Source organism: Bos indicus, chromosome 16, assembly GCF_029378745.1.
Source record: "Bos indicus isolate NIAB-ARS_2022 breed Sahiwal x Tharparkar chromosome 16, NIAB-ARS_B.indTharparkar_mat_pri_1.0, whole genome shotgun sequence".
Lineage (NCBI taxonomy): Eukaryota > Metazoa > Chordata > Mammalia > Artiodactyla > Bovidae > Bos > Bos indicus.
The window spans coordinates 10,521,099-10,593,187 of NC_091775.1; the positions used below are offsets into that span (position 1 = coordinate 10,521,099).

Sequence of the window (72,089 nt, forward strand, 5' to 3'; positions counted from 1 at the left end):
GAGCTTCCTTCTCCTCCTGTTCTATGTCTGCCAATTTGCTGAAGGAAATGGCAACCCACTCCAGTATTCTTGCCTGGAGAATCCCAGGGATGGGGGAGCCTGGTGGGCTGCCATATATGGGGTCACACAGAGTCAGACACGACTGAAGAGACTTAGCAGCGGCAGCAGCAGCAGCGGATACTGTGGCCATGCAGTATCACATAGGAAGACCAGGTGTGTCTTCTTTAAGCCCTGGGGATCAAATCTATCCCAGTTTTTCAGGATACAGTTCAAAGGAGGCTGAAATTGTTAGCTCCCATCTATAAGAGAGAAAAAAAGTGACCAGTGTCATCTTTCTACCGGAGGCGTCCCTTCCTGTTCTAGATGGGGATGTAGACAGACTTTACACCAAAAGCTTTTCCTTCCTGCTCGGACTTAGTCTGTCCCTCACCGACACAGGTGCCATACTCGTCCCTCCCGGTTCTACCACCTAGATGGAGTGGGGATGTACCAGGTGTAGATTTAATAGCATTGCTACTTGACGTCAAGCTCTTCACCCTTAACCTTGCTTGCCTCTGAAGCCACCCGGGGTGCAATCAGAGTAACCTTCTGGTATGCCTCCCAAGCTAAGACCACTGGGAAAAACATTTGTCACCTGAGTGCCTGTGCACAACCCTGAGTATTTCCTGACCACGATAAGACCAACATGAACATAAAACTGAGATGTTCTTTCCAAGCATCACCACACCAGTATAAGAGCCTGCTCTGATCCACTAAGAGCCAGTGTTACCAAAGGAAAAAACCCATTGCAGTCCCAATCTGAGTAACCTTTAACCTCAGAGATGTTCTTGGAGCTAGAGCTCCATCTAGCTTCCTAATTTTCGATTCCTAGCGAGGCTAGGCGCTTTCTTGGCTACCAAGCCCCTTGAAAGTCTATGATCCAACAGATTAGGTTCAGATAGGATCAGATCAGATCAGTCGCTCAGTCGAGCCCGACTCTTTGCGACCCCATGAATTGCAGCACGCCAGGCCTCCCTGTCCATCACCAACTTCCGGAGTTTACTCAGATTCACTTCCATTGAGTCAGTGATGCCATCCAGGCATCTCATCCTCTGTCGTCCCCTTCTCCTCCAGCCCCCAATCCCTCCCAGCATCAGAGTCTTTTCCAATGAGTGAACTCTTCTCATGAGGTGGCCAAAGTACTGGAGTTTCAACTTTAGCATCATTCCTTCCAAAGAAATCCCAGGGCTGATCTCCTTCAAAATGCACTGGTTGGATTTCCTTGCAGTCCAAGGGACTCTCAAGAGTCTTCTCCAACACCACAGTTCAAAAGCATCAATCCTTCAGTGCTCAGCCTTCTTCATAGTCCAACTCTCACATCCATACATGACCACAGGAAAAACCATAGCCTTGACTAGATGAATCTTTGTTGGCAAAGTAATGTCTCTGCTTTTGAATATGCTATCTAGGTTGGTCATAACTTTCCTTCCAAGGAGTAAGTGTCTGTTAATTTCATGGCTGCAGTCACCATCTGCAGTGATTTCAGAGCCCAGAAAAATAAAGTCTGACACTGTTTCCACTGTTTCCCCATCTATTTCCCATGAAGTGGTGGGACCGGATGCCATGATCTTCGTTTTCTGAATGTTGAGCTTTAAGCCAACTTTTTCACTCTCCACTTTTACTTTCATCAAGAGGCTTTTGAGTTCCTCTTCACTTTCTGCCATAAGGGTGGTGGTATCTGCATATCTGAGGTTACTGATATTTCTCCCGGCAATCTTGATTCCAGCTTGTGCTTCTTCCAGTCCAGCGTTTCTCATGAAGTACTCTGCATATAAGTTAAATAAACAGGGTGACAATATACAGCCTTGACGAACTCCTTTTCCTATTTGAAACCAGTCTGTTGTTCCATGTCCAGTTCTAACTGTTGCTTCCTGACCTGCATACAAATTTCTCAAGAGGCAGATCAGGTGGTCTGGTACTCCCATCTCTTTCAGAATTTTCCACAGTTTATTGTGATCCACACAGTCAAAGCCTTTGGCATAGTCAATAAAGCAGAAATAGATGTTTTTCTGGAACTCTCTTGCTTTTTCCATGATCAGCAGATGCTGGCAATTTGATCTTTGGTTCCTCTGCCTTTTCTAAAAGCAGCTTGAACATCAGGAAGTTCACGGTTCACATATTGCTGAAGCCTGGCTTGGAGAATTTTGAGCATTACTTTACTAGCGTGTGAGAGGAGTGCAATTGTGCGGTAGTTTGAGCATTCTTTGGCATTGCCTTTCTTTGTGATTAGAATGAAAACTGACCTTTTCCAGTCCTGTGGCTACTGCTGAGTTTTCCAAATTTGCTGGCATATTGAGTGCAACACTTTCACAGCATCATCTTTCAGGATTTGGAAAAGCTCAACTGGAATTCTATCACCTCCACTAGCTTGGTTGGTAGTGATGCTTTCTAAGGCCCACTTGACTTCACATTCCAGGATGTCTGGCTCTAGGTCAGTGATCACACCATCGTGATTATCTGGGTCATGAAGATCTCTTTTGTACAGTTCTTCTGTGTATTCTTTCCATCTCTTTTTCAGTGGCCGGGAGGACCAACCCCACATCTAAGGAGCCATGGCTGCATGGGCACAGGAGGGCCTAGAGGAGCTATCCCACAGTGAAGGTCAGGAAGGGCGGAGGTGAGGAGATACCCCTTGTCCAAGGTAAGGAGCAATGGCTGCGCTTTGCTGGAGCAGCTGTGAAGAGATACCCCACGCCCAAGGTAAGAGAAACCCAAGTAAGACACTAGGTGTTGCAAGAGGGCATCAGAGGGCAAACACACTGAAACCATACTCACAGAAAACTAGTCAATCTAATCACACTAGGACCACAGCCTTGTCTAACTCAATGAAACTAAGCCATGCCCATGGGACAACCCAAGATGGGTGGGTCATGGTGGAGAGATTTGACAATATATGGTCCACTGGAGAAGGGAATGGCAAAGCACTTCAGTATTCTTGCCTTGAGAACCCCATGAACAGTATGAAAAGGCAAAATGATAGGATACTGAAAGAGAAAGTCCCCAGGTCAGTAGGTGCCCAATATGCTACTGGAGATCAGTGGACAAATAACTCCAGAAAGAATGAAGGGATGGAGCCAAAGCAAAAACAATACCCAGCTGTGGATGTGACTGGTGATAGAAGCAAGGTCCAATGCTACAAAGAGCAATATTGCATAGGAACCTGGAATGTCAGGTCCATGAATCAAGGCAAATTGGAAGTGGTCAAACAAGAGATGGCAAGAGTGAATGTCGACATTCTAGGAAATAGCGAACTGAAATGGAATGGGTGAATTTAACTCAGATGACCATTATATCTACTACTGCGGGCAGGAATCCCTCAGAAGAAATGGAGTGGCCATCATGGTCAACAAAAGAGTCCGAAATGCAGTACTTGGATGCAATCTCAAAAACGACAGAATGATCTCTGTTCGTTTCCAAGGCAAACCATTCAATATCACAGTAATCCAAGTCTATGCCCCAACCAGTAACGCTGAAGAAGCTGAAGTGGAAGGGTTCTATGAAGACCTACAAGACCTTTTAGAACCCAAAAAAGAAGTCCTTTTCATTATAGGGGACTGGAATGCAAAAGTAGGAAGTCAAGAAACATCTGGAGTAACAGGCAAATTTGGCCTTGGAATACAGAATGAAGCAGGGCAAAGACTAATAGAGTTTTGCCAAGAAAATGCATTGGTCATAACAAACACCCTCTTCCAACAACACAAGAGAAGACTCTATACATGGACATCACCAAATGGTGAACACCAAAATCAGATCGATTATATTCTTTGCAGCCAAAGATGGAGAAGTTCTATACAGTCAGCAAAACAAGACCAGGAGCTGACTGTGGCTCAGACCATGAACTCCTTATTGCCAAATTCAGACTTAAATTGAAGAAAGTAGGGGAAACCACTAGACCATTCAGGTATTACCTAAATCAAATCCCTTATGATTATACAGTGGAAGTGAGAAATAGATTTAAGGGCCTAGATCTGATAGATAGAGTGCCTGATGAACTATGGAATGGGGTTCATGGCATTTTACAGGAGACAGCGATCAAGACCATTCCCATAGAAAAGAAATGCAAAAAAGCAAAATTGCTGTCTGGGGAGGCCTTACAAATAGCTGTGAAAAGAAGAGAAGCGAAAAGCAAAGGAGAAAAGGAAAGATATAAACATCTGAATGCAGAGTTCCAAAGAATAGCAAGAAGAGATAATAAAGCTTTCTTCAGCGATCAGTGCAAAGAAATAGAGGAAAACAACAGAATGGGAAAGACTAGGGATCAGTTCAAGAAAATCAGAGATACCTAAGGAACATTTCATGCAAAGATGAGCTCAATAAAGGACAGAAATGGTATGGACCTAACAGAAGCAGAAGATATTAAGAAGAGATGGCAAGAATACACAGAAGAACTGTACAAAAAAGATCTTCATGACCCAGATAATCACGATGGTGTGATCATTGACCTAGATTAGGTTAGTACTTCTAATTCCCAAGGAGTTATGAAATGGTCAAAGAGACTGAAAAGTTTGACTGAGAAAGGAGAGTTCAGTCCATACGCTTTGCCCATTTCTGGTCAGTTCCTGGAGGAGACATTGGGTGCCTCGTGGCATTGGCAGGTCGGTATAAACCCCCAATGGGTTTCTGCCATAAGCCATTTGAGATCACCGTGGAACCGCAGAGCAGGGCTCCTTACTTGCTTCACGCAGGGCATGTCATTCATTCACACAAGCACACTGTAGAGTTAGTAAAGCACAGCAGAAAACGTGTTCTTTAAGAAAACATTGAGCTAGAGCTTCAAGCATCCTTACCTTGTCCTGAAGGATCCCAGATGAGTCCTCAAGATCAAAGATTGTTGTTCAATCACGTAAAGACGCCAGGGTTCTTGGCCCCCAGAGGAGAATTGAACCCGGGGCCAGAGACGAGGCTTGACTGCTCAGAGCTTTTGTGTAATAAAGTTTTATTAAAGTATAAAGGAGATAGAGAAAGCTTTTGACATAGACATCAGAAGGGGGCAGAAAGAGTACCCCCTTGCTAGTGTTAGCAATGAAGTTATATACTCTCTAATGAATCCAAAGAATATCTGGAGGTTGTAAAGACCTCACCAGACCTACTCCTATAATTTACATTTTAAGACAACAGAATGAGCCAGAAGATTTAATCCAGAGACTGTCCTCAGGCAGGATACATTATTGTTATATAATCCTTCTAAAGACCAGGTCTACTCCCATAATTTACATTTTAAGATTACAGAATTAGCCAGAAGGTTTAATCCAGAGACTGTCCTCAGGCAGGATACATTATTGTTATATAATCCTAAGGAATGTAGAGAAGAAAAAAAAAGGTTTGTCTTTTCTTCCTCCTTGAGAATTCCAGACCGCTCTTCTCCTTGGGGACCCCTAGACTTCTTATCAACCTGCCTAGGAAATTACTCTCTCAGTTTCACTTTTCACTTTCATGCATTAGGGAAGGAAATGGCAACCCACTTCAGTGTTCTTGCCTGGAGAGTCCTAGGGATGGGGGAGCCTGGTTGGCTGCCATCTATGGGGTCGCAGAGTCAGACTCGACTGAAGTGACTTAGCGGCAGCAGCAGCATGTTGAGGTAGGTTGCTTCTATGCCCATTTTTGGAGAGTTTTAATCATGAATGGGTGCTGAATTTTGCCACATATTCTTTTGCATCTATTGAGATAATCACATGGCTTTTATCTTTCAATTTGTTAATATGGTGTATCATATTGATTGATTTGCATATATCAAAGAATCCTTGCATCCCTGGAATAAACCCAACTTGATCATGGTGTATGAGTTTTTGATATCTTGAATTCTGCTAGTGAAAATTTTGTTCAGGATTTTTGCATCTATATTCATCAGTGATATTGCCCTATAGTTTTCTGTTTTTGTGTTGTCTTTGTCTGGTTTTGGTATGAGGGTGATTGTGGCCTCACAGAATTAGTCTGGAAGTGTTCCTTCCTCTGCAATTTTTTTAAAGAATTTTCAAAGGATAGGCATTAGCTTTTCTCTAAATGTTTAATAGAATTCTCCTGTGAAGTCATCTGGTCCTGGGCTTTTGAATTTTGGGAGATTTGTTTTTAATCAAAGCTTCAATTTCAGTGCTTGCAATTGTCTTGTTCATAATTTATATTTCTTCCTGGTTTAGTCTTGGAAGATTGAACTTTTCTAAGAATATGTCCATTTCTTCCAGGCTATCCAATTTATTGCCATATCAGTTCAGTTCAGTGGCTCAGTCGTGTCTGACTCTTTGAGACCCCATGTCCACAGCACGTCAGGCCTCCCTGTCCATCACCAACTCCAGAAGTCTACCCAAACCCATTTCCACTGTGTTGGTGATGCCATCCAGCATCTCATCCTCTGTCGTGCCCTTCTCCTCCTGCCCCCAATCCCTCCCAGCATCAGAGTATTTTCAAATCAGTCAATTCTCTGCATCAGGTGGCCAAAGTATTGGAGTTTCAGCTGCAACATCAGTCCCTCCAATGAACACCCAAGATTAATCTCCTTTAGGATGGACTGGTTGGATCTCTTTGCAGTCCAAGGGACTCTCAAGAGTCTTCTACAACACCACAGTTCAAAAGCATCAATTCTTCTGCACTCAGATTTCTTCACAGTCCAACTGTCACTTCCATACATGCTACTGGAAAAACCATAGCCTTGACTAGACGGACCTTTGTTGGCAAAGTAATATCTCTGCTTTTTAATAGGCTATCTAGGTTGGTCATAATTTTCCTTCCAAGGAGCAAGCATCTTTTAATTTCACGGCTGCAATCAGTGATTATGGAGCCCACTGTTTCCCCATCTATTTGCCATAAATTGATGGGACCAGATGCCATGATCTTAGTTTTCAGAATGTTGAGCTTTAAGCCAACTTTTTCATTTTCTTCTTTCACTTTCATCAAGAGGCTCTTTAGTTCTTCTTCACTTTCTGCCATAAGGGTGGGGTCATCTGCATATCTGAGGTTACTGATATTTCTCCTGGCAATCTTGATTCCAGCTTGTGCTTCCTCCAGCCCAGTGTTTCTCATAATACTCTGCATATACGTTAAATAAGCAGGCTGACAGTACACAGCCTTGACGTACCTGTTTTTCTATTTGGAACCAGTCTGTTGTTCCATGTCCAGTTCTAACTGTTGTTTCCTGACCTGTATACAGGTTTCTCATGAGGCAGGTCAGGTGGTCTGGTATTCCCATCTCTTTCAGAATTTTCCACAGTTTATTGTGATCCACACAGTCAAAGGCTTTGGCATAGTCAATAAAGCAGAAATAGATGTTTTTCTGGAACTCTCTTGCTTTTTCCATGATCCAGTGGATGTTGGCAATTTGATCTCTGATTCCTCTGCCTTTTCTCAAACCAGCTTGAACATCAGGAAGTTCACGGTTCACATATTGCTGAAGCCTGGCTTGGAGAATTTTGAGCATTACTTTACTACCATGTGAGATGAGTGCAATTTTGTGGTATTTTGAGCATTCTTTAGCATTAACTTTCTTTGGGATTGGAATGAAAACACCTTTTCCAGTCCTGTGGCCACTGCTGAGTTTTCTAAATTTGCTGACATATTGAGTGCAGCACTTTCACAACATCATCTTTTAGAATTTGAAATAGCTCAACCAGAATTCCATCACCTCCACTAGCTTTGTTCGTAGTGATGCTTCCTAAGGCCCATCTGACTTCACATTCCAGGACGTCCTGCTCTAGGTGAATGTGAGTGATCACACCTTAGTGATTATCTGGGTCATTAAGTTTTTTTTTTTTTTTTTTTTGTACCATTCTTCTGTGTATTCTTGCCTTCTTTTATTCTTTTCTTAATATCTTCTGCTTCTTTAGGTCCATACCATTTCCGTCCTTTATCGAGCCCATCTGTGCATGAAATGTTCCCTTGGTATCTCTAATTTTCTTGAAGAGATTTCTAGTCTTTCCCATTCTGTTGTTTTCCTCTATTTCTTTGCAGTGATCGCTGTGGAAGGCTTTCTTATCTCTTCCTGCTATTCTTTGGAACTCTGCATTCAGATGCTTATATCTTTCCTTTTCTCCTTTGCTTTTCGCTTTTCTTCTTTTCACAGCTATTTGTAAGGCCTCCTCAGATAGCCGTTTTTCAGTTTTGCATTTCTTTTTCTTTGGGATAGTCTTACTCCCTGTCTCCTGTACAATGTCATGATTGTACAATGTCTCCTGTACAATGTGCAATGGTGCACGAGCATAGTTGAGAGGAGCTACCCCACATACAAGGTCAGGGGCAGCGACGGAGAGGAGTTACCCCACGCCCAAGGTAAGGAGCAGCGGCTGCACTTTGCTGGAGCAGCCGTGAAGAGATACCCCACATACAAAGTAAGAGAAAGCCAAATAAGACAGTAGGTGCTGAGAGAGGCCATCAGAGGCCAGACAGACTAAAACCACAATCACAGACAGCTAGCCAATCTAATCATATGGATCATAGCCTTGTCTAATTCAATAAACTAAGCCATGCCATGTGGGGTCACCCAAGATAGACAGGTCATGTTGGAGTGGTCTGACAGAAAGTGGTCCACTGGAGAAGGGAATGGCAAACCACTTTAGCATTCTTGCCTCGAGAACCCATGAACAGTATGAAAAGTCAAAAAGATAGGACATTGAAAAATGAACTCCCCAGGTCAGTAGGTGCCCAATATGCTACTGGAGAACAGTGGAAAAATAACTCCAGAAAGAATGAAGGGATAGAGCCAAAGCAAAAACCACACCCAGTTTTGGATGGGACTGGTGATAGAAGCAAGATTCAATGCTGTAAGAGCAATATTGCATAGGAACCTGGATTGTTAGGTCCATGAATCATGGCAAATTGAAAGTGGTCAAACAGGAGATGGAAAGACTAAACATCGACAGTCTAGGAATCAGCGAACTAAGATGGACTGGAATGGGTGAATTTAACTCGGATGACCATTATACCTACTGTGTGTTGGAATCCCTTAGAAGAAATGGAGTAGCCATCATAGTCAACTAAAGAGTTCGAAATGCAGTACTTGGATGCAATCTCAAAAACGACAGAATGATCTCTGTTTGTTTCCAAGGCAAACCATTCAATATCATGGTAATCCAAGTCCATTCCCTGACCAGTAATGCTGAAGAAGCTAAAGTTGAATGGTTCTATGATGACCTACAAGACCTGCTAGAACACCCCCCGCCCCCCAAAAAATGTCCTTTTCATTATAGGGGACTGGAATGCAAAAGTAGGAAGTCAAGAAACACCTGGAGTAACAGGCAAATTTGGCCTTGGAGTACAGAATGAAGCAGGGCAAATGCTAACAGAGTTCTGCCAAGAGAACACACTGGTCATAGCAAACACCCTCTTCCAACAACACAGGAGAAGACTCTATACATGGACATCACCAGATGGTCAACACCAAAATCATATTGATTATATCCTTTGCAGCCAAAGATGGAGAAGCTCTATACAGTCAGCAAAACCATGAACGGGAGTGGACTGTTGCTCAGATCATGAACTTCTTCTTGCCAAATTCAGACTTAAATTGAAGAAAGTGGGGAAGACCACTAGACCATTCAGGTATGACCTAAATCAAATTTCGTATTGCCATATAGTTGTTCATAATTGTCTCTTATACTCCTTTGTATTTATTCATTGTCTGTTATAACCTCACCTTTTTCATTTCTAATTGCATTTATTTGATTCTTCTCTCTTTTTTTTTATTAATGAGTCTGGCTAAAGATTTGTCAATTTTGTTTATCTTCTCAAAGAACAAGCTTTTAGTTTTATTGATCTTTACTATTGCTTTTATCAACTCTTCACTTATTTCTATTTCTGCTCATAACTTTATCATTTCTTTTCTTCTACTAATTTTTTTGTTGTTCTTCTTCTTTTTCCAGCTGTTTTACCTGTAAAGTTAGATTGCCCATTCAATGTTTTTCTTGTTTCTTGAACTAGGATTGTATTGCTATAAACTTTCCTCTTAGAACTGCTTTTGCTGCATCCTATTGGTTTTGAGTTGTTGTGTTTTTATTATCATTTGTTTCTAGAAATGTTTTTATTTCCCTTTTGATTTCTTCAGTAACATGTTTGTTATTTAGAAACATGTTGTTTAATCTCCAAGTGTTTGTGTTTCTTACAGTTTTGTTTTTTTTTTTCCCCTTGTAATTGATATCTAGTCTCACAGTGTTGTAGTTGGAGAAGATTTCTGATATGATTTCAATTTTCTTACATTTTCTGAGGTTTGATTTGTGACCCAAGATATGGTCTGTCCTGGAAAATGTTCCATGTGTGCTTGAGAAGAAGGTGTATTCTTCTGCATTTGGATGGGATGTCCTGAAGATATCAGTGAGATCCATCTCATCTAATGCATAATTTAAGACCTGTGTTCCTTATTGATATTCTGTTTTGATGATCTGTCTATTGGTGTGAGTGGGGTGTTAAAGTCTTATACGATTATTGTGCTACTGTCAATTTCTCCTTTTATGTCTGTTAGCGTTTGTCTTTTGTACTAAGTTGCTCCTATGTTGGGTGCATAGATATTCACAATTGTTATGTCTTCCTCTTGGATTCATCCCTTGATCATTATGTATTGTGCTTCCTTATCTCTTATAACATTCTTTATTTTAAGGTCTATTTTGTCTGATATGAGGATTGCTACTCCAGCTTTATTTTCCTTCCCGCTTGCAAGGAATATATTTTTTCATCCTCTCACTTTCAGTCTATATGTGTCTTTTGGTCTGAAGTGGGTTTCTTAAAGACAGCATATATATGGGTCATGTTTTGGTATCCCTTCAGCCAGTCTGTGTCTTTTGGTTGGAGATGCTGTGTTTTTTTTGTTTGTTTGTTTGTTTTTAACGTCTTTTTTAATCAAGTCTGTGCTGATAATAGATTTATACTTGATATTTCCCCAGCATATATCAGTGCATATATCAGTGACAATGTACATTGTCATATTACATAGATAACTGCATTTGACTGAATAAAACATAAAGAAATGAAGCAACAGTCTTACCACAGATAAAGACAAGTGAACTTACCTTCAGAGTACTCAGAGGTTGTTCCTCAGCCCAGGCCTGGTGCAGTTTCATCCCTGGGTTCTCATGGGAAGCTACAGGGACACAAAATAGACACCAGGACCCTGGTGAGTCTCCTTACCAGTCACTCAATGTTTTGTTTCTTTGTTAGTTTGATGGGGACATGGGGTGGAGTGTATGCATGAGGGAGGTTAGTAACTATGAGCTGAGTTGCTGTTGAATCATCCTCTTTCCTGAATGAAGGTGAGCATAGGAGAGGTTCAGGAAAGAAAGGAAAGAAACCTTCCACATTTTAACTAGGGATGACGTAACCGTTTGGGAAAAAACAAACACTAAAATGCATGCCAGCTTTCAATGTCAGAGACCCTTGATCCTCCTGCCTGTTTAGAGCTTCTGCTAAATGTCCCTGTCTTCTGGATTTCTTCCTAGATCACTGCCTTCCCAGGATCCACGGTTATAGCTATTGTAATTATCAAGTCTTCTATGAGACTCTGTTCTTTATAAAAAGCAAACTCTGTTAGAGGACTGAATTCAATTCTACCTTTCCAAATAGCTGTTATCAATCATGTGGTATTTTTTCCCAGTCTTTATTTGCCAAACAACGTTTGCATGTCCACTGAGTCAGTGGCTGTCCACACTCACAGAAGTCATATATTTTGGGGACAGCTCCTTATGGAGAGATACCATGAGTTGAATGCTGACTGTTTCTGACCAAGCTGTGAGGAAGTTTACAACAAAAGTCATGGTCACTAGGCTAACTATAAAGTTAGCTATCAAATTTCATTGTGAGATCTATTTGACACCTTCTCTTGAGTGTGTGATACAGGGTTTAATCAATGTAAGGCTTATGTTAATGTCACCAAATACAATAAAATATCTCCCTGATGATAATCTGTTTTTGTCCTTGTTTAAGCAATGACAGTAGCACCAACAAATATGACCTATAGTGCCTACACAAGGACAGACAACTCTCAGAATCTGTGAGCTAACCAGGGGGATATGAGTCCCGAGGTGCCTTTCACACTAATAATTGTCCCAAAGTCAGCTGTTAATCCGCCTACGCTTGCCCTGGGTTCTGTGACCACTGAGCCAACTTTATAATGATTGCCACGGTCTGGACCTTTGGAGCTGCTAGTACGTCCAGGTATAAACATAGATGCAAGACCCCCTTGCTCCATGACTAGGATCCCATGAGAGTGATCAGTGCAGGTCAGGGGTCCAAAGCAGACACACTGGGACCACCCTGAGGTTCTCAGTTTGGCTTTTCCATTTAGGAGGTCAAGAGCTTGAGCCATTTTTTAGCAGCATCTCCATCTGAGGAAAATGAATATTAACCAAACTTGAGGAATGTCTGAGTTGAGGAAAGAATCAGGTAATGTATAGCCAGGGGGCAGTGTGATGAGAAGTGTTTAGAAAGTTCTCAGTTGACTTCTGCTGTGTAAGAGGGAAACATGTCCTGAGGAAACACACACAGAGCTTCTAAATCACACCACATGGATGCAAACAAGGGGCCCTAACTCTGATTCACACAAACCAGCATCATCTAAGTGATGTAGTTATTCCCAGGAACCATGGAACACAGACACTGTTCTTTCCTGGAAGATCAGTCTCTTCTCTGCACCCACAGGCCTCACCCCCATAGGAACCCAGCATCAGGCACCTCTCCAACCAGAGCTGGCAAGAGAACCCCACCTTCATAAGCTAGATTGTTCCTCAGAAGAAAAACGTTCCCTGAATACTTACCATGTTCATAGGCTGCTTCACACGCCTGTAAGTAGAGAGAAGAAAAGAGTGTAAGTGTTTCAGCATCTTGAGTACCATGCATTCAGGTCTTTAATTCTCATTTTGTTCTCATAAAACCAAATGGGAAAGTGTTGTTGAGTCCATAGCCCCAAAAGAAAACAGAAGACACCTGTGGGGAAGGCTGGAGCTTTTCCTAGAAGATCTTTCCAGCTCTTTTTGACCAGCAATTACAAAATTTTATTTCAAGAAAAAAACTTTCTGCTGAGGAAACTGTTCCTGAGTACAGTTTTAAATTTATGTTGCCATTTTTGAAAAATTTCCTTTTGGGTAAGTTATCTGCTGGGTAAGACTCAACATTCATCCATCAATTTAAAAACTATATATCAACTGTCTTGAATATTTTGAAAGTCTTTTTCTGAATTCAGCGAAAAAAAAATAAAGTCATGAAGCAACAGTTTCATCTTAGATAAATAAGGGCCACTTACCACAGAGGTGGGCAAAGCCTCTTCCTCCAACTTTGAATTGGATACCTCCCCAAGCTAGTCCTCAGGGAGCTCTAGGAGGACATAGAGAGACTGTCAGGACATCTGTGATGATGATCGGGAACACCTTGTTAATGCAGACATGTGGTGGGAGTGTATGGATGTGGGTGGTTAATAAGTGTGGGCTGAGATCTGTTGGACAACCTTCCTCATGGGTAGAAGAGGGCAAAGGAGATGAACGTTTCAGAAATGAGTCAGAGAGCCTTTGAAGTTCTAGCTAAGGGGACCCTGATTGACTTGAAATTGTCAGTCTGACAAAGGGAAATGCTAAAAATTACACTAAGCTTCAGTAGTCATGTACATTTGTGAGACTTGGACCATCAAGAAGGCTGAGTGCCAAGAATTGATGTTTTAGAACAGTAGTGCTGAAGAGACTCTTGAGAGTTCCTTGGACAGCAATGAGATCAAACAAGTTAATCCTAAAGGAAATCAAGCCTGAATATTCATTAGAAGGACTGATGCTGAAACTCCAATATTTTGGCCACCTGATATGAAGGGCAGACTCACTGGAAAAGCCCTGATGCTGGGAAACATTGAGGGTAGGAGGAAAAGGAGGGGCCGCAGAGCATGAGATGGTTAGATGGCATCATCAGCTCAATGGACATGAATTTGAGCAAACTCCAGGAGATAGTGAAAGACAGGGTATCCTGGTGTGCTGCTGTCCATGGGTTCACAAACAGTCAGACACAACTTAGCAATTGAGCACTGTGATCAAAGATACATTGTATTTATTATTTTCATAACTTTTAAGAATTAAAAAGTTATGTAGCATTTTCTATACTCACAATGCTGTGTACCTATCAACACCATCTACATCTAAATCATTTTCATCAGATCCAATATAACCTCTGTACCTATTAAGTCATAATCCACCTTCCCTCTAGTCTCGTGGCTTTGTTAATTTCTATTCCCAGTTTCTGTGTGTTTGCCTGTTCTACATACATTAAACCAGTGAAATCATACAATATTTGTCCCTCTGTGCCTGCCTACTTTCACTAGACATTTTTTTCAATAATACAATAATTGTTGTATTCTTTGAATAATAATTTTTGTATTATTTCATGCATCCATGTTGTAGTATATTTCAATCCTTAATTCATCTTTATGGCTGAATAGTATCCCATTATGAGTGTGTGTGTGTGTGTGTATATATATATATATATATATATGTATATGTATGTATGTATTTTATCCATTCATCACATTATGGTCTTTGGGTTGTTTCTATCATGTGAGTACTAATAATACACTGTGAACATTAGTGTATGGATTTCTGTATGCTACCATAATGGTGATAATAATATTGTGAATATTTAAAATATCATTGAGTGTAACAATAAAAACTGTGAATCTAAGGTGAACTATGGATTTTTAATTGCTAAAAATATATTATCTCATTAACTGTAATAAACCTTCCACACATATGTTATCTCTGAGTAACATATGATAGCTGAAACTGAAGTGATAAGATATAGGAATTTTCTGTACTACTTTTACAAATTTTATGTCAATGTAACCCTGTTCTAAATAAAGTCTAATAATTTAAAGAAATCTTGAAACATGGCTTCAGGGAGGAACATAACACAGCTAATGTTAAAAAGTTAGCTAATGTCCAAACTATAGCTAGAGACCATCTTCACTCTTAAACATGAACCGGATGTTGAATTTAAAATGCATCTTTCTTTCCATAGTTAAAACAGTACCAACTGATGTAGTAAGTTGCCATTTGAACACGTAAAATAAAAGAAGAACATTGCTAAATATTTCACAGTTTTTTCCTTAAATATGAGGAACTGCACATGCTACAATAATTATTCATGAGTGAACTTAATGAGAAAATTTCCAGGGTACCTTCAACTGGGTCAGTTATAATGTGCACCGTATTTCGTGTCCAACAACGAACCCTCTTCACCCAGCTGGAGATTGATGCTCTTGAACTGCTGAGTGATGTTTTTTCTGGACTTCTGGGTGAAGCATCCTGGGAAATGCATTACAATGGAGAGAGCTGTTGACATCTTGCTGGCACAAGACCACAGGGAAACTAATAATAATTGATCCACAATTCACTGCCCTCCCTCACCAGATGCCTAGCAGGACTTCCTGGACCAAGGTGGAGTTAGGAAAATATGTAGTTTTATGTACCCTGAAAATATCCAACAGACTGAATGTGCAGGCAAATATCTCTATTTAACCGAGACTTAGAAGCTCAGCAGAGCATAGTGACCATGCCTGATGGGCTGGATTAAAACCCCACTTAGAAGAAGCAGATATCTGGGAAACACATATAGAACCCTCTTTGCTTCAATTCCTGTAATTAGTTGGAGAAATGTTAATATGGCCTATTTTTAGTATTATGAGGCCAAGAATGATTAAGTGCAGTTAAAATATTAGAAAAATAAAGGAGGGACTTCCCTGGTAGTCCAGTGTTAAGAATATGCCTTGCAATGCACAAATGGGGATTTGATTTCTGGTTAGGGAACCAAGATCCCACACATGGCTTGCAGCAACTAAGCCCACATGTTGCAGCTACTGAGCCCAAGTGCCACAACTAGAGAGTCAGTGCACTGCAACGAAAGATCTGCATGATGCAAAAAAAAATCCCATGTGCCACAACTAAGACCCAATGCAGCCAAATAAATAAATAGATAGATAGACAAATAAATAAATAGAAAAGTAAAGCACTGTTGCTTCATAACCGTTCTATAAGTGTTCAGTCTTCAATGATGGCAACAATAAGGTGGACCTTTAGTAGTGGTTGAAAGCACAGAGGGCATTTGGATGGCTCCAAGTAAGTGGGGACAGAACCGTACTCCAGCTTTTTCACAGAAACAAGGCTTTACAGCTCATGGAGAGTATCTATGATTACCTCCTCTGACACCCAGCCCAGTAGGGGAGGAAGGGGGAACAAAGTGGGGGCTGTAACCCATATGTTACATTGGAGGGCGTTGAAATTTAGAGAGATCAAGTGACTTTCCAAGAGTCACACAATGATGAATGCCCCCATCTCTCAAATTCTCCTGCACCTAGTTTTCTGTAGATGAGAGCTGATGCCCTGGAGAAGATGCCTGAGCCTGAAACAGAGCTCAAATCCTCCTTCTACCTTTTGTCTCTATATTTCAATCCCTGATCCAAAATACAAGCTTCTTCTGAGCAAAGCCCCTCAGAAAGACCACAGGATTCCAACTCTGTCCATCCTCCACAGACTCTTCACATGGTCAACTGTGTCACAATAGCCTTTTTAATGCCCAGGTCACCTTGCTGAATGGCCAGTGGTCTGTTTGGCTGTCAATTTGTCTCAGAGCCCAGGACTTTATAAACCAAAGGCCACATGATGGCTCTACCAAGAATTAGCTTCCCTTCCACTGACCAAGTCTGGATGAGGAGTTAATGTGCACCAACTGGGGAGGCGGCCATTTGTGTTGGGCTTTGTTGGCTTAATTAAGTCTGTGACACTCGAAGTCTTACAGTTGATCTGAGCACTGATTTGAGCAGCCTGGACCAAGAGCTAGCTAAGAATGGGCAGAGCTCAAGTGTTTCCTCACTAAAATTCTGACTCTATTAACTCCTTGTCATACTCTAGACCCTATAGTGGAAGACAACAGAGCCCCATATTCTTTTTGAAAGTCATCTCCATACTCACAGCCTGGAGACCTCACCCCAAGATTCTCCTTGAGAATCAGCAGACAGACCCTCCTTCCCTCAGTGGCCACATGTTCATTCTACTAACCCAACAGCATTGCCCCACCTCATCAAACTCCCCGGCAACAACTTCACAGTGATACTGCCTAAATCCACCCAAGGAAATCCCACCGGTAAAACCTAGTTTCTTTCTTTTTTAAAAGTCTTTGGATTTAGACAACATAAACCACTCATAAAATCTCATGATATTATTATATAAATGGAAAAAGAAATACCAAAATACTAATATTTATATAACCCCAAAGAAACCCAAAGAGAAAAAACAATCTTGAGGGCAAAGATCAATGGGGCCTTAAGGCTTCCTGATTTCAAAACACTTAAGAATGCCACAACAGTCAAAACAGTGTTCTCCCAGCAACAAAACAGGAAGGGAGACCAATGAACCATAAGAAGGGAATCACAAATAAATAGACACATGTGTGGCCAAATGATCTTTGCCAAGGCCTAAAATTACCAAGAGAAGAAATGATAGGCTCCTCAACAATCAACAGAAAGATGGCCTATAGAATGAGAGGAAGTATCTGCAAACTTTGAATAAGGGACCAAATCCAGAATATATAAGAAGGTATTACAAGTCAACTTCAAAACAACAGCAGGCAAATAACTGAGTTTAAAAAATGTGTAAAAAGCTTCAATAACATTTCTTCAGAGAAATGATCAATATACATAAGAAAAGTGTCTAACATCACTAAGGATCAGTGAAATGGAAATCAAGTCAAAAAGAGATATCACTTTCCAGGATATGTATTATAAAAGGAAAATAACAGATGTTAGCAAGGATGTGGAGAAGTGGAACTTTTGTGCCCTTTTGGTCAGAATGGAAAATGGTGTAGCCATTATGGAACAGTTTGGAAGTCCCTCAAAGAATTAAAATACTTACCATAAGATCCAGCAATCATTTATTTGAATTTATGTACAAAGGAGATAAAGCAAGAAGGTCCAGGAGATACCTACAATCTTATATCCATTGCCACATTGTACACAAAAACCAATATAGAGGAACTGCCCAGTGTCCACAGGCAGATAAATCATTAAAGAAAATATGGTGTATACATACACTGGAATGCGATTCAGTCTTTAATAATGAAGCCAATCTTGTCACTTGAAATAATTAATGAAGCGGGAGGATATTGGTAAGACTGAAATTAGCCAGTCACAGGAAGACAAATACTGCTGAGGTAACCAAAGGAAAACTCAGAGAAGCAGAGAGTAGAATGGTGATACCAAGAGCTGGAAGGAGGTTGACACGGAGGGTCTGTTCAATGGTTATACAATTTTAATAGAAAGACAGAAAAGTTCTAGAGTTGTACTGAATAACATGGTGCATTGAGTTAACAGGACTGACTAGACACTTCAAAGTTTAAGAGGCAAAGCTGGCCTGAACTTCCTCCATCTATGTCTGGAGGCTCCTCCTTTGTCAGATTGCTCTAGAACTGGGTGCAGCATGTGGGTACCACTTGGGGCTCCCTGCAGAAGGAAGGAGCCTCCCCAGTACTGGGGGCTGAGGGTGACGGGGGAGGATTCATTAGGAGGCTCTAGTAAGAAAGAGTTTGAATGAGGGCAGTGTCAGAGTGATGAATCATGACCAATCAAAACATTATAAGACCTACTAAGAGATGAGATTTACTATTAAATCAAGGTGTGATTGACACAATAAGGGGGATTCTGAAACAGTTTTGCTCATTAACACTCCTACAAGGCTTCCTTTGTGGCTCAGTGGTTAAGAATCTACCTGCCACTGCAAGAGATAAAGGCTGGATCCCTGGTCTGGAAGAAGTCCACATGACCCAGAGCATATAAGCTGGTGTACCACAACAACTGAGCCTGTGCTCTAGAGCCCAAAAGCTGTAACTACTGAGCCCACATCCCAAAAGTACTAAAGCCCAGAACCCTAGAACCCTTGCTCTGCAACAAAAGAAGCCACAAAAGTGAGAAGCCTACATACCACAACTAGAGTTGCCTTGGCTTTCCACAAGTAGAGAAAAGTCTGTGCAATAATGAAGACCGAGCACAGCCAATTAAAAAAAAAATTAATACAAATTAAAAAGAATCCTGTAAACATTTCACTGGGTAGTGATGGGATTTGTCTTCCAGGTTAAAAGATTTCACTTGATATAAAATCAAGCATACAGTGAACGTGTATACTTTGTTTAATTCTTATATAGTTACTCATTCATAGTGCAGTGGTGTGAATTTCGGGTAGGAAGTTGACACCAGTAACAGTGATGTTTAGGGTAACATAAACTGAGGAAAACACAACACACAAAAAATCACACACACAGAAAGAATCACTCTGTTCTTCACACATAGAGACATACCTAGTTCCATGGACACAAACCTGCACTGCTGCTGCTGACACTATTAACCATAATACAGCCTTCTAGTGGGACTACAGGAATCCTCCACATTATTCTATTTATAAGCTTCTTTCTACCACCGGGGCCCCTGTACTCATTCCCAGAAGAAATTTAGAGTCAATTTGACCTCTACACTAAACCAGTGAGAAAGCCCCAACTTTCTCATCTAAGTTTTTTCTCTCCTAGTGAATGATTCTAGAAAACATACCACTTTCACATCCTGAAAGGGCCACCTGCAAGCACAGAAGACACTCTGAGGATAATATCACATTGATGCACAATCTTTGGGTCATTTGATGAGAGTAGAAAACCTGATGAGCAGTGGTGGAGTCCAGGGAACCCAGCAAGATCAGCGCACACATACTCAGGATGAAAGGCAAGACCTGTGCCTGGAGGGTGGAACTCCCAAGTCCATTTGGGTTGCAAACTGCAAAATTCTTTTCTAGAGAAAAGGTTGCTACAGGAGACAGAATGCTGTACCCTACAGGGTGTAATGGATGGTAACAATTTTAATATCCTGTGGACTGAGGCATCGTGAGTCCGTAATAAGACTCTCACTCTACAATATCTCAACCAAGGGAATTGTCTCTATCTGGAATAAATACCCTCAAAGACTCATAACTTAATTCTACCGAAAGAGAAATGAAACAATATTTCTATCTCAGATCAGAAGAAGAAAATAAACAAACAAACAAACAAACAAAACAGCTTGCCTCGGAGACACATGGAGTCTCTTCTGTCATGTCACAAGCTGAGTTGACTGGCAGGTCCTCAGTGGAGTCTAGAGGGACACAGAGTAGCTGTTAGAACACCTGGTGAGGCTGCTCAGGAATCATATAGGGGTTTTCACTTTGTATGGATATGGAGTGGTGTGTATGGATGTGGGAGGTTAACAAACATGGGCTGAACCTGTGTTCATCCATGTTCATCCAAAGATCCTCTTTGGAGGAGGAAGGAAAGCAGATAGAGGAGGAAGGAAATGAGAACAGAGCTTTGAACCTAATCAAAAGGAAATATTCAATCTAAAAAAAAAAGAAAACTCTAAAATGAATGCTACTGTTCAGTGAAAGAGATCCATGACTCCTTCTGCTTATTTTGAGCTCCTGCTAAATTGCCACGGTCTCTTGATTTTTCCCAGATCACTCTTCGTCCAGGATCCACAGTTGCTGCAACTACATCATGTTTTCTGTGGGGCTTTGTACTTGGTTAAAAGTGAACTCTTAGAGGACGGAATTCAAGCCTGGGCAATGTATGCTATTGTATTAATTCACTAATCACTTATCTTAAAGAAAAAAAAAAAAAAACAAGATTTGATAATACTTAATTCCTACAATTTAAATATAGCCACTATCAATATGTTATATTTTTGTATAAATATTTGTTTTCTATACAGCCTGTGCATGTCCACTGAGTCAGTTGTTGTCCATACTCACAAGGGCCATACGTTTATTTGAACAGCTGATTAGAGAAAGCACAGAGTAAGCATTAACCATCTTTAAACCAGCCAGGTAGGAGATTTTCAGCAAGAGTCATGATCATGGTCACCAGGCTAACAATCAAGTTTTACTTTGAGTTCTTAGTTGGCCACTCTCTCTGGGGTGTGCGCCGCAGGATTTCATCAAGTGAAAGGCTTATGGTAATGCTACCCAATACAATAACACATGTTCCTGATTCTTATCTGTTTGTGTCCTAGTTTAAGCTCTGACACCTGCACTGACGGATGTGACCTGTATTGTCTATATGAAGCTACACAACCCTCTGTGAACTGACAGAAGGATGAGGGTCCAGAGGTAACTTTCACACTAATGACTGTGCCGAAGTTGGCCATTAATCCTCCCAGTAGCTGCCCTGGGTTCTGTGACCACAGAGGCCACCTTATAATGAAGGGCAGGGTCTGGAGCTCTGGAGCTACTAATACTTGCAGGTATGGACATGGAGCAGGGACCCTTGCTCCATGATTGAGGATCACTCGTCTCACTGATATGGGCAGGTCAGGGGTCCAGAGCATTCATACTCAGACACAGCCCTGCATTTTCAGTTTGTCTTTTCCACTTAAGAGATCAAAAGCTGAGAACATAGATCTCTGTACCATCTCCAGCCAACTAAAGGGAACATGAACCAAACCTGGGGAAGAGCTGTTGAAGGCATAAGAGGGAATGCACAGAGGGTGTGCAGTGGTGATAAGATTGTTTGCAAAGAAAATTGACAGGTTTATTGTCTAATAGTAAATATCTCCTGAGAAAATATACAGACAGGCAGATACACAATCACACTATGTGAGTTCAACCCATCCCCAACCTCCAAACACCTTCCTTCATACAATCCCACACCATCTAAATGATGCAGTTGCTTCTGGAGACAGTAGAACAGGGCCGACACTTTTTCCTGGGATATCAGTCTCTTGCTCTGTATCCCCAGATCTCACCAGCTGTAGGAATCCAAATTCAGGGCTCCTCTCTAACTAGAGTAAGCAAAGAGCCCCACCTTCATCATTTTGAATGTATCTGAGCAGAGGGATGTAGATATTTGTATATGAAGCAATCTCTTTGGCTCTTCCACGCACCTATGATGAGAGAGAAGCAAACAGTGTAAGGCTGTCAGCGTCTTTTGTTCTCTGCATTTAGTCTTATGTGATCTGATTTTTGTCCTCAGAAAACTAAAACTCCTTAAGTCAATGGCTCCAAAAGAAGACAGAGAGGACCCCCTTGTTGAAAAGGCTGGCCTATTTCACATAAGATCTCTCAGTTTCACTTTGACCAACAATTACAAAATTCTTTTTCAAGGAGGAAAAATTTCTGCTGAAGAAAGTACCTACTGTTATACAGTAGTAACTGATGCTGTCTTTTTTAAATGTCCTTTTGAATCAGGTCTGTGTCGATAATAGATTTACCCTCAATATTCCCCCAACCAAGTAAATTTTACATATCAGTGATAATGTACATTGTCAGACTACTATAATTGTATTCGATTGAATAAAAAAGAAAGAAGTGACACAACGGTCTTATCCCAGATAAAAAGAAGTGACCATACCTTCAGGGTACTCAGTTCCTGTTCCTCATTCCAGCCCCGGGGGCGTTCCTCCACCAGATCCTCCTGGGGAACTAGTGAGACACAGAGTAGCTGTCAGGACACTGGTGAGGCTGCTCACCGATCCCTCAGTGTTCTTTTTTTTTTTTTGATGGGGACACAGGGTGGAGTGCATGCATGTGGGAGGTTAGTACTATGGACCAACCTGTGGTTGAATCATTCTCTTTGCTGCATAAAGGAGAGTAAAGGACAGGAGCAGGACAGAAATGAAATAGAATTTTTGCATTTTAACTAATGATAACCTAACCAATGGGGAAAAAAGAAACACTAAAATACATGCCAGCTTTCAAAGACAGAGACCCATGATCCTTCTGTCTGTGTAGAGCTTCTGGTAAATCACCCCTGTCTTCTTATTTCTTCCCAGATCACTGCCTCCCCAGGATCCACAGTTACAGCTACTGTACTTACCAAGTCTTCTTTGAGACTTTGTTCTTGATTAAAAGCAAACTCTATTAGAGGATTGAATTCAGTCTAACTAACTAATTCAGTCTAACTAATAGCTATTTGAAATAGCTATTATCAATCAGGTGATATTTTTTTCCCAGTCTTCATTTTCCAAACAATGTTTGAATGTCCACTGAGTCAGTGGCTCTCTACAATCACAGAAATGATACATTTAGTGGGACAGTTCATTATGGAGAGGAAGCATAGAGTGAATGCTAACTGTCTCTGACCCAACTGTGCAGGAGATTTACAAGAGTCATGGTCACTAGGCTAACTCTCAAGTTCCACTGTGAGATTTATTTGAAACCTTCCCTTGAGTGTGTCAGAGGATGAGATGGTTGAATGGCATCACCAACTCGATGGACATGAATTTGAGCAAGCTCCCAGAGTTGGTGATGGACAGGGAAGCCTGGTGTGCTGCAGCCCACGGGGTCATGAAGAGTCGGGCGCGACTGAGCAACTGAACTGAACTGACTAACTTGAGTGTGTACTACAGGGTTTAATAGATGTAAGGCTTATGGTAATGTCACCCAGTACAATGAAATATCTCCCTAATCATTATCTGCTTTTGTCCTTGTTTAAGCAATGACAGTAGCACCAACACATATAACCTATAGTGTCTGCACAAAGCCACACAACTCTCTGAATCTGTGAGTTGACCAGGAGTATGTGAGTCCCAAGGTGCCTTTCATACTAACGACTGTGCCAATGTTGGCTGTTAATGCACCTTTGGCTGCCCTGGGTTCCTTGACCACTGAGCCCACCTTATAATGACGGGCAGGATTTGGGCCCTTGGACCTGCTAGTATCTCCATGCATGGACATAGATGCAGGGACCCCCTTGCTCCGTTAATGAGGATCCCATGGCTGAGTGATAAGCACAGGAATCATACAATATTTGTCTTTCTATGCCTACCTTATTTCACTAACTATAATATACTTTTGCATTATTTGGTCCATCCATTTGTAGCATATTTCAATCCTTAATTCATTTTTATGGCTGAATAGTATATATACCATTATGAGTATATATTATATTTCATTTATCCATTCATCACATGATAGTCCTTGGGTTGTTTCTATCATTTGAGTACTAATAATACACTGTAAAATGAGAGTACAGATTTCTGTATGGCACCATAATGGTGATAAATATTATGCATATTTAAAATATCATTGAATATAACAAAACAAAGTGTGAAACTTAGGTGAACTGTGGACTTTTAATTACTAAAAATATGTTATCTCACTAATTATGATAAATGTACCACTCATATGTTATCTGTGAGTAACATATAATAGCTGAAACTGGAGTGATAGGATATAAGAATTTTCTGTACTGTCTGTACAACATTATGTCAATGTAATCCTGTTCTAAATAAAGTCTAATAATTTAAAGAAATCTTGTAACATGGTTTCAGGGAGGAACATATCACTGATAATGTTAAAAAGTTAGCTAATGTCCAAACCATAGCTAGAGACCATCTTTACTCTTAAACATGAACCAGATGTTGAATTTAAAATGCATCTTTCTTTCCATGGTTAAACAGTACCAACTGATGTAGTAAGTTGCCATTTGAACACATAAAAGAAGAACATTGCTTAATATTTCACAGTTTTTTTTCCTTAAATATGAGGAACTGCACATACTACAATAATTATTCACGAGTGAACTGAATGAGAAAATTTCCAGAGTACCTTCAACTGGGTCAGTTATACGGTGCATCTTATTTTGTGACCAACTACGAACCCTCTTCTCCCAGCTAGAGACTGATGTTCTTGACTCCTCATGGACGTTTCTTCTGGCCTTTTGGGTGAAGTATTCTGGGAAATGCATAATAGAGACAGCTTTTGACTTCTTGCTGTCACAAGACCACAGGGAAACTAATAATCATTGATCCACAGTTCAGTCCTTGGTCCCCTTCCTCACCAGATGCCTAGCAGGGCCTCCTGAATCCAAAGTGGACTTAAGAAGATCTGCAGTTTGATGTGCACTGAAAACATCCAACAGGCTGGCTGTGTGTGTGTGAATATCTCTATTTAACTGAGACCTAGAAGCTCAGCAGAGCTTAGTGACCATGCCTGATGGACTGGATTCAGATCCCATTTAGGAGACACAGATACTTGGGAAAGACATTTGGATCTCTCTTTGCCTCAGTTTTCTGTACTGAGTTGGAGAAATGTTAATATGGCCTATTTTTAGAATTATGAGGCCAAGATTGATTATATACAGTTAAAATATTAGAAAAATAAAGGATGAACTTCCATGGCACTCCAATGGTTAAGAATATGCCTTGCAATGTACAAATTAAGCCCATGTGTTACAGCTACTGAGGCCAAGCACCACAACTAGAGCATCAGTGCACTGCAGCGAAAGATCTGCATGATGCAACAAAGATCCCATGTGCCACAACTAAGACCCAATGCAGCCAAATAAATAAATAGATAGATAGACAAATAAATAAATAGAAAAGTAAAGCCCTGTTGCTTCATAACCATTCTATAAGTGTTCAGTCTTCAATGATGGCAACAATAAGGTGGACCTTTAGTAGTGGTTGAAAGCACAGAGGGCATTTGGATGGCTCCAAGTAAGTGGGGACAGAACCGTACTCCAGCTTTTTCACAGAAACAAGGCTTTACAGCTCATGGAGAGTATCTATGATTACCTCCTCTGACACCCAGCCCAGTTGGGGAGGAAGGGGGAACAAAGTGGGGGCTGTAACCCATATGTTACATTGGAGGGTGTTGAAATTTAGAGAGATCAAGTGACTTTCCAAGAGTCACACAATGATGAATGCCCCCATGTCTCAAATTCTCCTGCACCTAGTTTTCTGTGGATGAGAGCTGATGCCCTGGAGAAGATGCCTGAGCCTGAAACAGAGCTCAAATCCTCCTTCCACCTTTTGTCTCTATATTTCAATCCCTGATCCAAAATTCAAGCTTCTTCTGAGTAAAACCCCTCAGGAAGACCACAGGATTCCAACTCTGTCCATCCTCCACAGACTCTTCACATGGTCAACTGTGTCACAACAACCTTTTTAATGCCCTGGTCACCTTGCTGAGTGGCCAGTGGTCTGTTTGGCTGTCAATTTGTCTCAGAGCAAGGACCTTCTAAACCAAAGGTCACATGGTGGCTCTACCAAGAAATCACTTCCCTTTGAGAGGGAAATGGCAACCCACTCCAGTGTTCTTGCCTGGAGAATACTGGGGACCGGGGAGCCTGGTGGGCTGCCATCTATGGGGTCACACAGAGTTGGACACGACTGAAATGACTCAGCAGCAGCAGCAGCAGCAATCACTTACCAAGTCTGGATGAGGAGTTAATGTGCATTAACTGGGGAGGTGGCCATCTGTGGTGGGCTTTGGTGGCTTAATTAAGTCTGTGATTCTCAAAGTCTCATGGCTGATGTGAGCACTGATTTGAGCAGCCTGGACCAAGTGCTAGCTAAGAATGGGCAGGAGTTTGAGTCTTTCCTCACTAAAATTCTGACCCTATCAACTCCTCATCATGCTCTAGACCCTATAGTGGAAGACAACAGAGCCCCATATTCTTTTTGAAAGTCATCTCCATACTTACAGCCTGGAGACCTCACCCCAAGATTCTCCTTGAGAATCAACAGACAGACCCTCCTTCCCTCAATGGCCAAAAGTTCATTCTACTAACCCAACAGCACTGCCCTGTCTTATCAAACTCCCTGGCAACAACCTAACAGTGATCCTGCCCACATCCACCCATGGAAATCCCACCAGTAAATCCCAGTTTCTTTCCTTTTTAAAAGTCTCTTAGTTTACACTTCTAATACTTGTAGATTTGGGAAGCTACATTTAGAAGAGTTGAGCTGTAATTCCCTTTTTCTGTACTGTCCATTGTTGGGGAGACCTCATGGTTCTCCTGCTTCAGGTCTTTCCATCTGTTCTCTGGTAGAGTGTGTACAAAACTGGCACTAGGATATTGTACATTTTTCTAAATTTATAAAGATATTTAATGCAGCCAGCTGGCAGAAGAATCAAAAAATATAAATTAAGGAATCTAACAAAACTATAAAATACATTTATAATGCTGCAGGTAAACTAGAGTGATGGAAATGAAAAAGATGAGGAAAAAACTTCAGTAAAAATTAACCAGCCTATTTGAAGAAACAGCCTCCAGAGGATCAGTAGGAACCTACCTCCAGAGCAGCAGTTCAGATTGCCCATTTTCAAACTCTCAAGGTTGAAGGTGAATCCTTCTCACTTGCCAGCGTATGTGAACCTCTCAGCTCACAAATTGGCACTGGGTACAGAATGCAGAATGTGTATTACCACATTACCGTGGCAATGATACATCGCAGAACTTTCAGAATGAACTGGACTCTGCACAGGATAAGTCCAACTGCTACCATCCAGAAAGTGTGTTTCCATGGGCAAATTGGGCTTTTCAGAGTAAACATTTTATTTCAGAAACTGAATCCCAGGCTCACAGATTCCTCTCTGCTTAAGAAAACCATTTATATGAGAGAAAACTCCCTGCTCCCCAAATATAGTTGTTTGTGAACATCTCAGGGTGATGAGGGACAAGGCTAACATGTTGAGAATAAAATGAATGCTATTCCTAATATATATATATCATCTCTTGTCATTTCTAGTATTTCTAAGTCACCAGACATATATAGATCAAATAATTTAAACTATGTTCCAGTTGAAATATAAAGCAGCATCAATCGAAATTCAATTGCAAATTGTCATATTCTCTCTCTAATCATATACTTATCAAATTATGTAAATCCTTCTTTCATTCTCTACATTTATCACTTCCTTTTCTCTTTATGCACCTAAATATACAGACTTACTTATTTCTCAATATCTGCCAATGTATTTAACAAATTATCTTATTGTGTGTTAATCCTGCCTACTCATTGCACAAGTAACAAAAACAAAACACTGTGTTTTCACCTGTAGATTAGGTGAAAGTTTAGTGATTGCTTTTCTAAATGAATAATTTTAAACAACCTGAAACTCCAGGATTAGATGTATGTTCTGGGTCATAATTCAATACCTAATCACATACCCCATTCTCATGCTCATGAACACTGGCTATAGGATAAGTGACCAGCCACCTAAAACATAGAAGTGAAAACTTTAGGAGAAAGATGAAAAGTTGCCCTATTAAAATAAAGTAGGTACCCTTACAAGGTAAGGGCACCTTACTGTGTGTGTGTGTGTGTGCCTGTGTGTTCAGTTGTGTCTGACTCTTTGTGACCCCATGGACTGTGGTCTTCCAGGCTCCTCTGTCCAAGGGATTTTCAAGGCAAGAATACTGGAGTGGTTTGCCATTTTCCCTCCATGAGATCTTCCCAACCCAGATGGAACTCTTGTCTCCTGTGTCTCCTGCATTGGCAGGCAGATTCTTTACCACTGAGCCATCTGGAAAGCCCGGGTGGAGTACAAATCCTTATTATTGCTGAAAAATTAAAAAAAAGTGTGAGTCACTCAATCATGTCTGACTCTTTACATCTCCATGGACTATAGCCAGCTAGTCTCTTCTGTCCATGGAATTCTCCAGGCAAGAATACTGGAGTGTGTAGCTATTCCTTTCTCCAGGGGATCTTCCCAACCTAGGGATTGAACCTGTGTCTCCAGCACTGCAAGCAGATTCTTTACTGTGTGAGCCACCAGGGAAGCCCTTCATTGCTGATTCACCTCACCTCCAAGTATCTGAACTAACAATTTAAGTGGGTCCTTGATGAAGTAAAACAATAACCGAGCTATGACCAAGAGTGGAAAATAATAGGTAATTTACATTATTCTAAATGAATAATTTTAGTGCTTCCCAGCTTGATGGAAAATGTGCATGCCTGTGTATAAATAAGGAAATTGAGGAATAAAATAAAAAGAGAATTAGTGAATGTATTCCTTTTTCAAACAGGATTTTCTTTTTTTAATGCATTGAATTTGTTACAATATTGCTTCACTTTTTCTTTATGTTTTCGGATTTTTGGCTTCCACACATGGGGAATCTTAGCTCCCGACTAGGGATTGAACACAAAACCACCCCCATCCCCTACTTTGGGAGGCAAAATCCTAACCACTAGACAACTAGGCATGTCCATAGGGAATGTATTTCAAAAGACATTGGGGGAATGTCATTCAAAATGGGGTAAAGTATAGCAGTTCAGACACCCAATTTTGGAAGGGAATCAGAATGAAACAGAGGACTCCCCTTCCAGCTGCTGCTGCTGCTGATGCTAAGTCGTGTCAGCCGTATTCGACTCTGTGGGACCCCAGAGACGGCAGCCCACCAGGCTCCCCCGTCCCTGGGATTCTCCAGGCAAGAACACTGGAGTGGGGTGCCATTTTCTTCTCCAATGCATGAAAGTGAAAAGTGAAAGTGAAGTCGCTCAGTCGTGTCCGACTCCTAGCGACCCCATGGACTGTAGCCTACCAGGCCACTCCATCCATGGGATTTTTCAGGTAAGAGTACTGGAGTGGGTTGCCATTGCCTTCTCCGCCCCTTCTAGCTACCACCTGAGAAAAGACAGTAAATGAGTAAATATAGGTAAAGCTCTTAGTAAAATGCTTCTCAGAGCATCAGTGTTGTCTGATCGTTCCATCAATAAATCTAGAAGGAGTAACAGTTGTTACTTCCAGAGACGGCATCTAGAAGGCCACAGAATAGGGAAGGAAGGAAACACTGATTTTAATCCGTGTTCTGTTGTAACTTAGCAGCAGCAGCAGTTGTTGTAACCCGTGAATTTTCCACAAGTGTGGTTTTCTAGTTGCTATTATTATAAAATGTTTTTATAAACTAACCCCCAATTTCATGCCATGTAACACCCACATGTTTTGCTCATGGTCCCAAGGTGAGGAATTTAGACAGGGTGCAGTGGGATGGCCCTTTCTGCTCTAGGATGTTGGGGTCTCAGGAGTGGAGACTCACAGGTTGGGGCTGACACTAACACTAGGACCTGGACTCCTGTGGAGGTGTCGTCACTGCCAAGTCTGCAGTTGAAGCTGGGTTTGTTGGAGGAGCTTCAGGAAGCCTCCCCGCAGGGCCTGGGCTTCATCCCAGCAGGCAGGACTGCAGAGCTCATTCTTGGTGGTGGAGGCCTCCAACAGGAGACTGACCTGGATGGCTCATGGCCTTTTCAAGCTTAACTGTGGACATTATGCAGTGTTATTTCCAGGACATCTGTGAGTGATAAGTAAGCCCTTGTCACTCTGTAACAACTCTAGTTACAAGAAAGGGCCTAGACCCCACATCTAAGTGGGAGTAATATAAAAGAAATTGCATAGGTGTTAAGATTTATACCTGTATATATCAGTTTAAAAATACTCAATAGCAGCACATGAAAAGGTGTTCAGTATAGCTAATCATCAGGGAAATGCAGATTAAAACACATACACACACACACACACACACACAATGAGGTATGCAAATAACAAATGTTGGTGACAATATGGAGAAAAGGGACCCCTCCCACACTGTTGGTGGGAATGTAAATTGCAACAGGCACTACAGAAAACAGTATAAAGGCTCCTCAAAAAACTAAAAATAGAGCTACCATATGATCCAGCAGTTCACTCCTGAGTATACACCTGAAGAAAACCAAAAACCAATATTCAAAAGAATACATGAACCCCACTATTCATAACAGCATTGTTTACAATTGGCAAGATATGGAAGTAACCTCGTGTCCAACAGCAGATGAATGGATAAAAAAGATGTGATGCGTGTGTGTGTATGTATGTATATACATATATATATATATATATTCACAGACATACAATAGAATACTACTCATCCATAAAAAATGAAAATTTGCCATTTGTAGCAACACGGATGGATTTGGAGGATATGCTCAGTGAAATAAATCAGAGAAAGAAAGATGCTTAATGATATCACTTATATGTGGAATCTCAGTAACACAACAAACTAGTGAATGTAACAATAAAGAAGCAGACTCACAGATATAAAGAACAAATTAGTGGTTACCAGTGGGGAGAAGGAAAAGAAGGGCAGAATAATGATGTGGGATTAAGAGATAAAAACTACTGTGTATAAAATAAGCTACAAAGATATTTTGTACAACATGGGGAATATACCCAGAATCATATAATAACTGTAAATGGAATATAACCTTTAAAAATTATAAACTGTTGCACACCTGCAGCTTATATAATGGGGCTTCTCTGGTTGTAGCTCAGTGGTAAAGAATCTGTCTGCAATTCAGGAGACACAGGAGATGATACAGGTTCAATCCCTGGATCAGGAAGATCCCATAGAGAAGTAAATCACAGTCCCCTCCAGTAGTCTTATCTGCGAAATCCCAAGGACAGAGAGAGAGAAGCCTGGTGGGCTACAGCCCATGGGGTCACAAAAGAGCTGGTATGGCTGAGAGGCTAAAGCAACAACAACAACTTATATGATATTGTACATCAGCTATACTTCAATAAAAAAAATAAAAGTGCTCAGTAGGCAGAGGTACTGCTCTAGCACACGTGAGACAGGAACAGTGGCCTCCTGGCCTAGAGGTAGGTAACTGTGAGGTAACTGCAGTTTGAACTCCTGCCTCCACCACTATACACCTTTTGACAAGTAAACACAAACACATAGGAAACCATATACAATAGTTATCAGATAATAAAGAATGATGTCTACCTCCAATGTTGTTGTAGCAAGGAAATACTTTCTACATTCTCGAATCAGGATGCATGGTTTATGTGCCCTTACAGCTTCCTGCACTTCTCTTTCAATGCAGTGCACATGCTTGTAAGGAATCATGGATCTGTGTACAATTTGCATGGTGATCACTTTTCCTTTTAGCCTTAGAAGCCCTGTGATGAATGAGGTCAAGGCTGTTTTGTTCATTCTAGCTCTGTGCTCACCTGAACGTTGATGGGGTCATGCTGAAAATTCAAATACCTTTCTTTAGGCAAAAGTCCACCTCTGGACCTTCCCCACAATTCTGAATCCATAAAGCTCTCTTTAAAATGGCATTCTCCTTAAGTTTGGCACCAAAACTGAAATGGCAGGAAACTTGACCTAACTGAATAAAATATATTTCTACTCTTTTTTACTCTCTTCTGACATCTCTTTCTACATTATAGTGTGTTGTGATGTCTCATTGTAGATTTAATTTGTATTTCCTAACAATGAACTGCACTGAATACATTTCTGTATACCTACATATCTTCTTTGGAGAAATATCTATTCAAATATTTTGCCATTTCTAAGTGTGTCTTATTTTTTATTTCTAAGATTTCACTATATATTCTGGATATCAGTGTGCTGCTACTGCTGCTAAGTCACTTCAGTCGTGTTCGACTCTGTGTGATCCCATAGACGGCAGCCCACCAGGCTCCCCCGTCCCTGGGATTCTCCAAGCAAGAACACTGGAGTGGGTTGCCATTTCCTTCTCCAGTGCATGAAAGTGAAAAGTGAAAGTGAAGTCACTCAGTTGTGTGCGACCATCCGCGACCCCATGGACTTCAGCCTACCAGGCTCCTCCATCCATGGGAGTTTCCAGGCAGGAGTACTGGAGTGGGGTGCCATTGCCTTCTCTGGGATATCAGTCTACTATTGGGTAAATGATTTGCAAATATGTTCTCCCTGTCAGTGGGCTTGTCTTTTTTTTTTTTTAATGTAACCTAGACAAAAATGTAAGAGCTAAAATTATTTTTAATAGGATAAAACATAGGATAAAGTCTTTGTGAGTTTAAACTATGTGTAAAATTCTTAGATATGATACCAACAAAAAACATGAGTATTGAAAGAAAATTTGGTAAATTGGACATTAAAATTCGTTCTTCATTTCAAGAGACACTGTGTAGAAATATTTCAAACTGGATTGTGTTAATGACAAATGAAGTCAATAATACACTAAAAATATCGAACTGTATAGTTATAGTGGGGTGAATATATGATATATACATTATACATCAACACAACTGATAATAAGCAACCACAATCAAATCAGTGTGTGTGTGTGTGCTCAGTCACTCAGTTGTGTCCAACTTTTTGTGCTCCCGTGAACTATAGCCCAACAGACTCCTCTGTCCATGGGATTCTCCAGTAAAGAATACTGGGGTGTGTTGCCATTTCCTATTCCAAGGGATCTTCCCAACCCAGGGATTGAACCCCCATCTCCTGTATTGTCAGAGGAATTCTTTAGCCCTGCACCACCTGGCAAGCCCTCATCAGATCAGTAGTTGACCAGAAAAATAAAGTGAAAGATCTCAATAAAACTAATGTCTAGTGATCAAACTAATGATATAGACAAATCTCACACAAGACAGGAAAACCTGGTATAAAAACACTGGGAGCAAAGAGGGCTAAGATGAGGGATGGGTTTGCTTTTATTGTACAAGAGTAACGTAAATAACTTTTCCAATGAACTTGGAAATATTGATGAAATTGTTGATTTCTCCTAAAACACAAATTATTAAATTGATGCAGAGCCCAGTTTTAACACGGGGTCATTGAAGGTTCAAAGGAGACCACAGTCAAGGTTTAAAGGAGACCACAGGCTGGCTGCCACATAGACCAGGAGCTGGTCACACAGGTGAGGGAGGAGCCTGATGGTCCTGAGGTGCAGCTAGGAAGGCAGGGAGAGGCATTATGAATGTGAAGGAAGCTGGAGAAGAAAATGAGGGATGAGGGTGAAGACTGGGCAGGCAGGTGTGGAGGTAAAATGAAGAAAGGCAAGCCGCTGTGGCAGGAGGTGGTCAGAGGTCAAGGCCCTTCCTCACTGCAGAGTGCACAGGCAGGTCCCAGCCCCCGTGGTGACAAACACCCTGCTGAGTGGACAAGGCAGTGGCTAGCCTCTCTGAAGTGCCATTGGCCCCACGTGTCAAAACTGAATCTTCCCACTCCTATGGGCTCTGTGACTTCACTTCTAGGAGTGTTTCCTGTAGTTACCTTGGCCCAGGAGGTCTAAAATCTAGTTTCTTTGCACCATTTTCTGAAAGAGGGAAATTTTGGATAAGATCCTAAATGCCTCTCAATAAGGATCTCCGTGGGAAAATCCATGAACATATCAGGATCCCCTGAAGAGGATGGGAAAAATGTCCAAAATTTCTTTCTAAGTGAACAGACTAAGTTTTGGGGGGAAATGTTTCAAAAGTGCTTTGAAACTGCATATTAAATGAGTGCACTGAGCACAGAACTTGGTTGTAGTAAGGGCAGAGCACACGCTGCTGAAACTACTGGGATTTAACGAAAGAAGCTTTTTTGGTAGTCTATAATAAAAAAGTGAGTGAAATATACTACACAAAAACTAGAATTTCATCAACCTTTTTGTAATAACTTGTGCAAAAAAAAAAAAAATGGAGTACCACATTTATAAAAAGAGCAGTGAGCTAAGAGTTTTATACTGTGGAAAAGTAAAATGCACTGATCCACATCCAAAGAAATGAAGTCTTCAGAACATAAAGTACTTAGGAAGACACTGGCCTAAGGGCTTATAGTAAGTTCTATTTTTGCAGTTATTTTCAGTTAAGACTTACAGTTGAAAAGATACATGCAATCCAATGTTCACTGCAGCACTATTTACAACAGCAATGACATGAAAGCAACCTAAATGTTCATCAACAGAGGAATGGATAAAGACTATGTGGTACATATACACAGTAGAATATTACTCAGACATAAAAAGGAACAGAGGTGGGCCACTTGCAGGGACATGGATGGACCAAGAGCTTATCATATTAAGTGAAGTGAGACAAAGAAAGACAAACATCATACAACACCACTTATATAAGGAATATTTAAAAAAGAGATACAAATGAACTTATTTACAAAACAGAAATAGACCCACACACATAGAAAAAAAATTTTATGGTTACCCAAGGGAAAAGGGAGAGAAGGATAAATTAGAAGGTTGGGGTTAACATACATACACTCAGTTCATTTCAGTCACTCAGTGGTGTCTGACTCTTTGCGGCTCCATGGACTGCAGCATGTCAGGTTTCCCTGCCCATTACCAACTCCTGGAGCCTACTCAAACTCATCTCCATTGAGTCGGTGATGCCATCCAACCATCTCATTTTCTGTCATCCCCTTCTCCTCCTGCCTTCAATCTTTCCCAGCATCAGGGTCTTTTCCAATGAGTCAGTTCTTCACATCAGATGGCCAAAGTATTTGAGCTTCAGCCTCTGCATCAGTCCTTCCAATGAATATTCAGGACTGATTTCCTTTAGGATAGACTGGTTGGGTCTCCTTACAGTCCAAGGGACTCTCAAGAGTCTTCTCCAACACCACATTTCAAAAGCATCAATTCTTTGGTGCTCAAATTTCTTTATAGTCCAACTCTCACATCCATACATGACTACTGGAAAAACCATAGCTTTTGACTAGACGGACCTTTGTTGGCAAAGTAATGTCTCTACTTTTTATTATGCTGTCTAGGTTGGTCATAACTTTTCTTCCAAGGAGCAAGAGTCTTTTGATTCCATGGCTGCAGTCACCACTGCAGTGATTTTGGAGCCAAAAAAAAAAAAAAAAATTAAGTCTGTCACTGTTTCTGCTGTTTCTCTATCTATTTGCCATGAAGTGATGAGACCATGCCATGATCTTAGTTTTCTGAATGTTGAGCTTTAAGCCAACTTTTACACTCTCCTCTTTCACTTTCATCAGTTCTTTGCTTTCTGCTATAAGTGTGGTGTCATCTGCATATCTGAGGTTATTGGTATTGATAGTGTACATACATACAGTACTATATATACAATAGATAACCAACAAGGACTTATTGTATAGCACAGGGAACTATCTTAAATTCCCTGTGGCTCAGATGGTAAAGAATCTGCTTCAATATGGGAGACTTGGGTTCGATCACTGAGTTGGGAACATCTCCTGGAGAAGGGCATGGCACCCTCTCAATTATTCTTTTGTGGAGAATTCCATGGACAGAAGATCCTGTGGGCTACAGTCCATGGGGTTGCAAAGAGTTGGATGACTGAGTGACTATGCATAGCACATAAGGAAACAGAATCAGAATATCCTCTGACATTAATTATAAAACATATATTTAAATCTAATTCTAAATCCATACAGTCAGAAACAAATTATCTGGCTTTGAATTGGCTGACTTGGAGCGGGGGACAGGGGGAAGAGCAGGGAAGGAACAAGGGGAGGAGGGGAGTGGGGTGGGGGAGACAGGGCGGAGGAGCAGGGGGATGTTCAGGGGGAACTGGCCAGGCAGCCTTGTGGTGACTGGTTGCTGACAGTGAAATTGATGACAGGGAAGGGAAGGCTGTGGGATTCGAGGTTGAAGGGGTGAGTTCCTCCCACCTGGGACCTGTGAGAAGCAGGAGGTCTGATGACACAGGCAGGAAGGTGACCCTTCTCCTTCATTCTTAACCTCAATACAATCCAGTCATGAGATTTTCATATTAGCAGAAAGATAACTTCCTGGAGCTCTTCTATTTTTTTTGAATAATCTTTTTAAAAAATAAAACCTTTGCCAAACTTTGCCCATGCCTTTAAAATTAAGAACAATCGTTGTACTTTAGTAATAAGCCCATAAATTCAATGGTGTTACTGTAATTCAAAGTGAAAAGGTTACAGAAGACACTGCTTTTCAAAACATAATATCCTCAAGCATATTTATTGTATTTAACTACAAACATGTGGGGTAAATAAGAAGAATATGAACAATTTGTAATCTTTCCTCTGTAACTCATACCATTGAGCATTGTTTGCCTATATGATAGGTTAAAAATAATATCTCATAAGAATTTAATTTATATTAATCTTATTATAAATGGGGATAGTTTTTTCACATTTAACCTCCACTTGTACTCCTTTACTTAGTGTCCTATAAATTCAGTTTTTCTCCTCACAAAATTAATGCTTTTGCTATGTATTGCAATTATTTTTCCAATTTGTCAATTTTTATAATTATTACAGTGACTTTTACTTATATCATGAAGATATTTTATTTTTGAATACTCAGTAATTAAAATATTGTTATTTGTTATTTTTGGCCATGACAAAGGAAAAGAAGAATATCACAACTAATATTCATATTAATGGCTAAATACTCTTTAAAACAGACTTTTCTAATGGGGAAAAGAAATGCAGGGTGTTTCAATAAAACTTTTTTATTAAACAATGTAAACTATTTCCAAAAAATATGTCTAAATGGCTTATTTTTTTAGCATAATGATACAACTTTTTTCCCCAGAAATAATATATACTCAGAAAGGTCCTGCTATATTCATAAAGTGAGCTCCATGAGCTCAATGTTTTGTAAAGTGCATGAAGTAATTTATATTTCATATTAAAAGTTCAGAGTATTTTGGAAGCAATAATGATGGTGCATCAATAATTCATTCAGTTGAACAGGTTAGATTTGTGATATGTCTTTTCTTCAAATAATGATCTTGTAGATGTTTGCTGAGAAAAACAGGGGCATACTCAACAAATATTAGTTAAAGCATATGAAATGAATTTGCAATTAAAATAAATTTATAAATGTCCTATTATTGGTTTTAATAGTTGAGAATTAATTGAGTTTTAATATGGATTCAATTTGCTAAGTATATTGGTATTTCTCTGACCAAGGAACAATTGATTTTCTGAAATTCTTCTTATAATTGATTCAAGAACTGTTTTTGAAAGCTGGTGAATTTTTATAATGATTAATTTAGGTAAATTAAGTAAAAAATAATGAAGTAAAGCCAACCTGGAAATTCCTACTCTGTTAAATGCATACTACCTTGAACATTCTAATAAATCCTGCTGACTATAAATAGAATACACTATTATTGTTATAGACTGCAGGTTTGTATCCCCCCAAAAACTCATATGTTGTATACCTAAACTCCAGTGGGATGGCCCCAGCTGGTGATGTTTTTGGGAAGTAATTAGGTCATAGAGATGGACTCCCCATAATGAGGCTAGTGTCTTTATAAAAAGACAAATAGAGTAAGTTCTTTCTCTCTTTCTGCGATGTTAGGATAGAAGAGAAGACGGCTGTATGTAAATCAGTGAGAGGGCATTCACCAGAACCTGACCGTGTGGCAGCCTGACTTTGAACTTCCAACATTCAGAGCTATGAATATATACTGAGACGTATATAGCTGATGTTTATGCCACCTCGTCTATAGTATTCTGCTAGGGCAGTCCACACTAAGGCAGCTATCATTATAGATTTTGAGAGTAAGATTTCTCTTTATTTTTTTTTCTCTTTTTTTATTTTTTTTAATTTTTTTCCTCCTCCCTCCCCACACCATCCGATTTCTCTTTAATTATTTACTTAATAGAAAACAGTCACAGGTTGTTCAAAAAACATTGCATTAGACAGAATTAAATAGGTAAGGAAAAGTTTATTCAAGACATTGAAATAAGGATCAAGAGTATTTCAAGATGGAAGGTTGAACTCAACTCCCCTGAACAAGTGACTGCAGGAGTTTGTAAACACTGAGTGAGCTAATGAGAAGGCACTACAGGCCCTCAGCCTCGAGGTTGCCCATCTGTGCTTACTCATTGGCACTTAAAGGAAGTGAGGCTCCCCCTTTTCCACAGAGACTGGGGTAAAGGGACTCTTCCTTTTTTAAACATTTTTATTTTATGTTTAATTGGAGGATAATTACTATACAATACTCTGTTGGTTTCTGCCACACATCAACATGAATCAGCTATAGGCATACATATGTCCCCTCCCTCTTGAACCTCCCTCCCACCTCCCTTCCTATTTTCCCCTCTAAATTGTCACAGAGCACTGGCTTTGGGTTGCCTGCAACATACAGCAAATTCCCACTGGCTATATCTATTTTACACATGCTAATATATATGTTTCAATACTACTCCCTCAAGTCATCCCTCCTTCTCCCTCCTCCACTGTGCCCAAAAGTCTGTCCTTTTTGACTCTATCTTTCTTGATTATTACTTTTAGGAAGGAAGATTCCCAGGTTCTCGAGAAAGACACTCCAGGGTTGTACAACATTCACATATTGATGGAGGGCTTTGTGTGTGTGTTAAGTTGCTTCAGTCGTGTCCGACTGAGACCCCATGGACCATAGCCTGCCAGGCTCCTCTGTTCATGGGATTCTCCAGGCAAGAATAATAGAGTGGATATTTCTCTAGGGGATCTTCCCAACCCATGGATGAAACCCATGTCTCTTATGTCTCTTGCACTGCCAGGCGGATTCTTTACCACTAGTTCCATCTGGGAGGAAGGAATTTACATTTTCTGAAGTACATGATTGAAGAATCAGGATATCAGGGAAAAAATATCTGGGGTAAATTGGGAGACTGGGATTGACATATATATATATATAGCTAATAAGGACCTAGTGTATAACACAGGGAACTCTATTCAATACTCTATAATGATCTTTATGGGATAGAATCTAAACAAGAGTGTATACATGTAACCTGATTCACTTAGATATACAGCAGAAACTAATACAACATTGTAAATTAACTATTGTTGTTCAGTCATCCAGTCACGTCTGACTCTTTGTGACCCCACGGACTTCAGCATGCCAGGTTGCATGGTGCAATTATACTCCGGTACAAGTTAATTGTTTTAAATGTCTGAAGTTTAGTCAAGTTGTGGGGACTGTTAAGGCCCTTTTGGTAAAGTCTTTGTTCTTGCTTATAAATACTTGAGAGAAAGGCAAAAATAAAAGAAAATCTTGAGCTGAAATAGATGCACGGCTGATCTTTTTGTTTTGTGGATTATTCATGAGGAACCTCTGAATTAATGAAGTAGCAAAATTAATCCATAAACATTCTCCATAATACCTCTTTGTTAAAATATAATTAACAATTCTATATTTTTATGAGGGGCAAGTAGAATAATGACCACAAACCATGGCTTCAAGATGCTTTTCCATATAGTAATTATAGTAATTATTATAATGACTGCTCTTGCGATGGTAGCAGTGTGAGGGGCTGAAAATTACTTTTAGGCATGCCAGACTTCCTCCATTGGTCTAAAATTCCACCTAGTCATCCAGATCCACAAACAAAAATAGATGGTTGTTTATTCTATACATATATATATATATATGCACATCTATATATTCATACATCTATACATGTGCATACCTACCTATAAATGTACTTTGTTTTAATTTTTCTTTTGTTTTACTTTATTATTCTTTCATGTTTCTATATCTGACTTGACTTCTACTTCCATTTTATTTATTTTTTGACAGTTTCTATGTTTCTTGTTTTTCTTTCTGTTATGTGACTTTTGTAAACAGTCGTTTGAAAGCATGGTTAGAAGACTGGTTTTTAAGAGAGCTGATGTCACACAAAAAAGGAAGCTTTGAACCTCATCTATAATTCTCTATACTCACTCTTTGACAGTTTACAATTTCCCTTGTGATGGTTCTCAGAATGCTTTTGTTTGTCAGATGCAAATAGCCCAGTGATGTGCCAGCTGAAAATCTCAACTTGCCAAGTGCACATTTGACTGTTTCATCAAGATCAATGCTTACGAAAAGATTGTAGCTTACAGAATAAATCATTATTTGACAAGTTAAAGATTTTGTTAATGTGGTTCTGTATATGTTCAAACACTAATTTTTTCCTATAAAACAAAAATAATTGGCAACAGTAAGTATGCAGATAGAGATATATTTTCTTATGTATTTCAGTAATACATACATGAAACTATGAAACTACTATCATTTCAGAAACATCACTGTCTCATATGCAGAATTTCAAAACTGTGTAATTCCCTATGGAAAGAGAATTTGGCTGAGTTAATGGTAAATTGTTTACCTGAATCAATCAGGATTTACTACAGAAGAGGCATATTTACACTTTTTTTTTCAAGCAAGAGGTATCAAATACTGGAAATCAGATACTTATACATTGTTTAGTAACAAAGATGTGGAAGCAAGAAGACAGTTGCAGCTTTCAGATTTTACTCATGAGATTTTTTTTGCCTCATCAGGTGGCATGCAGGATCTCAGTTCCCCAACCGGGGATCAAACTGGTGTCCTCCTGCAGTGGGAGAGTGGGAGTGTGGAGTCTTAACCACTGGACCATCAGGGAAGTCCCTCTTCATGAGTTTTATCAAGAAAATCAGTAAGTTGCTGCTTCCCTCCTCCATGCCTTATCAAAGCACTGCTTCTAATCATTACTCCTGCATTGTAGCACCAAGGCAAGTGCATGAGAGGTAAATGACCTAAAACAGCTGATGAAAAAAAAAAAAATCCTCACTTTTACAAAGCACACACTTCTGCTCCCCACTACTATAGAGAGATTAATAGGACACCCCTACCCCTATTCCCTGGTGGCTCAGAGGGTAAAGCATCTGCCTGCAATGCAGGAGACCTGGGTTCGATCCCTGGGTCAGGAAGATCCCCTGGAGAAGGAAATGGCAACCCACTCCAGTACTCTTGCCTGGAAAATCCCATGGACAGAGAAGCCTGGTAGATTAAAGTCCATGGGATCGCAAAGAGTTGGACACGACTGAGTGACTTCACTTTCACTTTCACCCCTTCTACCTTCTGATTCTCACACATCATTTACTGATTGGTGGGACTTGAAATCTTACCCATGCAAGGTACTCAAGATACATGTTGAGAATTCCCTGAGTTACAGGGAAATCCTATAAGGATTTTGGAATTGATGCTATTGCCAAAATTCCATCTTTTCCCACAGTTTAACACAATGGCATATATTTTAACTTTTGAATAAAGGGAAAATCAACAACAGCATGCTTTTGAGAGGGTAACAGGCAGGAAGGCTAGGGGTCTCCAAATGGACAAAATAGGCTGCAAGTGTCAGACATGTTTTATGTCTCTCTTTAAAATGCAGGGAGAAACAAACTACACATGTCAGACTCTTTTTCCCTTCTCTATACAAAATTAAAATGAGGTTTCTTTTAAAATTCTGTGTTGCCATAATGACACCTGGTTCCACCCAAACTTAAAACTTTTCTCAAACCTGGATCTAACCAATGCGTTTTTCTTAAACTATGTTACTGAACTATGCATTTACCCTAGACTCTGTCTTTCTTCAAGTCACTTCCAACTAAGACTCAGAACCCATAATGGCTCAACAAACCAGTATGTTTTACTCATACAAATGTTCTTAAGCTATGTTAATGAGATTATGTATTTGTTTGGAAACCTGCCTTTCTTCAAGAATCATGTTAATTGTTTAATGGCCCTGGCTAACTCACCTTGTGCCAATGTTATCTCAAAACCCATGTTGTGGGTGAGGGGCCTGGTGCCACTCTCTGAGTTTTGAGACATTTCCTTTTAGCAGCCTGCTAATAGGTATATGACTTCTTGCTAAAAACTAGCAAGGGGGCACTCTTTCTGCCCCCTTCTGATGTCTATGTCAGAAGCTTTCTCTATCTCTTTTATACTTTAATAAAACTTTGTCGTGGGAGTGTGTAATTTCCTTGGTTCTGTCTCATCACAATAAAAACTTGAAGCCACGGACCGGTGTTACAGCTCTCGGACAGACCAGTGTTATAGCTCCCTGTTACAGCTCAGTTTTATTTAGAAAATAAAAGAAAATACATCCTTGAGGTATGAGGGCATGTCAACCCAGAAGATGCAAAGAGAAGAGAGAGACTGAGAGCCCCGCGGCCCTTTGGCTCCTCTTTTTATATGTTTTTCTACTCCCCCTGGGCCTGCCCGATGTAAATTTGTCTAGCCAGGAGTGCTGTTTGTTCTACCTGAGGTCCTCACTCCGGTCCTTGGACCTTCTTTTGTTATATTTTCACAGGCTTTTCCTTTCCTTGTATTTTAGCCACCACCATTCTGGACTCCTTTTTCCTATTCTAACTACCTAACAACTTTATTACACAAAAGCTCTGAGCAATAAAGCCTCATCACCGGCCCCAGATTGAATTCCTCTCCTCCAGAGGCCAAGAATCCCAGTGTCTTTCATGGTTCAGCAACAACCTTTCACTTTGATCTAATGTAATGCAGGTCTCTCCTCATTTAGTGAAGATTTCCTTAAGGTCTCTCCTCACAGTAGAGATCCACATTTGAATCAATCACCGTATACATGTCTGGTTGACGCTTATGTTTTTTTCCTAGTTAAGATATACTGTTCTGTGATCATCAGAAAGAAAATTGTGAGGTAATGAGCACCAACACAACTTATATGCAATATTTAGGAATACGGAAAGTAGTGGCATTTAAATGCATTAAAATATAGGGCATTAAATATTAATATTAATTAATTAAATATGTGTCAATTAAAATGTAATGGATGAGGTCTACCTTACTATTACTAAAGGCCTGAAACTACTCTTGAAGTATTGGAGGTGTTATTTTATTTTTCCACTACCTGGAAAATTTTTTGATTTCCTTTTTCTACTACCTTTTGCTTTCTTACTCTCAGCCATCATTTTAATTTTTCATGATTGTTAACTTTGTGGACGTTTCTTGTTAGCCTTGACTGTGTTGGAGTCAGTGGTTTTACCAATTAGACTTGGAAGGACGACGCAGTATCCCTGGAAGTCTTCTGAACTGCAGATATGTGTCTTTACAACCATTATGTGGCAGGATCCATCACTTCACCCAGAATAATAACCCACACCACTGCCTGTTGTTTTCAGAGGCATAAAACACTTAGCATGTAAACTATCTAGCTTGTAGCTCAATGCCCAGATTCATCTAAATCCTTCCACATATATACTCAGCTAAAATTTGAAGGTGATAATTTTTCCTAATTAATGCTCTAAATTTCATGTAAGTGATTTACCTATGCTTTTAATTCGGTTACTGCTTAATTAAAACTACAGGGTTAAGCGGGTCTGGTGTTTACAGATTTCTATATTCTACAGCTATAAAATGTAAAATATCACTTAAAGAGTGATATTTAAAAGGCTATGCTGTGTGTGCATGCTCAATCGTGTCTAACTCTTTGCGACCCCATGGACTATAACAGCCTGCCAGTTTCCTCTGTCCATGGAATTTTCCAGGCAAGAATACTAGAGTGGGTTGTCATTTCTTACTTCAGGGGATCTTCCCGACCCAGGGATCGAGAATCTTGTTTCTTTTGCATTGGCAGGCAGATTATTTACCACGGTGCCATTTAGGAACCCCTTTAAAAAGCATCAAAGCCTTTTTATCATGCTTGGGCTGAGGACTTGAAATCCCAAGTGAGTAATTTTCTATCTATAGGCAATTCCATAATGACAAAAGCAACCAGTCAACCAAGTAGTGTAACCAATCCTTTGCCTCTTTTTTTTTTTGCTGTTGTTATTTTGTTTGGTTTTGTTTTTGTTTTTGGTAAAAGCTAGTTGGCCTTCTGGGCTTCCCAGGTGACTCAGTGGTAAAGAATCCACCTGTAATGAAGGAGACTCAGGTTTGATCCCTGAGTTTAGAAGATCCCCTGGAGAAGGAAATGGCTGCCCACTCCAGTATTCTTGCCTGGAGTCCCATGGGAAATCTCATGGACAGAGGAGCCTGGTGGGCTTCAGTCCATGGGGTTGCAAAGAGTGGAACACGACTGAGCATCTGAGCACAGGACAGTTAGCCTTCCTAAGCCATGCCTTCAAAGGACAACTTATTTGAGCACACATGATAATTTAAGGAGTAACCTGGAATACCTTGCCTTGGAAAGTCAGCATATATTGTTCACTTGCTGCTGCTGCTGCTGCTAAGTCGCTTCAGTCACTTAGGGTATAACAATCCCCAGTAAACAATTTTCACCTTCCATTTTTTATTTTCCAGTTCTTGGAAACACTTGGTGCTCTGTTTTGTTTCACCATAATTTTGTAAAGAAACCAAAAGCTATTTTAGGTATTTCAAGCAAAAATAAACCAATAAAATATTGTAAAGTAATTAACCTCCAATTAAAATAAATAAATTTATATTTAAAATAAATAAATAAGGCTGATATCAACCGTAAAAAATAAATAACTCTAGAGAAACCATGTTTACAAAGTCACTAGAAGTCTTGGATGAATGAAAGTCACTAGGTTGTTCTGTTTTCTTTTTTTTTTTTTTTCCAGTTGTGATCTATATAGTCATAAATCTTCTCTTATGATACAGGCCATAAAATGATTGGAAATCCCTGCTGATTATGGAGACGTCCCTGAATATTTCTGAAGTTAAGGGATATTAACTTGAAGCCCCCATAAGGTGTGGTTATAGGGATAACACAGAAGAATAAGAAATGATTATATCAAAATAAAAGGAAAATCTAAAGAAATGGGAAGAAACCTCAACATGGACTTACAGTTGTCTTCCTCAGGATTATGATATAAAATGACATGGAAAATATGACAGAGATTGTTGTCCTTTTATTCAGATTTTTACAAATATGTTCCAAGTGATACAATGTGATAGATACACAAGTGAACTCTGTGAATGTTATAGCAAACTAGCAACATTTTCCTTCTGCTCCCAAATCTTAGGTTCCAGAGAGGAAAATGGAGGTACAATCTAATGTCTTACCTTTATTGGTGGTGAAGATATGTCAGACGATATTTCTTTAATTTTAACTTTAATTTTAAAATCATCAAATTGATATGTTTCAGCTTTTGCTTTTTCTCTTGTATAACTCTAGATTCTAAGGGTTGACTGATTTCTAGGAAAGCTGGGTCCATGGATGAATCATTGTTGTCAGGGTTGTCACTTGGTCTCCATGTTTTCATTCTGTTTACTGGTATTGATTCCTTTTTATAACATTTTCCTTTATCATTTTGGTAAAAATGTCGCCAAGTATTTCTTCAGGGAGATAAGGGGCTCTTCAAAGTTAGCTTGGCAAAAGTGCTTACCTGGCGGGAGGTGGGGTGGATAATTTTGCTGTTAACAAATCCACCAGCATTGTGTGGAAGGAGTGGAGGCACAGGATACAAACAGGAAAGAAGCTTTGTACCACAAGGAGGAGATGGGATGGGAGCCGGGCAGACAAAATATAAAGATGTTAGTTGGATCCTTCATCAAAGATAACTTGCTAAAGTGTGAAAATATTCTGCTGATTGAAACATGAAGAGTTACTGGGTGCCATTGAAATGTAAGGGGCAAGGCAGATGGATAAAACAGTTCAGGCAGAGGGAACTCTGAAGTGAGGAACAAAATTGAAAGACAAAATTTTGTGCAAACCATTGGTATGCCTTATGAAAGGAGAAGGAGCCGAGATTAAAATGTGCTTCAAGTGAGAAATGATGGGGCAACAGATTACCGGTCTAGAGAATATCAACAGATTTGAGAGATATTTTTTGGAAGATGATTTCTTCTCTAGGTAACCTAGACACTAACCAGAATCACTGCATACTCCTCTCACCATGGCCCCTGCATTTTGTTCTTATTTACACATACTACATCATCCATAAAAGTGTTATTTATTGGACTACCGTAACCCCTTTATCTAATTATTAATTCCCATCACATTCCCCGCCTTACTGTGTTTTATTTTTCTTCATAGTCCTTATGATGAATTCAGTCGTTTTATAATACATGTTCATTTGCTCATCTTTGTCAGTATTTCCTGCAATTCTTTTGAAAGCAAGATTTGACCCTTTTGTTCACGGCTAGATCCCAGCTAAAACAGTGCTGCTACACATCACTTAAATGACAGCAATCAAACAGTGCAATCGCAGGCTGCATCTCAAAAGACGGGTATTAAGAGATACTGAAGGATGATAACTCATCACCGTCAGTGGCTCGTAAGATGCAGCTGCACTGCCTACAAGGCTTCACTCCCTCTCCTGTCTGGAAGAGCTGTTCATGGTCATCAGCGCTGGTGGAAGCTGACTCTGAATTTCTGACCACTTATGTTGTGCCCTTACCTCCTGCCAAGACGGCATCATTTTGGTCACTGTAAACTCTGGTAACAAAAGCACACAAAAGTCATTCACTGAAATTGCTTTTTGTCCCTAGTATTCTGTAGGTAGGGTGAGTGTGGAAGGAACCTAGGGACGGTTTGCGAGCAGGTCCTCTCTGCACAGAGCACCAGTTCTTCCCTGGGCAGGAGGCAGATGCAGGGACACCCAGCAGCCCCTCACTGCAGCCCAGAGACTGACAACTAATCAACTGCAGTGTTAGGTATCTTGAAAACTAGGTAATGACACCTTTTGCCATTATTTCATATGGAAAATTGCTCTTGAAAAGCTTTTCTAAGATCAGCACGTTTTCAGAAATACCTCTCTCAGTTGTCAAGTGTGCCTGCCTTTCATACTAAGCTCCCTCATCCTTACTAGCCTTCAGGATCATTATTACGGACCTGTATTTCAGTCCCTAACACGGCTGTTTCAGAGGCAATGTGCACTCATGGTTTGATTGGAAGTATCAGAAGCCAAGTAAAGTTATATCAAAATATGAGTTTTCAGAGTATTTTTGAGACTCTGTACTAAATGAATAATGGATACTTTTATTTTATATAGTTCAAGGAAGCTACTTCTTTCCTCTCTTGCATTAATAACTGTTTATAATCAGAATTTTTTTATGATTTCTATGCCTTGACAATCATATGATTCTTACTGATGCATGTAAAAAATACTTTCTAATAGCAAAACATTCATCATTCATCATGAATATTGTGACTTTTAATACTTTAAATGTCAATTGCCCCTAATATGGTGAGTTTCACTCATTTTTGAAAAGGTTTTTTAACTAACATTCTCTTATATATCAGAGCTTGTTAAAATGCTTATCATGAATGGTGGTCTCTATATTTCTTATCCTTCAGCATTTTAAGAGTTTCTCAGGATTCTGCACTCCAATGTGCCAAGAGATTTTTTTTTTTAATTCTAATAACATTGCCAAGTTTAATTTGACTCTAATAATAGTTCATTTTTAAAATTCTATATTGTCTTATCCTCAAGTTAAAATATTATCTTATCAAATATTCCAACAAAACATGTAATTTTCTTTCATAATTATTGCAAATTAAGTCATCAAGGAAATATTCTGCTAAGGAAAAAGAAGCATGTTTTAGGTTTTAGCTATTCAAATATAAAACCCAGTACAGTGAAATATGTTAGGGCTAAACTGAGTTACTTTTAGTTTTACAGACTTTGACATTAATTACATATACTTTTTATAAATTTTCCTGCAATATTATTCATTATACATTTTTAATAGATTGTATTCTTTAACTATTTTAGTCAGAATCAGTTGTAATGTCCTTAATAAATTGATAACGTCTTTCAGGAATATAAAACAGGAATCTACTCTGACTCTTTTCTAATGCATTTTTGCATTAATACACTGAACAAGCTTTAAATATGATGAAAAATAATGTCCTCCTTCATAATGATACCAGGTATTTTTGAAACATTCTAGCACCTTATATTCAATAACATAAATAGCACCTTTAAGTTAATTAGTGTCATTAAAGAATATTGAATTGGTTGAAATAAATCACACTATATAGAAAAAATGTAGCAGTCCACAGTCTCAGGAGAAGAATTTGACCTGCATTTGGAAGCTGTGTTGCCTCAGACATGTATCCCATGGGATGAGGTGTGTGCCGTGCCATGCTAAGTTGCTTCAGTCATGTCCGACTCTATGCAATCCCATGGACTATAGCCCACCAGGCTCCGCTGTCCACAGGATTCTCCAGGAAAGAATACTGGAGTGGATTGCCAGGTATAATCATACCCATTTTAGGGGATTATGCAAGCAGATATGGATAGTGTACTTCATAACAAACACATGAATAATGGCTGGAATTTCGAAGTTCTAATGAAGTGTGTGAAATTATTTTTACAAATATTAACTCTCTGGCTTCAATTCCCAACTGCATTCACAAGATTTCTGACATTCACATCACACACAATGGAATATTACTCAGCTATAAAAAATAACTGGAGTCAGTCCTAATGAGATTGATGAATCTATAGCCTATTACACAGAGCGAAGTAAGTCAGAAAGAGAAAGACAAATATTGTATATTAACACATGCATATAGAATCTAGAAGCAACAGTCAGAACCCTGTATGGAACAACTGGGGCTTCTCTGGTAGCTCAGATGGTAAAGAAACTGCCCACAGTGCGGGACACTTGGGTTTGATCCCTGGGTTGGGAAGATCCCCTGGAGGAGGGCATGGCAACCCACACCAGTATTCTTTCCTGGAGAGTCCCCATGGACAGAGGAACCTGGCAGGCTATAGTTCATGAGATCACAAAGAGTTGGACATGACCAAGTGACTAAGCACAGCACAATGAACAACTGATTGGTTCAAGACTGAGAAAGGAGTATTACAGAGCTGTCTTCTATCACCCCGTTTAATCTATACACTGAGCACATAATGAGAAATACTGGGCTGGATGAGTTACAAACTGGAATTAACATAGACAAGGGAAACACCCAACAACCTCAGATATGAGGATGATACCACTCTAATGTCAAAAAGAGAATAGGAATTAAAGAACCTCTTGATGAGGGTGAAGGAGGAAAGTGGAAGAGCTGGCTTAAAACTAAATATTAAAAAAAAAAAAACAACCCTAAGATCATGGCATCTAGCCCCATTACTTCATGGCAAACAGAAGGGGAAAAAAGAAAGTAGGGGACAAATTTCCTCTTCTTAGTCTCTAAAATCACTGTGGATGGTAACTGCAGCTGTGAAATCAGAAGACAATTGCTTCTTGGCAGGAGAGCTATGACAAACCTAGATAGTGTGTTGAAAAGCAGAGACATTGCTCATTGACAAAGGTCTGTAGAGTCAAGGCTATGGTCTTCTAAGTGGTCAGGTATGACTGTGAGAGCTGGACTGTAAAAAAGTCAGAACGTCAAAGAATTCCTGAAGGAATTCTGAAACGAGAAACTCCTGAAAGTTCCTTGGACATCAAGGATGTCAATCCAGTCAGTCTTAAGGAAAATCAACCCTGAATACTCATTGGAAGAACGAATACTGAAGTTGAAGCTCCAGTATTTTGGTCATCTGATGCAAACAGACGACTCATTGGAAAAGTACCTGATGCTGGGACAGATCAAGAGTGGAAGGAGAAGAAGGCATCAGAGGATGAGATGGCTGGATGGTATCACCAATGCAATGGACATGAACTTGGGCAAACTTTGGAAGATGATGAGGGACAGAGAGACCTGGAGGTGCTGCAGTCCATGGGGTTGTAAAGAGTCAGACATGACTGGGTGACTGAACAACAACATGGAATCTAGAAAGATAGTATGATGAAACTACTTGAAGAGCAGCAGTGGAGACATAATCACAGAGAACAGACTTGACACAGAGCGGGAAGGAGAGGGTGGGACGAATTGACAGAATAGCATGGAAACATATACATTACCATATGTAAAATAGACAGCAAGTGGGAATTTGTTGTGTGACAAAGGGAGCTCAACCTAGTGTTCTGTGACACCCTAGAGGGGTGGGGTGGGGTGGGGAGGGACGTGGGAGGGGAGTTCAGGAGGGAGGGGACATATGCATACCAGTGGCTGATTCATGTTGATGGATGACCGAAACCAACACAATATTGTGAAGCAGTTATCCTCCAATTAAAAAAATAAACATAAGAAATACATTTGATTCATGATGGCTTTAAGTGTGTGTGTGTGTGTTTTAAACTTTATTTGTCATTTGGCTGTGCTGGATCTTAGCTATAGCATGTGGGATCTAGTTCCCTGACCAAGGATAGAACCCCAGGCCCCCTGAACTGGAGCATAAAGTTTAGACACTAAACCACAAAAAAGTCCAGAGAAGTGACAGCTTTAATCTTTCTGCCCTACCTCTAGAGGATGCCTGATTCTGCTGCATCTTAAGATTTCATAAGGACAGAAAATCAGGATTATGTTGTCTTTACATTTTGCAATGATTCAGGTGACTGTTCTAGTTTCATTGATGGTGGCTCGGTCTACATCAGTGTATACTCTAAGTCAGCCTAGCTGTGTTTTAACTGCTATAACACTTGCCTGGATCCATCCTCTTCATGGGATGCTCCTCTTTTCCACATTTCAACTCTTCCCTTGCTTTTTTAAGACAAAACTCGCCCCTCACTCTCATGAATTACGGTTTGTATCCCTTATCTTCACCTTAGACAAGACCTCTTCTTTCCTTTATTCCTCTGTGATTGTTAACAGTGTATGCATTTAGAAATTTATCAAAAAGCAATGAACCCCAATTTCATATTGGAACTCTAATTTCATCTTTGTGTGGCTACCTCATAGTGTCTTTACATTTCTATTAGCAGATGTTGTGGCTTCTTTAGCTTTGAGACTTATCCCCTCACCCCACCATTCCCACAAACTTTCAAACATCCAACACTGTCTCTGACTTTACAAATCATTAAGTTACCATTTATATTTGTCATGTATAAAGAGGTTAAAGAATGTTGACTTCATCAAGGAAATAAGGCTAATGGGAAGCAGTAGAATGCAGAAATTTGTTTCAAAAATGTATCCACTTGCAAAGCATTTTAATGTAAATTGATAGGATAATGTTTTTTAAAAAAATCTGCAAGGAGTTTAATTCTGCCACAACCACATGTGCTTGGAAGAGGACTTCAAGTTCCAAAGCAGAGTGTTGCTCAGCTGACACTTTGATTTTGGACTTCGGAGACACCAAGCAGAGAATCCAGCAATGGACTGTCTCAACTTCTGATCTGCACAGCCCTGAAAACAGTACCTGGGAGTTGCTGTAAATCATCAAGTGTGTGGATGTTTGTTTTTCAGCAATAAAAAACTATTATACCACACATGTACAGAGGGGCAGTAAAAGAAGGGAAGGGAGAGGAAGAAAGTGAGAAGGAAAAGAGAAAGAGGGAAAAGGAGAAAGAGATTTAAATAACTAGAAGGGACTACAATTCCTTCCTCTTCTACTCAGGACTACTCTCCCTCAAATGAGTGTGTGGTGGAAGACTCAACTGCACTTCCTTCCAGTGTCCTAGTTTGTCCACAACTTTCACAGAATGAAATCCACACATTACTGAAACTGACCTTTTGTTTCAGAAAACCATTTTCTATTAAATACAGCTGTAAAATCAAGCCAGTAGCCTCATCTCATGTTCAAACAAAGACAGATTTATCTGTTTCAACATGGGAGGAAAACAGGACAGAGTTTGGTTGATTAAGAAATGCATATGATTAATTAATGTGAGGCTGGAGTCTAAACATGTATTCAGTTTAGGTGATTTAATAAACTCTAAAGATAATTTTACTTAAACATATTCAGTGCCTCATAAACTGAACGTGTATCTGTATCTTGAATGACAGCTAACTTCACTATGGTCCCATGTCTTATTACTGTTATGAATTCAATAGAGACAGGAGGTTCTAGTTAATTTAAATGATTTATTTTTACAGGATTTATGAAGTAGGAAAAACATGCTGTTATTTTGTCATTTTTTGTGCATAGAAACACTAATAAAATAAGCTTCTGGGGGACTCTCCTGGTGGTCCACTGGTTAAGAACTTCATGCTTCCAATGAAGGGGACATAGCTCCCATTACTGGTCTGGGGACAAAGATTGCACATGCTACATGGCAAAAAAAGAAAAAAAAAATAGAAAGGAAAGAAATAGAATTTTGATTTAAGGTAGTTTAAAAGGGAACAGAGGAGCCTGGCAGGCTACAGTCCATGAGGTCACAAAGAGTCGGACATGACTTAGCAACTAAACTACCACCAAAATAAAGTAAATAAAAACTGGCAACAAATTGATAAAATTAACCCTAAGTACTGGTATGCATGCAATAATTCTATCTATAAATGATTTATATTGTGAAAACTGGAATTGAAAGAATGCACTTCGTATTATAGACAGAGGGAAGATCAAGAAAAATTACTGAATCCTTTTATACTGTTCAGTTCAGTTCAGTTCAGTTGCTCAGTCGTGTCTGACTCTTTGCAACCCCATGAATTGCAGCACACCAGGCCTCCCTGTCCATCACCAACTCCCGGAGTTCATTCAGACTCACGTCCATCGAGTCAGTGATGCCAGCCAGCCATCTCATCCTCTGTCGTCCCCTTCTCTTGTCCCCAATCTCTCCCAGCATCAGAGTCTTTTCCAATGAGTCAACTCTTCGCATGAGGTGGCCAAAGTACTGGAGTTTCAGCTTTAGCATCAGTCCTTCCAAAGAAATCCCAGGGCTGATCTCCTTCAGAATGCACTGGTTGGATCTCCTTGCAGTCCAAGGGACTCTCAAGAGTCTTCTCCAACACCACAGTTCAAAAGCATCAATTCTTCGGCAGTCAGCTTTCTTCACAGTCCAACTTTCACATCTATACATGACCACTGGAAAAACCATAGCCTTGACTAGACGGACCTTTGTTGGCAAAGTAATGTCTCTGCTTTTGAATATGCTATCTAGGTTGGTCATAACTTTCCTTCCAAGGAGTAAGCATCTTTTAATTTCATGGCTGCAGTCACCATCTGTAGTGATTTTGGAGCCCCCAAAAATAAAGTCTGACACTGTTTCCACTGTTTCCCCACCTATTTCCCATGAAGTGATGGGACCAGATGCCATGATCTTCGTTTTCTGAATGTTGAGCTTTAAGCCAACTTTTTCACTCTCCACTTTCACTTTCATCAAGAGGCTTTTGAGTTCCTTTTCACTTTCTGCCATAAGGGTGGTGTCATCTGCATATCTGAGGTTATTGATATTTCTCCCAGCAATCTTGATTCCAGCTTGTGCTTCTTCCAGCCCAGCATTTCTCATGATGTACCCTGCATATAAGTTAAATAAGCAGGGTGACAATATACAGCCTTGATGTACTTCTTTTCCTATTACCTGACTGTAATACCAGGAGCAGACAATTTATACAAAACAACATTTTTGTAAATAAAATAAGCTTCTGGAATGAATGCTTTTGTAAATGAATATATTAATCTGTCTAATTAGAATGCTATTTATATCATGGTTACTTTTTACTTATTGATCAAATAAAATGTGCTAAGATTTTTTTCCCCTAGGTCCCCACACTTGGTTAGATTTTATTTTATGTTTCTATATAACATGTGAACTGGCTGTGCCTTAAAAGTTTTTACAGTGTATTGAATTGCCTATTTTCTTGACTCAGTCACCAAGCTATAAGCCCCTTGAAAAAAAGCAATCTAGCCTTGTTCATACAAATATATGCACAATACTTGTTGAATATGTATTATTTAAAAAATTTTTTATATTCTAAAATATAATAAATCATGACTTCTTTTTTTATTTAAATTGAATTTTTAATTCAGATAATTTAAGTTCTGTTCAGTGGTAATGAAAAGAATGTTACTTTAGTTCTGCATTCAAGGTACCCACACTCTAGTGCCATGAAGCTACAAAATAAATTTAGAGTCCAATTATAATAAATATGTCCATCCAGGTGACTTGTAACACCCACTGCAATATTTTCACTTCAAACTGCTTCATGTGATTCCCTAATTATATTATATGGTAACCTAGTAAATGGAGGCTTCCTTGGTGACTCAGTGGTAAAGAAGCTGCCTGCTAATGCAGGAATTGCAAGAGATGGGGATTTGATCCCTGGGTTGGGAAGATCTCCTGGAAAATGACAATCCACTCCAGTATTCTTGCCTGGGAAATCCCATGGATAGAGGAGCCTGGTGGGCTCTAGTCAATGGAATTGCAAACAGCAAGACACAACAGTAACTGAGCACAATCTAGTAAATGATTTCAAATCCTTGAGATAAGAGGCATGATAGAAAATTAAGAAATAAATTGAGTAAAATGAAGGGTATTGTGGCAAAATGATGTGCTTTTGATTGATAAACCAGTTAATCTTGAATGAACATTTGGGTAACATTTCATCTGGTTTGTCAGCCCATTTTACAAATATAAGGAGTTCACTTGGAAGAATTTTGTTGATTCCTGCTGGGTTTAAAACTTAACTGAATGACTAACATTCCACTTCCCATGAGAGGTAGCTTAATTTCAATTTTTCTTCATAACTCACATCTCTGAGAGCAGGAACATATTGGTTGGAATAATTTTGTATCCCAGTAGGAGCAATTATACATTTTATCATGTGATTGATACTGTAGGCAAGTCTATTGGTGAGCAGTAACCTGAGCCTTGTAATTCCTGTAATTTCAGTTATATTCAGCTGGAAAAGAAGTCAACATTATCCTGGTTTCTGCATATTTGTTGAGGGTTAGACAGTAAGAAGCTTTTTATTTTACCCTCTGTAATGGCAACCCACTCCAGTGTTCTTGCCTGGAGAATCCCAGGGACGGGGGAGCCTGGTGGGCTGCCATCTATGGGGTCGCACAGAGTCGGACACGACTGAGGCGACTTAGCAACAGCAGCATCTGTACTTGTAGGTTTGCCAGCTATAACACTTCCTCCTTTTTCGACTTTTTTTTTTGTCACTAATCTATTATTCACCAGGAATATATTTTCTACATTTATCATGTTTCCCAGAAAAATTTCCCATTACACTACTTTGTAATGTAAGTTCATTTGAATCCTTTTTAAGTAGCTTAGATTTGGAACCACAAATTAAAACTTCTTAAGATAAAAAGTTGCTAAGAGACTGTATTTCAGAAACATTGTGTTTACTATGTATGTCCGAAATGTACTTATTATTGGTATACTCCATTTATCTTGGCATCTGTTATACAATTTCTCAACTATGAATGAACACATTTTACCTTTCCTGATTGCTCTCCCCAGAACAGAAAGCCAACTGACCTTGTGATCTTGATTTTATAGAGTGACATGGCATTTTCAATTTGGGTATGACAGGGCTACAATTTATAAATGTAAATTTTCAACATTTGTATCTTTTATAAGAGAGTGATAAGTTTGAGCAGCATCTTTACTCTCAAAAATATAAGAGAAATCAAGATGAAAAAGAGGTGAGTTAACAAAGCCTGTGTAATTCAAAAATTAAAATTGCTGTTTGATAAAAACTGTCTGCTCCTGGTATTGCAGTCAGATAACAGTATAAAAGGATCAGGAAATTTCTCTTGTTCTTCCCTCTGTCTATACAAAATTGTGTATGTGGGTGTGTTAGTTGTTCAGTCATGTCTGACCCTAGGACCCATGAAATATAGCTTTCCAGGCTCCTCTGTCCATGGAGTTCTCCAGGGAAGAATACTGGAGTGGATAGCCATTCCCTTCTCCAGTCTATACAAAGTGCATTCTTCTAATTCCTGTTTTCACAATGTAAATCATTTATAGACAGGATGGTTGTACTCATAGCCCATGCTTTTACTGATTCTTTTATCAATTTGTTGTGAATTTATCTCCTTTTAAGCTAACTTAAATCACAATGCTACTTTAGCAAGTTTTTTTTTTTTTTAATTCATTACATGATTGATGATTTTGAACTGTGGTGTTGGAGAAGACTCTTGAGAGTCCCTTGGACTGCAAGGAGATCCAACCAGTCCATCCTAAAGGAAACAAGTCCTGAATACTCATTGGGAGGAGTGATGCTAAAGGTGAAGCTCCAGTACTTTGGCCACCTGATGCAAAAAACTGACTCACTGGAAAGGATCCTTATGCTGGGAAAGATTGAGGGCGAGAGGGGAAGGGGACAACAGTGGATGAGATGGTTGAATAGCATCACTGACTCAATTGACATTGAGCTTGAGTAAGCTCTGGGAGTTGGTGATGGACAGGGAAGCCTGGCGTGTTGCATTCCATGAGGTTGCAAAATGTCAGACATGATTGAGAGACTGAACTGAACCTATACATTTTACAATTATTTATTCTAGTTCTGTAAAATGTCATACATGATTTGACAGAGATTACTTTAAATCTGTGGATTGATTTACGCATTATGGGTGTTTTAACAATACTAATTATTCCAATCCAAGATCATGTGATATCACTCCATTTCTTTGAATCATTTTCAATTTTCTTTAGCAGTGTTTCAGATTTGTCAGCATATAGTTCTTTCACCTCCTTAGTCAGGTTTATTCATAAGTATTTTATTTTTTATGGAATTTTAAAAGGGACTTTTAAAAATATGCATTTTTAATTGGAGGATAATTGCTTTACAATGTTTTGTTGGTTTCTGCCATACATCAACATGAATCAGCCATAAGCATACATATGCTCCTTCCTTCCTGAACCCCCCTCCCACCTCCCATCCCATCCCTCTAGGCTGACATAGAGCACTAAGTTGAGCTCCTTGTGTTATACATAAACTTCAAATCAGCTATCTATTTTACATATGCTAATGTATATATTTCAATGCTACTCTCTCAGTTCATCCTGCATTTTCCTGCCCCTGCTGTGTTAAGAAGTCTGTTCTCAATGTCTGGATCTCTATTCCTGTCTTGCAAATATGTTCATTAGTACCATTTTATAGATTCCATATATATGCATTAATGTACAATATTTGTTTTCTCCTCTTTATGACTTACTTCACTCTGTATAACATGCTCTGGGTTCATCTACCCCACTTCAACTAACTCAAATGTGTTCCTTTTTATGGTTGAGCAATATTCCATTGTATGTATATACCACTTCTTTATCCATTCATCTGTCAGTGATGTTTAGGTTGCTTCCATGTTCTGGCTATTGTAAAGAGTGCTGCAGTGAACACGGGGTACATGTGTCTCTTAGAATTGTGGTGAGCCAGGGCTGCTCTTCTTTGCAGTGTAGAGGCTTCTCATTGTGGTGCTTTCTCCTGTTGTGGAGCACAGATTCTATGCATGGGGGCTTCAGTAGTTGCATCACATGGACTTAGTGGTCATACCCTGGGGTTCTACAGCACTGGATCAGTAGCTATGACACCTGCAGCATGTGGAATCTTCCTGGATCGAACCTGTGTCCCCTACATAGGCAGGCAGATTCTTATCCACTGTACTACCAGGGAAGTCCCCAAATGGAAGACTTTTATACACAGAAGAGGGTGGAAAAATAAAGTTTCTAACAGTAAACAGATTTTTTTTTTCCCTAGCAAAGTCATCTTCCTTTTGGGGATGTCACTTGTCTAGCAGACAGATTACCTCACTAGAGTTAACCAAGTAATTCCAGAGTAACCGATTAGAGTCATTTCTGGGAGAGGCTGCAATTGTTAGGTATTAAGCCTTGGTTTGTTAATATAGGCTTAGCAAGAGTGGCCCTCTTTCAGGCATGCTGTTTCCTTTTAAACCCTTGTAACTGGACACGGAACAACAGACTGGTTCCAAATAGGAAAAGGAGTACGTCAAGGCTGTATATTATCACCCTGCTTATTTAACTTATATGCAGAGTACATCATGAGAAATGCTGGGCTGGAAGAAGCACAAGCTGGAATCAAGATTGCTGGGAGAAATATCAATAACCTCAGATATGCAGATGACACCAGCCTTATGGCAGAAAGTGAAGAGGAACTCAAAAGCCTCTTGATGAAAGTGAAAGTGGAGAGTGAAAAAGTTGGCTTAAAGCTCAACATTCAGAAAATGAAGATCATGGCATCTGGTCCCATCACTTCATGGGAAATAGATGGGGAAACACTGGAAACAATGTCAGACTTTATTTTGGGGGGCTCCAAAATCACTGCAGATAGTGATTGCAGCCATGAAATTAAAAGACACTTACTCCTTGGAAGGAAAGTATGACCAACCTGCTACTAAGCTAAGTCACTTCAGTTGTGTCCGACTCTGTGCCACCCAGAGACGGCCTCCTACCAGGCTCCTCTGTCCCTGGGATTCTCCAGGCAGGAACACTGGAGTGGGTTGCCATTTCCTTCTTCAATACATGAAAGTCAAAAGTGAAAGTGAAAGTGAAGTCGTGTCCGACTCTTATTGACCTCATGGACTGCAGCCTACCCGGCTCCTCCATCCATGGGATTTTCCAGGCAAGAGTACTGGAGTGGGGTGCCATTGCCTTCTCCGATGACCAACCTAGATAGCATATTCAAAAGCAGAGACATTACTTTGCCAACAAAGGTCTGTCTAGTCAAGGCTATTACTTTTCCATAGTCATGTATGAATGTGAGAGTTGGACTGTGAAGAAGACTGAGCGCCAAAGAATTGATGCTTTTGAACCCTGGTGTTGGAGAAGACTCTTGAGAGTCCCTTGGACTGCAAGGAGATCCAACCAGTCCATTCTAAAGGAGATCAGTCCTGGGTGTTCTTTGGAAGTACTGATGCTAAAGCTGAAACTCCAGTACTTTGGCCATCTCATGTGAAGAGTTGACTCATTGGAAAAGACTCTGATGCTTGGGGGGATTGAGGGAAGGAGGAGAAAGGGACGACAGAGGATGAGATGGCTGGATGGCATCACTGACTCGATGGACGTGAGTTTGAGTGAACTCCAGGAGTTGGTGATGGACAGGGAGGCCTGGTGTGCTGCAGTTCATTGGGGTTTCAAAGAGTCAGACACAACTGAATGACTGAACTGAACTGAACAGAACTGAGACCCTTATTTTAAGATTAATTTGTTTCTATACAAAGTTTATTCTTTAGAAGGTTCTTTAGTCCAATTCTATTGCTACTAAAATGTCTAAGCTCTTTTTTGAAATATAATTTTAATTTGTTCATTTATTTTTGGCTGTACTGGGTCTTCATTGCCATGAGGGCTTTTCTTTAGCTTCAGCAAGTGGGACCTACCCTTTAGTTGTGGCATCTGGGTTTCTCATTGTGGTAGCTTCTCTTGTTGCAGAGCACAGGCTCTAGGGCTTCAGTAATTGCTGCATGTGGGCTCAGTAGTTGTGGATCCCAGGCTCTACAGCACAGGCTCAAAAGAAGTGGTGTATGGGCTTAGATGCTCCAAGGCATGTGGGATCTTCCTGGATCTGGGATCAAACCTGTGGCTCCTGCATTGGTATGTGAATTCTTTACCACTGAGCCACCAGGGAAGCCCCTGTCAGCTCTGTTTTGTGTGAAAATGTGTTTAACTTGACATAAGCACTGAAAGATAATTTTATCCAGTATAGAATTCTTGAATGGAAGTTATATTTTAAAATTTTGAAGCCATTGTTCTATTATGTCTTATTTTACTTTCTGCTATGGAGAAAACATATGAAGGGCAAATTATTTGGCTGCCTTTGGCCATTCTTACCATCTTCTGGTACCTGTAGACCTAAGATGTCATCACATCTCAGCTGGATTCCTGTGATGAAATTCTACCTTTAACTCTCCCTGACCACCCTCTCCCCAATCACACATTACCTACTATTACACAGCAGCTGCGATAATGCTTGTGAAGTATTAGACAAGCCTTTTTCATGCTTAGCAGCTTCCAGAGAGCCTTCTTTTTTATACCCAGTCAAATCCAAAATCATTACACAGGTCTGGCCCCATCTGCATTGTTCCATTAATTCTGTGATCCTATCACTCTTTTTTCTCTTTTTTGTTAAATTTGCCCCAGGCTCTTTGACCTCTCTGTTGTTCCTTGACTAAGCTGGGTACTCTCCAACTTCAGTGTCTTTCTACTCATTTTTATTCTTTATGGAACATTTTTCCCCCAGATGTTCAATGTATAACTCTTTCATTGCCTTCAAGATTTTCCTCAATCTTGACTTCACATGAAGTACTGTCCTGACAACCTCGATCAAAATTTCACACATTACTCTGATCGCTCCCAGTGTACCTGACCCTACTGTAATGTTATAATTCTTACTGCATTATAGCAATATAATGTACTTATTTGTCATGCACAATTGTTATTATTTCTTAAATTTGACTGTGCCAAGTCTTAGTCATGGCACACAGGATCTAGGCTGCTGCATACAGAACCTCTATTGCAGCAAGTGGGATCTAGATCCCTGACCAGGGATGGAACCTGGACCCCCTGAATTTGTGAGTTTGAAGTCTTAGCCACTGGACCACCGGGGAGATCCCTCATTTTCTTTCTCTTTTTTATATGATATAAACTCTATAAGGGCAAATTTAATCAGTTTTGTAATATTGTCATGCTTCTTGAACAATGCCTATCATAATAATTAATTTGCTAAATAAATTAAGGGATGTTGGGCTATCACTTATATCTGCTTTGTTTCCCCCACAATTAGAACTCAAGGTGTTTCAGTCACCACATTGAATTTTGAATCATGGTTGACTAGCTCATATTAACAAATTCTTCCATGTGGCCTTATCCTTGTATCCCTCCTGTCCAACACCACCCAGATACATTCTCACACATGCAACCCGGCTATTTTTCTTTTCTTTTTTAAAAATGCTTATTTACTTGGCTGCACTAGGTTTTAGTTGTGGCACATGGGATCTTTAGTGGTGGTATGTTCGATCTAGTTTCCTGACCAAGGGTTGAACCTGGCCCCCCTGCATTGGGAATGCAGAGTCTTAGTCACTGGTACACCAAGGAAGTCCCACAACCCGGTACTTTGAGGTAAGTATTAGCCAGGTCCTACAATTCCTTTGGTGTTTAATGGGTCTTTCTGGAGCAGGGACTGCACTTCTCTGTTTTGACTTCAGTTAGAGCTACCCTGGTTCCTGGCCTAGAGAAAGTGCTGTTTGTGGAGCTACAGGAAAAAAAGAGAATTTCTTGAAACATCTCACTCTCTACTTTTCCTGACCTGGAATGTCTGTTTTCTTCTCCAAGTTACAGGGGACCATTTTTGCCCGCTTGGAGCATTTAGGAGCACTTGGGGGTCAGCTACTTCTGATAGTTGCCGTCCTGTGTTTCAGTGACCTACAGGCCCCTTGTGAAGGTTCTGAATTTGATTTTTGAGACTGTTTTGTCTGGAAATTTAGTCTCATTTGTGGTCCTGTCACCCTCAGTGTCACTTTGTAAGCATGATTTTTGGCAAAGTCAGTCCCATAACTGTAGGAGCTTGGCATTTCCTATTGTTGAGGCTCCTTGGCTTTCCAAATACCCCATTACTTGGATAACAACTGTCTTCAGCCTGTCTTTTTTTTTTTTTTCCCTAAAGTTTTAATGTAGTCAAGAGATCTGGTCTTAGAAAAGAAGGACTAAGAAGGAAAGGAACTGGAAGCAGAGAAACAGGAGATGAAAAACTAGGTGAACTGGCCATAGCTTCTTAACAAGTATGACTGTTCCATTTCAAGACTTCTTCAAATAGCCATATAATAGCTTTCTTTGAATTAGGGTAGACCCACAGGAAAGGGGAAAATTTTGTCTGATGATTCTTCTCACTGTGTGGTGAACACAACTTAAGATGACCCCAGTGTGCAGCTTTATTTATATAAATCTGTTGGAATGCAAGGGGGACCTATTATTTGCTTCTGACTAAAGGTACCAACTCGATGCACATGAGTTTGGGTGAACTCCGGGAGTTCGTGATGGACAGGGAGGCCTGGCATGCTGCTATTCATGGGGTCACAAAGAGTTGGACATGACTGAGTGACTGAACTGAACTGAAAGGTATTGGATGGCCACTTCCCTATCTGAGTTACTATTTATGGAAAAGGAGATGTGATGTCCTGTCTGTGATTATGTTCCACTATATAAGACTCTGTCTTAGCAGAATGTAAAAAAGGTATTTACTCTGACGGCTTTAAGCAAATCAGTACTGGGAACTGCTTATTGAAAGGGCCATATGGCAGGGAAATGAGGATAGCCCCCAAGACCTGAGGGTGGCCTCCAGTTAACAACCATTAAGAGGCCACAAGCCTCAGCCATACAACTGCAAGGCAATGAATTCTGCCAACCTCCTGAATGGGCTTGGAAGCACATGCTGCTTCAGCCAAACCTCCAGATGACAAAGCCGACCAGATGACACATACTCTTGATTGAAACCTTGTGAGAATCTGAATAGAAGACTCACCTCAACTGTGCCTAGACTCTGACAATTAAAACTTAAAAAAAAAAAAAAAAAAGCCTCCTCGATTTAAGCTACTAAGTTTTTACTCAGGGATGAATAATAGTATAATATCCAGTTGAAACAGTCCCACACTCGTGGTCCTTGACTTCCTGATATTTCTGCTTTGTCATCTGGTCTCTCCTGGAAGACACTGGAAACCGAGAGCATTGGCCTCCCATTTGCTGTGTCCATCTGGTAGGTGGATGGGTCCAGAAATCTCAGTGTGCCCTTGCATGTGCTGGGCTCCTTGATCTGTAGTTGTGACATAGACAGAGGGAGCCCTGGGGTTCACTTTGTGGCTTTATAGTATACAGTGAAATTTTTATACCTAGTCACTCAGTTTCCAAATGTCTAAATTATGATAGAAATTATGACAAAGACAAATAATTAATTTATTCACTGATCCACTTAGTCATTTAATAGGCATCTGTCCAATGCTGTTTGCAGTGATAAAATGGTGACCAAGACCATCCATGGTTCCTGCCTTCATGGAATATAAAGACTGGTGGACAAAATAGGAAGCAAATAAGCCAAAAAAAAAAAAAAAAGAATGATGACCTTTCTAACAATAAGGGTATAACTGTATCCTCAGTATAAAGATACTTGATATATAATAATAATTAATAGGGGCTTCCCTGGTGGCTCAATGATAAAGAAGCTCCCTGACAGTTCAGGAGATGCAGGAGATGTGGGTTTGATCCTGGGGTCAGGAAGATCTCCTGGAGAAGGAAATGGCAACCCACTCCAGTATTCTTGCCTGGAAAACCCCACAGACAGAGAGGCCTGGTGGGCTATAGACCATGGGACTGCAAAGAGTTGGACATGATTCAGCAACTGAACAACAGCAAAATAATGAATAATTATGATTTGTTTTTTGCTATGTTCCCAATACTAATCAAAGTATTTCACATGCATTAACTCCCTTTATCTTCACAACAACCATATTAGGAGGAAAAGTGAAACACAGAAGCATTCATGTATTTACTGAGGGCTGTATAGCTAGTAACTGGCTGAGCTGGGAGCAGATAGCAGGACATTTGGGGCCAGAGCCTGAGTTCTTAAGTGTTACCCAGTACTGCGTCAAATCTGGCTGATGGCCTCATTGGCAGTTTCTCTCAAAAATAATAGATTTGAAAGATGAAGACAGAGTACCAGAAGAAGAAAATGGGGTAATATATTTTAGACATTCCAAATGTTACATGGAAACACCATGTGATCAAAGAGAATAAAGAATGTTAGAAGAGCTCAAAGGAAAGGACAACTGATATGGATATCAATAGAGTATGATGCAAGACAAAAACGGACAGATTTAAGCTCTATTAAAGTACTTTTTGAGTGGGAGGGCACATGGGTAAACCTACGGCTGATTCATGTTGATGTTTGGTAGAAACCAATGCAATACTGTCAGAGAAGGCAACGGCAACCCATTTCAGTACTCTTGCCTGGAAAATCCCATGGATGGAGGAGCCTGGTAGGCTGCAGTCCATGGGGTCGCTAGGAGTCAGATACGACCGAGCGACTTCACTTTCACTTTTCACTTTCATGCATTGGAGAAGGAAATGGCAACCCACTCCAGTGTTCTTGTCTGGAGAATCCCAGGGATGGGGCAGCCTGGTGAGCTGCCATCTATGGGGTCGCACACAGTCGGACATGACTGAAGTGACTTAGCAGCAGTAGCAACAATGCAATACTGTAAAGTAACTATCTTTCAATTAAAAAAAAAAAAATTAAATGTACCTCTTGAATAATGTGTGACTTAAAAGCCTGTTCCTCTGTTCACTCCATCCTACGTTTTATTGTTGTTCAGTTCTCAGTGTTCAACTCTTTGCACCCCCATGGACTACAGCACACCAGGCTTCCCTGTCCTTCACTATCTCCAGGAGTTTGCTCAAGCTCATGTCCATTGAGTGGAGGATACCATCCGATGTTTTACCATTACCTATTTGCTTCTGCTGTTTAATTACAATTTTTAAGTAATAATTATCACTACTTGATTGTTGTCAACATAATTGACTCTTTTTTCTCTTCATCAATAATTTCATTACCCTTCTGCATTTTTTTAATGAAAAAAAAGGTAAACATTTCCTTCTGATGCCAACTGTAGTTATTAGGAACCATAGAATTCTATTTTTCCCTCGCCCTAAAATGAGATTTTAGCACTGTATACAATTACATACTGAGCCCCCAAACCTCTGCCCTGGTCCCTCTATGGGCCCTGAAGACTGAGCACTAACTCTTGGATCCAATAACTCTCCACTGTGGCTGTAGAAACAGCTCCTGAATGTAAACTATTATTGTTTACAGCAATTTATTTTCTTGTGAAATATGGAAACTTCCTTTTCATTTTAACTCCAGGCAAACTTTTAAACAGACATTTTTGTTCTATTTTATCTGGCATTATACTTTTTTTTTTTTTTTTTTTCTGAGTATTACAGCATAACCTCATCTTTCACATCACAGGTATTGCAAGTCTTAGTAATATGATTTCAGTGAAGATAAATCATGATTTTATGGTTAGAACAAGGTCATTGAGATTATACTTGGATATAAAAAGATACTGGAATATATACCATACTAACATTTTGATAAATCGTTTAAACCTTTCTCTCCTAAAGTATTAAAATTAGCAACTAGTTGGACCTTAAAATGATTATCCTTCCCATAAGTCCTCAGCTCATATCTAACTTTAACAAGAACACACTAGATAAAGTTAATTCATGTATCAAGACCAATAGAGTGAAGGAGACCCTGGAGGCACAGCTTGTCAGTTCAGTTCAGTTCAGTCACTCAGTCATGTCTGACTCTGCAGCCCCATGAACCACAGCACACCAGGCCTCCCTGTCCATCACCAACTCCCGGAGTTCACCCAAACTCTTGTCCATTGAGTCAGTGATGCCATCCAACCATCTCATCCTCTGTCATCCCCTTCTCCTCCTACCCTCAATCTCTCCCAGCATCAGGGTCTTTTCAAAGGAGTCAGCTCTTTGCATTAGGTGTCCAGAGTATTAGACTTTCAGCTTCAACATCAGTCCTTCCAATGAACACCCAGGACTGATCTCCTTTAGGATGGACTGGTTGGATCTCCTTGCAGTCCAAGAGACTCTCAAGAGTCTTCTCCAACACCACAGTTCAAAAGCATCAATTCTTCAGCACTCACCTAAGTCACAGGACTTCTCTGGTGATCCAGCTGCTAAGACTTTGTGCTTCCAGTGCAGGGACCCAGGATCCATCCCTTGTCAGGGAACTAGATCCCACACATTGCAACTAAAAGATTCAACAGGCTGTAATAAAGACCTGACAAATAATAAATAAGTAAATTTATAAAAATATAAATTTTATAAATTTATAAAAATATAAATTTTATAAATTTATAAAAATATAAATTTTATAAATTTATAAAAATATAAATAAACATTTTGTAAAAATAAGCCTAATTCAGCCTATCCTTACAGAAAACATCACTGTTGAGGAAACCTAATACCAGGCACAAACCTCCAACTCAGCATGAGCTAGCTTACCTTACCCTAATATATAGGACCTGCTACCATTATCAAAAATTCCTGGACTCCTCTTGCCCTGCTTCTGCACTGCCTCCTGTGAGGCTCTATGAAAGTCACTCTTGCCCCAAATCCCTTACGGCTAGAGTTCCACTGCTTGTAAGGCATTGTTGTTGTTCAGTCACTAAGTCTCATCTGACTCTTTGAGACCCCATGGACTATAGAAGGCTAGGCTCCTTTGTCCTTCACTATCTCCCGGATTTGCTCAAATTCATGTCCGTTGAGTCCATGATGTTATCTAACCATCTCATCCTCTGCTCCCTTTCGTCTTCTTTTGCCTTCAATAGTCATACATAAAACCATTTAAATCTACTATTGAACTATAATCCTGATTTGATTACTTTAATCTTGATTTGATATTTGAGCTCTAAATTTTTATCTTTAACTACCAACTCTACATATTAACTTGGATGATTATATACACATGTCAAATATTCCCAAAACAAACCATTCATTTTCCCATCCCCTCCCAATGCTCTAATTTAAGTCTCAACCTAAATTTAGAATACATGTTGTCTATAAAATGGCAACCCACTCCAATATTCTTGCCTGGGAAATCCAAAGGACAGAGAAACCTGGCAGGCTGCAATCCATAGGGTTGCATAAGAGTTGCATGTGGCTTACTGACTAAACAACAACAATTCATTACTGGGAACATAAATTCAAAGGTTTTTATCTTCTATTTACTCTCTCAGGCTTCTTTATCAACCAACCTTTAGCTGTGAGTCAACATTTTAGTATTTCAGCAGTTTCTTTACCACTATTCTAGTCCAAGCCACCATGCAAGTGAAAAGTGAAAGTCACTCAGTTATGTCTGACTCTTTGTAACCCCATGGACTATACAGTCCATGGAATTCTCCAGGCCAGAGTACTGGAATAGGTAGTCATTCCCTTCTACAGGGGATCTTCCCAACCCAGGGATCGAACCCAGGTCTCCTGCATTGCAGGTGGATTCTTTAACAGCTGAGCCACAAGGGAAGCCCAGGTTAGCATTGCCCAAACAGGGATTTGAACCCTGGACCCTCAGATTAAAAGTCTGATGCTCTACTGACTGAGCTATCTAGGTTTTCCCCTAAATAATTTAAAAAGCACCTGTTAATCTACATCTTTCCTCTTGTGTGCTGCAGTCAATTTCCACATTGCTTATAGAGTGATACTTTACATCATATTAAACCATTATTTTACAAAAAGTAATTAAAAGACAAAAAATCAAAATGCAAAAAAATTACAAAGCAACATGTTCCTATCCTCCCTTAGATAAAATCCAAAGTCTTTATTGTGGGTTTCATGGCTCAATCATCTGTCTCATCAACCACCTCACCCAACAAAGGGAAGCTAAATCTTGCTCCTGCCATGATGACCATGCTGTTTTCCTATTATTTAAACACATCAATCTTCTTCCCACCTCAGGTTGTTTGTATTTGCTGTTCAAATTCCTGCAAAACCATTATTTGTTGATGGTCCCTGTTTATTGGTGTGGTCTCAGCTCTATTCAGTCAGGAGTTCCTACACAACAAGGGACATTTCCTTCCTTCTTTTCCCTCTCCTTTCCCTTTCTTCTCCCTACTCGTTCCTTCCTCCAGGCCCTCCACTACATGTTTTGATCTGAATAACATTTGAAATTGCTTAGTGACTTTTGAAGTTCCCCTGTCCTGGTTGAAGGCAGAGCCTGCTTCCTAATGCTTTTGTTGTTTAGTCATTAAGTTGTGTCCAACTCTTTTGTGACCCCATGAACTGTAGCCCACCAGGCTCCTCTGTCCATAGGATTTCCCAGACAAGAATACTAGAGTGGATTGTCATTTCCTTCTCAAGGGGATCTTCCCAATCCAGGGATTGAACCTGTGTTTGCTGCATTGGCATGCAGTTTCTTTTCCTCTGAGCCCCCTGGGAAGCCTGTTTCCTAGTATAGTAAAATTCAGATATTTCTTTCCAGTTTTCTGCAGTCTTCATTGATCTGATTTTAGCTAATTGGATTCACTCACTTTGAATTAACTGATCTAGCAACTCTCAGGACAATGGAAAACACATTCTGAGAGGAGTAGCAGCAGAAACCTCAGGTTTTCTGGGTCTGAGGCACCAGAAGGGCCAGGGAGAGCCACGTGGTCAGGGCATTAATTCCACATCCTCACGCTGGCTGCGGTTGTGTCTGGCTTGGTTTTCTGAACCCAGTTCTCCAGGTTCTCAGGAATTCTCTGAGTGCCAAACATCTGTACCCATTTTCTGTCTAGATGAGAGGCAGCTTCAGGTGCTTGTCAATAGACACCTCGGCTGTCATTCTCTATTCCCCTATTCAATTTCATATTCTTCAGAGAAAGCATTAATATCTAAAATCCTCTTATTTATTGATTTGTGCCTTTTTTGCAGATCTTCAATTTTTTATTTTAAGTCTGTCACGGTAGTAAGAAAACACTCAAATTTTAAACACAGAAAAGAGAGACACACTGTATGTTCTTTTCTATATAGACTCCTCCCTGCATTTTGGTTTGGGAAAGAAAGAAAAAATGTGCCTCTTTTGAGGATCCAGTATATTTTTTAAATTGTCATTGAAATAAATCTTAACAATTGAACTTTTAAATTCTTTACTGATGTTATTTAGGAACACAGACCTAAATTGTGAACAAGTGACAGTGCAAGGTATTACAGCTTTAATTTAATTACTTTTTATTTGTCACTTTTTCCTTAATTGAATTATATTCAATTTTCTTGTGTATAGTATAGAAGTTATTTCAGTGTTCTTAAATAATAAATGAATCCATTATTTAATTATTGCACTGTCTTATGTTTCTATATCCTTCCATATCTCTCTAATAATGTGACCTAATGAAATTGTAAGAGGAAATCGACAAACTTAAAAACATATAAAGTCTTTCCTGGTGGCTCAGAGAGTAAAGCATCTGCCTACAATGTGGGAGACCCGGGTTTGATCCCTGGGTCGGAAAGATCTCCTGGAGAAGGAAATGGCAACCCAGTCCAGTATTCTTGCCTGGAAAATCCCATGGATGGAGAAGCCTGGTAGGCTACAGTCACAGAGTCGGACATGACTAATTGACTTCACTTATACACTTATAAAAACATATAAAAATATGTAAACTTTGAACAATGACACATTAAATTCCAGCTATTTGCCCTATTTTTGAAACAGTAAGGTCCCATATTTTAAGTTCTGTGCATAATGTCCTTCTTACAGTTTTCTTCCTGATATATGTTGGGTTTTTAATATTCACCTGTATTAATTTCATCCTGAAGGTATTCATGTGGTGTTATAGACCAAAGATGAATTCTATGTAAAACACTTCATGGTAAATGGTACGTGTGTCCAGTCACCTTTGCCCTAGTCCTCATATACAGGGAGACATGATAAGAGCCAAGCCAATTATCCTACACGAGGAGATGGCAAGAGATGAAGATAAATGATTCTTCTCTGCTTATAAAGAGAAAAGAGGGGTGGGTTTCATTCCGTTCTTAAGGAAATATCTCTGGAAACTTATGGGCCTGAAGTCTATCTTCAACCTTTTGCTATATGAGTGAAGTGTCTCCAGGAATCAGATGACCCCAGATTTCTCTAGGTTTTATAACTAACTGATATCTCTAAATTCTGGGCTTCCTTCCCTTAGAAAGAAACTTAGTTTTCCAGTCTTCGTGGCACCTAGGAACCTTGTCTAGCCAGACTGCAAGCATTTGCCTTATTGTTGTTATACAGTCACTAAGTCGTGTGCACTCTTTGTGACCCCATGGATAAGAGAACACCAGGCTCCGCTGTCCTCCACTGTCTCCTGGAGTTTGATCAAATTCTGGTCCATTGAGTTGATGATGCTATCTAACCATCTCATCCTCTGCCACTCTCTTCTTCTGCCTTCAGTCTTTCCCAGCATCAGGGTCTTTTTCAATGAGTTGACTCTTTGCATCAGGGGGCAAAAGTATTGGAGCTTCTGTTTTAGCATCAGTCTTTTTAATGAAGATTCAGGGTTGATTTCCTTTAGGATTGATTGGTTGGATCTCCTTGCAGTCCAAGGGACTCTCAAGAGTCTTCTCCAACACCACAGTTCAAAAGTGCCATTGCTTGGCACTCAGCCTTCTTTATGGTCCAACTGGAAAGCCACAACTTTGACTATATGGATCTTTTTCAGCAGTGATGTCTCTGCTTTTTAATACACTTTGTAGGTTTATCAAGCTTTCCTTCCAAGAAGAAAATATCTTAATTTCATGTCAGTAGTCACCATTGCCATGATTTTAGAGCACCCCCCCACCCCCTGCAAAATAAAATCTGTCACTGCTTCCAGTTTTCCCCCTTCTATTTGTCATGAAGTGACTAGGCAGATGTCATGATCTTCATTTTTTGAATGCTGAATTTCAAGCTAGCTTTTTCACTCTCCTTTTTCACCCTCATCAAGAAGCTCTTTAGTTCCTCTTCACTTTCTGCCATTAAAGTGGTATTTCTGCATATCTGAGATTGTTAATATTTCTCCGAGCAATCTTGATTCCAGCTTGTGAGTCATCCATCATTAGCACTTTCAGGAAAAGATAATATTTTATCCTTTTGGATGAGATCAATTAACCAGATAATGGCTACAGATCTATTTCTCGTGGGATGTCAAGGTATTACAAGGAAAAGTGAAATCAGTCCCCAGCTTTATAGCACATATGTTTCCATGTCCCAGAACACCAGAGCTTTCAGCAGGAACTTCGAAAAATCCAGGAAACTTTATTTCATTACAATATCTTTCCTACCACCACTCTGTCATTACATTTAAGATTTCCTGTCAGTCACCTTTTAATTTCAGAGATTGTCTTGCCTAATTTTGTGAATTATGAGCAATAATAAATACGTGACTTATTCTAAATAGATGTACAGTTGGTTTAAGTGACAAGACACATGGAAAGTGTAAAATAATATTAGAAATAATTCAACGTGCAAAAATATTATAATAGTACATAGTTAAATGTCAAAATGAAGATTGCAAATGTTATATAAGAAAACGTACTGGAAATATTACCTTGTTAGATTCAGTGTGGGTATCTAGAATGTTAATATATACTTCTATTTTTATATTTATTAGTATGCTTTGTAATGTCAAGATCATTCTGTGTAGGCATCTGTTATATTTGACAGATCATTTAAGGGGATCTTGTTTTATTTCCATTTCTTTTATATATGACTTATTACAAACTTAGAGATCTAAGCTCTGACTCAAATTTCTTTGAATCTAAGAAATTGTGTTATTTTATCCCAAACAGTAGTTAAAATGATTTATATTGAAATCCAATGTTCAAGAAGATTATTCTAAAAGTAGTGAGTAGATTAGCAAATTAGTAATGCTTATAAAATTATTTTGACTGCTTTTACAAAATAGCTAAGTGATTACTGCTATATAACTTCAAGGAAGGGTGGGACAACCACTTGGCAGAAATGCTGTAACGTTCTGGAATACATCTATTGGGTTCTTAATATTCACTTTTATTAAATTATTTAAATTAATGTATGCATACTTGTCATGTCCAACTCTTTGTGATCCCATAGATTGTAGCCCACCAGGGTCCTCTGTCCGTGGGACTTTCCAGGCAAGAATACTGGAGTGGGTTGTCATTTTCTCCTCCAGGGGATCTTCTGACCCAGGAATGGAACTTGAGTCTCCTGTGTCTTCTCCATTGCAGGCATATTTTTTACCTGCGGGACCAAATTAACATAGAGTAATATTAAACCAAAACAGATATATCACTAAAGAGAATTTGAAAAGCTAAAAAGGATTTTAACTTGATGATGTCCAACCGTACTTCTAGACCTATGATTATAATAGATGACTTATTCCTTTATGTTAAAAAATCCTTTATATTCAAATCTTAACAATCAATTTGTACAGTTTGTTGCCACTCTTTAATCCACAGAATAAAGCTGGTAACATCAAAATATTCAATTTTTATACTTCTTGAGTGCCGAACACTATACTAATGATGCTTATTAAAGGAACTCATTAAGAAGGAGATTGCCTCAGTACTTGAAATAATTCTCACAGGATTTAATAAAAACATTTGTTTTTTTGGATATGGATCATTTTTTTATAGTCTTTAGTGGACTTGTTACAATATTGCCTCTATTTTATGTTT

The 72,089-nt window shown here is 39.7% G+C and overlaps 1 long non-coding RNA gene and 1 other non-coding gene across 2 annotated transcripts; both read right to left on the bottom strand.

Moving 5' to 3' along the window:
* Positions 1–10,159: 10,159 nt before the first annotated feature.
* Positions 10,160–15,284, bottom strand: LOC139176554 (uncharacterized). The gene is made up of 4 exons (XR_011561017.1): positions 15,158–15,284; positions 13,250–13,320; positions 12,765–12,789; positions 10,160–11,095 (listed from the first exon to the last, which is right to left on the bottom strand). It is a non-coding gene; the product is annotated as an uncharacterized lncRNA (long non-coding RNA).
* A 51,696-nt stretch (positions 15,285–66,980) lies between these two features.
* On the bottom strand, positions 66,981–67,053 carry TRNAK-UUU (transfer RNA lysine (anticodon UUU)). Its single transcript has one exon. It is a non-coding gene; the product is annotated as a tRNA-Lys (tRNA).
* Positions 67,054–72,089: the final 5,036 nt, after the last annotated feature.